The 72,089-nt window shown below is 31.7% G+C and overlaps 1 protein-coding gene across 1 annotated transcript; it reads right to left on the reverse strand.

Moving 5' to 3' along the window:
* Window positions 1–15,507: 15,507 nt before the first annotated feature.
* LOC127729964 (LIM/homeobox protein LMX-1.2-like) lies at window positions 15,508–32,718 on the reverse strand. Its single transcript, XM_052237964.1, has 8 exons — window positions 32,534–32,718; window positions 26,447–26,664; window positions 22,936–23,072; window positions 22,381–22,458; window positions 20,193–20,313; window positions 19,216–19,251; window positions 18,500–18,574; window positions 15,508–17,713 (listed from the first exon to the last, which is right to left on the reverse strand). The coding sequence occupies exons 1-8, from the start codon at window positions 32,716–32,718 to the stop codon at window positions 17,529–17,531; spliced, it is 1,035 nt and encodes a 344-aa protein (XP_052093924.1). The 3' UTR covers window positions 15,508–17,528.
* Window positions 32,719–72,089: the final 39,371 nt, after the last annotated feature.

Consider the following 72,089-nt stretch of genomic DNA (forward strand, 5'->3'; position numbering starts at 1 on the left):
CTGAGTACTAGTTTATTATATAATAAGATAAAGTCGTAATAAACAAGTTCATACAACTTCATATAGGTATTGGTGTCAATGCTAACAATAGTTTAACAAATGAAATTTGCCAGCTTGTTTTATTGGAATTATATTGTAGCTATCCACATTTCACTTGAAAAATGTTCATCAAATAAAATTTGTCCAAAGTAATTTTTTTTTCAAATATCTTATGACCATGGCAGTTTTGGTAATTTCTGCCCCATTTTGGTTTTAAGGTTACCTTTGCCCTTGAATTTAATTTGGCTATGGGCGTTTCTAACTAAGATGAGCCCGAAATGCACAGGGTAAACGGCAGTGATTCGATATGGTGTTTTTTACGTGTAGTTTGATTTCTGATTTCTGAATTACCATCGTTTCTTTGTATTTTGACCTTGAGCTTATATGAAAAAGAAAAAAGTTTGTTGTTAAGCATATTTCAATAATGATTTAAACACAACAATAAAATAAAAAGAATCTAAGAAAGAAAGAAAAAAAAAACCGTGACATAGACAATACCTTTTCAAGAAATGTGTACGCGGTTCCATGAAAATGATTTTATGTGAAGCCATTTTGATGATTACATTTGATAAGGCGACAAGTATCTGTAAAAAGAATGTCTTATTCTTATATTCAATCGATATGTTATGATGAAAAATTACTACCTAATTTTCATCAAAGTATGGTGTCTGTTATAATCCAGTGACAGCTTAACAAAAGGGTAGGTTTTAAATGGGTTCCATCAATTTATCCACTAACTCATCAAATCTATATTCTACCAAGGAAAAGATGAACATAGTTTGATCTCTGGATATGGTAAATCGATGTCGATCACCCCGGATCAAGCAAATGTGACAGATAACAATAAAAACGATGTAGGAGCAACCACGAAAAGACTTGTGTCAACAAATATTTCGCATCAGTCATTTTAAACTAATAATAATTTAAGAATGAAGATGAAATTTTAAAATAAATTGTCTTTGTCTATCAAATTCATTGCCGGGTTTGACCAAGGGCCAAATGGAATTTTGAAAAGCGCAAGTGTCCCATCATGGTCGTTGCATTTTCGTGTTGTGTCGCAAGTTTCCTGTTTTATAATCATTAACAATCCAATGTTCACACAGTTGTTGATAAAACTAACTTTTCATCCATTTTTCACTTTCATGGATAAATAAAATCGATGTCAAAGGATTGAGAGATTTTCCTGCCGAGATATTGTTATAGGGCAAAAATCTCCTTTTGTTTTATCAGCCGACATTATCAATTAACCCAGATACTTCCTGATAGTAATAAACAGATTGAGAAGAAAAAAGGCAGGAATGTCCTTGTTTAATTCGATTTCCCATCTTCCTGTATTTAATTAAATAATAAAAAATACTCTTTTGATATTATTTGAAAATGAAAACAACATTTTATAAATTTTGTGCGTCCGAAGCGCTTTCCTAGATCCACCTTCATCCGTAACGATCAAACGTAAACATTTTAAAGCATGGGATGTATTAAAAACATAGAGAACTTTTTGACCAAAAAGGAACTAAACAAAATAACGTGGATGTACCCAAATTGCACCTATTTTGACAGTTTTTTCATCTACATTTGTACGTTTATTTATGATCCAGACAAAAGTTCCCATTTTGTGTTTATTTTGTAGATGTTTCATTATTCACTATATGGTTCCACCAATTTAATTTTGAATTCCTTTGAATCATAGAAAAATGGGTTTGAACCGAGCTCCATACGATCCATGATTCTGTAATGAGGAGTACCTAAATTGCATCCATGCTTAAATTCACATCCTTAAAAATCGAATTAAAGATAATTTGTTTTATTTCTTCAAATATTTAGAACAATTTGACATTATCTATACTTACTAGTAATTTTTTAAGAAATGGGTGCTTGTAACATATTTTATTTGCTTAATTTTAAAAGATGACCTTTTTGTGGACGTCGCATGGCGACGTTTCCGTACATATCACTTTTTCAAGTGAATACTTCATCTTTTGATGTATACTGTGAACGTTTTGTGTATATTTAAATATATTTACCTATGTTGAAAGACGTGCATAATGTCAACTCATAAAAATACAAATTGTTTAGTGTCTAAGAAAATTTGTTAGATTTCCGCTGCTACTTTTTAAAGAGCCATATAGACACATCGACATGTTTTGGTTTTGCTATGATACAATCTTTACCAAAAAACTTATTTCGATTGAAATCGCATTGTGTATTATGATAATCTCATTTTTTTAAATTTTCGTTTTCAAATAACCGCATCATTCGATTGGTGTTTTGCTTAAACCGACTGTGTGTGTTATACTACAGTAATTGTTAGGAATGATAAATTGGGTACAAAAGGTATCAGTTTTAAAACAAAATGGCTAAAATATCCACTTCATTGGAACTGTTGTGGCAATCATAACCCATCTCCTTATTTTTATATTAGCGCTATACGTCTGTTTTCACGTAAGAATGTCTTCGTCAAAGAATAAAAGTAAAATATCCCCTTCCCATAAAGTTATTTACGAAAGCCTTATTTCTAATTCAAAATTAAAATATAGCAAAAAATGTACTAAACGTACTAGTACTGGATTGCAGTGAAGATCAGTGTAGGAAGCACATGTTTATTTCCACAAAATACGTTTTTTCGGAACTGTCTCAAAGACCCTACAATAGATTTGTTTGGTGTTAGTATGAATAAAAGTGTATACATCAATGAACCGCCAATCCAAAAACAAATTAACTAAAGCACATCAAGATGGCAAGATGCATTCTTTTATAATAGACAGGTGTCTATACAATATGTCAAGCTCGTTCAGAGTCTTTAAAAAATATAAATAAATTTAACAGGAATGATGACAATTGGCTGTTTCAGAATCTAAAGGACAATGGGTAATCTCATTGTTCGTACCAAAAACAAATTCACGTCACATAATTGGTTGAATTTCAATTGTTTTGGACGTTGTAGGCCAATCATTGGCACAGCGTTTTGGTGTACGCTTTTGAAAATATTACCCAGAATGCATTAGATTTTGATACGGCGAATTATCAAAGATCTACTATTAACACTAACTTCTCAAAAAAAAAGAAGAACATTAAGATATGACATAAAAGAACTACTGACGAGGTTTCAGGCATGGTACAGGTGCATGAAAAGAACTACTCAAGAACTACTTTTGCGTCCTATATCTTTTAATGCTCGATTCCGGCAGAAAATCTATGCTACCATATAACTGTGCAGGATAAATAAATACGCAGCCGCGTCCGGTCGAAATAGGGACAAGACATTAAATCCGATGCCTCTTGTGGGAATACTGCGATATTATAAACGCGTTAAAGAACCGTTGAAACAACTCTTTGGAATGTGACATGTTGTAAGACATATTTTTTTTTGTGTTTCTTATCTTCCATCGACCAATATTCAACTCTTCTTTCAGTTTGTTGGTTTCAATAAAGTTTGATTCGTTATTGGGGTAAACAAAATTGTTGATAAACATTTTGCCGAAAAATGCTTTTTATTTTACCATTGAATAGTCATGATTTTCTCCGAGTCAAGGACATTAATAAAATAAAAATTCTATATTCGTTTTTTTTTTATAAAACGGAAAGAAAAAGTATATTCTGAAATGTGACTTTTTATCGTTTTTGTTCTAGAACTAAAAAGTACTCGACTTTCAGTAAGGCATTCGATTGGTAAATTGTTTTAATATTGCAAAACATATACTTTAGCGTCGACATTTCACCAAATTTTCGGATTAAAAATAACCTTTAATATATTCATCTAACTAAAATTGTTAACTTCCTTCGATAAACCGAATAATGAATTTGAATTTTGTTGTTATTTTTAGTACGACTTCATATCTCATAAATAATGAAACGTCTAAGGGTATTATATACTTCATTTTTCAAATATAGTATATTGATTTTTTTTAGGGAAACGGCATATACAGATCAATATATAATTTAGTTTTTTGTTTTAAAGAGAAATGGAATGAATAAAATGAAGCAAATTTGTCAATAATTTAAACATTGTCCGTTTTATTTGTTTGCTTGCAGTATATTTCAAAAAACATGTAAATCCCCGCTACATTCTTAATGAGCCTTTCCTAGGCCAGGGACCTGTATCCAGTGGGTGTCGTTTGTTGCAGAAACGCACAGCTACATTTGACTGTGTTTCGTTCATTATTGTATAAAATTGTATAAATCAGGCCGTTGTTTTTCTCCTTTAATGTATTTCACATTTGTCTCACCAGGGTCTTTTATAGCTTACTATATGGTATGGATTTTGATCATTGTTGAAGGCCGTACGGTGGCCTGTTATTCTTCACATTTTAGTCCTTTTGTCTTTTTGGATAGCTGTCTTGTTGGTAATTAAATCTCTATATTGATTGTAATGAAAATTTTCATTCCACGAAACATTAGCATCATACTGTATTCTTGTTTAAAATGCAAAGCATGATTTCCAAACAATATTTTTTTAAACGTTTCGGCATGGAACATAATTGATAACATTCACTTTAATAATTCAACCATATTTACTTGTTTTGAGGAGTTGGTTACATTCGAGAAAAAAAATCAATCAATCAATCAATCACCACTGCCCTAATTGAAAAGGGGGGGGGGGCATGTGTATCACCGCCACATTCTTTATATGTCTGTCTGAAATCAGAAGGCTGTAATTTAGTGGTTGTCTTTTGTTGCGGTCTGCCATTTTTTGTTTGTTTGTTAATGATCTTAACATAGAACAGGTCATTGATGTTCTCGTTTGAATTGCTGAACACATTTTGTCTTTCTGTGGCCCTTTTCAGCTTATTATACGATATGCGTTTTGATGATTGCTTTCATCCACGTCCGTTGCTCTCCTTTGTATAGTTGTCTCATTGGCAATTATACCACATCTCCTTATCTTTATTTTAATCACTTATTTTATTATTTATAATTTACACAGTGTCATTTCGAAGGTTTTGCAATTGGTTGAAATATTTGCCATATTTTGTCATAACTACTTCAATAAAGTGACCATATAACAGGTGGATTTGGTCATTCCTTTCAGCAACAGACCTTAATTGAGAGATAATTCTTGTTAATTTGGTGCATTAAGTCTCTTTTATGGTCAGAGCTTATGAGAGGAGATGTAAAGTATAAAACACCAATCTGTGTGGCCAGAAATGCTGTATCTTAAAAGAAGTATAATAAAATCTGATTATATGCCCCGCTCATTTTATAAGTAGTAGGAAAACACTATCCGTCAAAATATCTTGTTAAAAATAAAATTGATTGACAAATCATTTTATTTTACTTGCATCTATTGTTAAATTTCAAATAAAACTTGAATACCCATACTGCATAATTCATTTTTTGGAATAAATTAAAAGATGTAAGACACATGCACATGGATCATACAAGCAAATATAGACCACACAAGGACGCGAGCGTTCAGATGTGAAAACATCATGAAACGGGCGTATAATCAGCCTAAATGTCAATCAAAGGACTGTAACTTCACAAACTTTAAATAATTTCAATTTCAAATTCATGCTAATAGCATGGGAAGTAAACACCATACAAGAAATCATTCTGTGTAGCATTATTATCTCTTGAATACAACCCGTGTTTCGCTTCTATAATATGATGTAAATCCGGAATTATTTATTGGAAAAACCAACTGGGCCATAAGTTAGTGAATAGTGGTTTTCGTTTTTAAAGCGCACACCTGATCAACGCTTTCACTAAAAATCTTTCAGCTTTTTTGAATAACAATATTGGTAAAGAAGGCTGTCTTAAGGATGAATCTGATTGTAACTTATTTACCAAATAATTGTATAAATATACTGATTATTAGCATATATTAACTATTCATTTCGTGACAGATACTCTATAGCAACTCTCAGCTCTTTAAATAAATTTCCTTTGAAGTTTTCCCCAATACACACCCATCGACAATAACTAAGTATTCTCACTAATATACAAAGGGAAAGATAAATTACATGCCCTAAGCCAACAGTTTAAAGATTTGCTAAAATGCAAAGACTACTTTAGCTTCATGAGAAAAAATCTTAGACTTTCAAAATAACGTATCGGTTTTGCTTTGTTTTGCTTTGTTTTCGTTTTTTTAATTTCTTTTTGCGTCCTATGACGATTTATCGATGTACCTTCTTCACACACCATTGGTCAACAGTAAGGACAGTCTTAAAATAATCCTATACTTTGAAAAGTAAAAAATCGGTTTTGATTTGTTTTAAGTTTATTTCTTTTTGAGTCCTATGGAGAATCGCCGATATGCTTTCACACACTAGGGAAAAAAACATAGTACAAAAAGATTTGTAATACAAAAAACCCATCCAAGGCTGAGGAAGTAAAACAAAAAATTTGACTGCCATTTAAATGATTTGCGTGAAGGACCGATCATGCTTTGTGTGTGTGTGTGTGTTTGTGCATTCATGAGGGGAGGGGGACGAACAATTTTTTTCGACTTAGATAGAAAAAAAACCCAAATATTTTATAATGACACAAAGGAGCATGAATTTGTTTGCGTTAAATTATAAGGTTGATTATACTAACAAGGCAAGTTTATCAATACTATTTTAAAGCGCACACCTGACATATTTACACAAGAAAATTTAGATGTATATACTGTTTGGGAAAGTATTTATCTAAAAAATCCGGAGAAAAGGAGAAGATCAAAGATAATAAATGCAAATTAGCCACACATATACTTATTTTGAGTAGTATATTTAATAGATGTTATTTGTATTATCTGGTTCTGTCCTGGCCTTATATAACAGTTATTGTTTTCTTTTATGTTTCTCAAGTTATGTCTAATCTTATGGATTTGTATGTAATGTGATAAAAGCTATGTTTAGGGTCCTTTAATTGGAAATAAAATATTCTTATTCTTATTCTTGTTCTATTACTGTACATATACCACAGTTTTTTTTAAAGATTTAAGGGAAAAGGGAAATAAGAAAGAGACTTGAAGCAAGTCTACATGTCTATTCATTACCAGTTTTCTATGTAAAGAGTCGAGTAGATGTATGGTAAAGCTAAAACAGGCATCCAGTCATTTATTCTACTTGCGATCTAGTTAAATGTAGCCTTGTTGTATCGTGAATTGGTGTGTATTAATATAAAAACAAATATTGAGTTTTAATCGATAAAAAAAAGAAGAAAAATCGTACCGTAATTGAATTCATTAAAAATATGAAACAATTTATCAAATCTTTATCAATAAAAAATATCAAAAGTATCAATGCCATTTCACATTAATATGATGAGTTGCAAAATGATAAGTAATTCCTGCCCAACTAGTGGTACCCGTTTAAATGAGGCAAATGACAGTAGGTTTCATAGTATATATTACACCTTAGGAAATTACAAAACTCATAATCTATAACTACTCCGTAAGCAAGACCTTATGTTTTATGTTTTAAATGAAAATTCAATCAGTAACTCGGTAGATTATGAGATAAAGATAAAAGTTCAGACAAGGAAAATTGAAAAGTTTCACAAAATGCACCTAAAAAGAACTCAAGTCCCACTCCAAAACAAAAGAGTTTACGTAGGTGTTCAGGAAGGGTAAGCAATTCCAGCTCCACTAGTAGAACCGAAAGAAGCTACTGTGTAACACTTTAAAGCATATAACCTTTTATCTTTTCTTAGTTTTAATTCATTTTTGTATTTTGTCTGAATATAACAACAAAAAAAGTCATGAAATTTCCATAATATTGGATCTTTTATCTATATATTTAGGAATTACCACCACTTTTAAATTTGCATAATATACATGACTTATTGTCACTGTGGATCGCTTTTTGAAATTTATAACCCCTTCAACAAACAAGCATGTTATGAGAATTAGTCTTTTATTATTTTACAAAATCGTTGTATATTGGTGTGATATGAGCATGTGTTAATTGTCTCATTTGAACACAATCAAGATCAGAAGAAAGGGAATAAATAGGAATATTAGTATTTGAAGATACCCATACAAAGGTACAGATTGGGTTACATCTATTAGATACACCCAGCAGGGAGTTAGTCCGATATTGTGTATCGAATTTAAATAGCACCAAGCTATTATGGTTTATTCAAAATTATAATTTCAATAATATAGGAGGCGGTCTTTCAGCAGTTTGCCGTTATCCTACGAAAAACATGATAAATGCAGGATAACCAATAACACTTAATGGCATCTTGTTGTATTTAAATTTTTTTTTAAACAACGCCTGTTTCAGATTATTTTTTTACGGGAAGTAGATGTAAATCAATACATTTCCGAATATGTCCATACCTGCCCAGGAAAGTTAATTATAAAAACTGGTATCACTTTTTATCTATTTATATAGACATGATAGCTGTTTGTCAAGCCCGGTAACATTGCTCGTGACATATCCTTATCGCTTTGTATAGGTAACCAGAAACATCCTGATTACCTGTTGTCATTTTATCATGAGGATATATATCTACTTTTATCTTTAATCAAATAAATAACGGAACCTTCACCTCGTAAATGCGAACATATCTAAGACGGATCTAAGTGTTTTAAAATGGGAGGTTCCCGGCATAATGGAATCACTACATGCACAAGCTAAATTATAAAAAAAAATGTTTTGAGGGAACAAGGACCCATTCAAAGATCTCAAATGTTCTCCAATGTGAAACATTTACTGAATGTACTGTAAGTGTGTGTTAATTACAATATATACTTTTGAATTAACAACTCTGTTCGGGTGAATGTACTGTCTAAGAGTCAAAATAAAGCGTCCTTATGTCTCGAACTTTGAAATGTCAAAAAAAAACGAAATAAGAGGTGATGGAATCACTACATGCACAAGCTAAATAATAAAAAAAAATGTTTTGAGGGAACAAGGACCCATTCAAAGATCTCAAATGTTCTCCAATGTGAAACATTTACTGAATGTACTGTAAGTGTGTGTTAATTACAATATATACTTTTGAATTAACAACTCGGTTCGGGTGAATGTACTGTCTAAGAGTCAAAATAAAGCGTCCTTATGTCTTGAACTTTGAAATGTCAAAAAAAAAACGAAATAAGAGGTGATAAGTGTGTGTTAATTACAATATATAAATTTTAAATAAAAAAAATTACTTTTGAATTAACAACTCGGTTCGGGTAAATGTTACAATCCTTCTTTTACTGAAATTTACAAAAAGAAAAGAAAAACCTTCACCTCGTAAATGCGAACATATCTAAGACGGATCTAAGTGTTTTAAAATGAGAGGTTCCCGGCATAATGGAATCACTACATGCACAAGCTAAATAATAAAAAAAATGTTTTGAGGGAACAAGGACCCATTCAAAGATCTCAAATGTTCTCCAATGTGAAACATTTACTGAATGTACTGTAAGTGTGTGTTAATTACAATATATACTTTTGAATTAACAACTCGGTTCGGGTGAATGTACTGTCTAAGAGTCAAAATAAAGCGTCCTTATGTCTTGAACTTTGAAATGTCAAAAAGGTGATAAGTGTGTGTTAATTACAATATATAAATTTTAAATAAAAAATTGTACTTTTGAATTAACAACTCGGTTCGGGTAAATGTTACAATTCTTCCTTTACTGAAATTTACAAAAAGAAAAGAAAAACCTTCACCTCGTAAATGCGAACATATCTAAGACGTATCTAAGTGTTTTAAAATGGGAGGTTCCCGGCATAATGGAATCACTACATGCACAAGCTAAATTATAAAAAAAATGTTTTGAGGGAACAAGGACCCATTCAAAGATCTCAAATGTTCTCCAATGTGAAACATTTACTGAATGTACTGTAAGTGTGTGTTAATTACAATATATACTTTTGAATTAACAACTCGGTTCGGGTAAATGTTACAATTCTTATTTTACTGAAATTTACACAAAGAAAAGAAAAACAGAAAAAGTGCAATCGTTTTCGGGGACTAAAATCCTTGTAATAAATTATTTAAAGCTTAACTTTTGATCTGATGTTTCTTGCATTTAACACGCATTTTCCGTGTTTGTATAGCACTTATACTGAGAACTAATAAATGCAACAAATCGTGAAATTTTAAGAAAACTAACGTACAAGTTAAACAGACAACCAACGCAAAATTCATAAACTTTCCAAAACAGTACTTTTGTATTGAAGCTGTAATCAAAATTATGGATTCATAAACAAAATTAAAGAGGAAAGAACAAATAAAACATTCGCTTTGATGTTTATAAAGCTTGATATATAAAATTTCATCTGTTCCTTATAATGTCTTTTTACATAAGGTGTTAACTTGAGGTACAGATAAACATGAAATATATGAGTCCTTTTGTAATGATCCTGTCCTGTTAATAGCAATAATAAGGAAGAGGTCTTTGAAGTTTTAAAGTCTGTAGGTTAAGATGGATATTTCTTATGTTTAAATAAGTATTATTTAGATAGATGACCCTACAACTTCTCCAGGAAACAGGAATTTACGGTAAATGTGTACGCCTGGTCACCTTGTAGTGTATACTTTATCGTAATGATATAATTTATGACTTTAATATTATTTTTGGCTTATTGATTTCCATTTGAAGTGATTCGAATTACTTTTACTCTCTATTACAAATAGTAATATTATTCTCAATAATATCTACTTTCTATTTCACTTTTAAGATTAAAAAAAATCATTGTCAAAAGTTTTACGGACGTCCGCATGATTACATGTAGATTGACCGTAATGGATGATAATGATAAAATGTATGTGTCACAAATGGCAATGGATATATGTTCCATTGCTAGATTTTGGAAATTATTTTAAACAAAGGAATATATCTCCTTCGTGCAAAGCTCTGGTTCCTTGCGGCCGGCCTTGTTTATACCATTTGCCTTTTTATGTTAATCTCTTCATTTATTTAAATAAGTTTTGGATTTTCAATTATTTTGCCCGGTTTCGATCATCACTGAAGAGATATTTACTGTTGAATGCGCATCTGGTGCAGAAAATTAGTATCGTTAATGTTATTCCATTTGTCATAGCAAGACAAATTACTTCCTGTTTTCCTCTTTTGTCATGAGTAGCACGAAAGAACCCTTAGTGGAGCAGGAAGTAATTACCCTCTGAGAGCATCTGAGTTCACGATAGGTTTCGTTGTGGTTTGTGTTCCTCAATATGGCTTTAATTTTCTAAATAGTGTTTTGTTAACGTTTTTGTCTTCTTTTTTCTCCAAGACATTATTTTCTGCCTTTCTTCGACTTTTGTTTTTATATTATGCTTTGTTATTTTTTTATTACATATATTGGAGATAAGGAGAAGTTCAAAGATAATAAATGCAAATTAGCCAAACTTATTTTGAGTGGTTTATTTTATAGATGTTATTTGTATTATCCGGTTCTGTCCTTGCATTATATAACAGTTATTGTAAAACTGTGTTGTTTTCTTTTATGTTTCTTAATTGATGTCGAATGTGAATAAATCTCTTTATAGGGCCCTTTAATTGGAAAATAAAATATTCTTATTCTTATTCTTATTCTTATATTGCAGAGAAATGACATTAGCACAGCTGTAAGAAAAGACATAACAACCGTTTTTTTGTTGTGCATGTACTGATTTTGTGTCATTGATGGATACCCCATATCCTTTGTTGTTCTATTATAGTACAATGTACAATGATGTAGATGTTGAATAAATTTATGAATTTTTCATGACCTCTAGATAATTTATGTTTGTTTGCGGTCTCTTCCGGTTTGTTATCTCTCTGGCGTTTAATTCTCATCTTTTTTAATTTATAGCATAAAGAAATCAAGGAAAGAAATAAAATCGAAATATTATTAAAATCTACAATAATGTACATCAAGTGAATAACTGAAAGAATTAGCAGGCATGCCAATAAATGAAATGATAATAATACACTTATATATAAATATAAGGAAATCTGTCTTAAAATGAAGATACATTGTTTAAGTTTTGAAACTTAAAATCTTTCTTTTCACCTTAATACTAGATAATCTTACTAATCCACTTAAATAACCCTCTCGACGTGTGATTCAGAAAAATTGAGGGAAAGTTAATTTATCATGGGTATTCTTAAACCATTTCACATTTATGAATGAGAGAATAAATGAATAGTTCCGTTTCTGACAACCTATTTCAACTTAACATTCACCCCTTCCGTCAGAGGTGTTATAACTGAATAGGAGATTCATCCGCGTGAAAACAACGACGTGTCGTTGTACAAACAGTACAAATCCTCCGCTAAAGTTTTGTATTGAAATAGATCAGAAGAGTCATTTATCTCTGCCAGAGGCTTACAGGACGTAAGGCAATTCGGACGAATGAGATATGCATTATTTAAAATTCGCGTGTTGGTATGGACTTTTATCGATCAAAATAGTTAACCATTTCATGTCGTCTTCGACAATTGAGGTGTAAACGCATAATGGCCCTGACAAGCATTCAGCAATTAATTTTATAACAAAAACATAAGTAAACCGAAAAAGATAGGTCAATATGTTACCCTCATGTATCAAATAAACTTTTCCGTAACTAGTTTACGAGTAATCTACTAGTTAAGACGGTATAACTTTTTAGTTCGTGTTAATGTAAAGCAGACATAAAGGGGAGAAGGTTGAGTACTAAAAAGAAATAGTTAAAAGCAGCTCATGTCAAAATGCCTGTATAAAGTCAAGAAGTGTATTATAATGTTTGTCTTTTAATTGAATGGGACTAGCAATAACTTGGGTCCGATTCTTTTGCGTGCTTTACAATTGATATGTTTATGCTTTACCAAGTCAAAAGTCTGTAATTCAATGGTTGTGGTTAACTTTGTTGTTATTCTTATTTGTTTTCGTTAATTGTTTGGTCATAAATTAGGCCGTTGATTTTCTTGTTTGAATTGTTTTAAATTTTAACTTAATAGAATCTTTGATAGCTTACTATACGGTATGAGTTTTGCTCATTGTTGAATGCCGTAACGGTGTCATATAGTTGCTTACGTATTCGTCATTTGGTCTTCAAAATTGTACATAAAAGTAACTTTAAAGTTTAGATAAAACACAATGACATGTAAAAAATATTCATTAATATAATGCCTGATATATCTTAAAGAGCTTATATATATGCGAATACTAGGGAAACTGTACAATTATACCATAATTTCATGTTTATATTACAGGCATGATGCTTTAAGGGCATTCGTTTCTTTTTTCACTTTTGTTTAATATTTTGTCTATCAGACAATTTTAAAGACTATGCATTTAATAGATTTGCCCATAAACCTCTGAATTTCTCGACATCTAGTCTTTGATGTAAAACCATTTGAAAAAAAATGACAATATTTGGCGGGAAAACAGTTTCTCTGGATTCTTCATATGGATACTAATGAATGTTAAACTGTATGAAAATGTAAAAGTAATAAATAGAATTTTGAAATGTTTAGATAGAAGCGCATTTGGAATGCAGCTTTTTTTAAACAAGGACCAAATTTTATGATTTTCATAATCTATTATCTTGATATATTATACATATATATTTTATAAGTTTTTTAGGGATGAATATCAGTAACGTCATTCTTAAAATCATCAATATAAAAATAAGGTGATGTGGTATGATAGCAAATGAGACAACTATCCACCTTTGACTAAATAACGGGGATATAGATTCCTAATATGTCTATAATGAGCAAAACCCATACTGTATAGTAAGCAATTAGTAAGCCCCGACACGACAAGATATGAAACAATTTAAAAGAGAAAACCAAACTACCTGATTTTTGTTTAAAACAATAAAAGAGACAGCCATTTATTATCTATTCATCACTCAGTCTAAATATCCAACTTACGACTAGAGAGATGGTCGCTTTTACGAGTTTACGTACAGTTTGAAAACTGGGACTTATCGAGCGCATTGCATTTGCGCCAATTTTTACAAATTCTAATCTTTCATTTGCGCCACAAGGTTATATTTCATTTGCGCCAAAAAATAAAAGCTACATTTGCGCCATTTTATAGGTAACATATAACTGAGAAGTTTGAAATATTCATTGCTACATCGTGAATAAGGAGTATCCCCCTGGGTAACTAAGTAAGTTCAAACTCATTTCTTATATAAATGTGAGAGTCACTTAGGTTTAAAACTATATAGTATTCACATGTTTTAGGTGTCAAGATGAGATGGACATTGTCAATTCTGAGACACACAGGCCGTTAGTTTTCTCAATTTGAATGTTTCATATTTTTCATGTCGGGGCTGTTTATAGCCGACCATACGGTGTGGGTTTTTCTCATTTTTGAAGGCCGTACGGTTGCCTATAATTGCTTTCATCCACTTCATTTGAACTTTGGTGGATAGTTGTCTCATTGGCAATCATACCACATCTCCTTATTTTTATTTAGAGGAAAATAAGTCTGTATTTTTTATGACCTCACATACAGGTTATCCAGTGTACATGAGTACATCCGAGTCGTTGCTTACATGTCTCTTTTGAATAAAACTATTTTTTATACTATTTACCTGTATTTACCTGTATTATTGGCGCAAATGAAATATGGTTTGTGGCGCAAATGAAATGCCAATTGGCGCAAAAGCAAAGCATCGGACTTATCACCTGATTAATACACAAAAAAATAAAAAAATCACCTGAGCTTTTGTTAACTGTTTCCACACTTGACCACGTGATCTTCCAGTTTATCTTAGTTTCGGATTTTGCTTAATTGACTTATAAGCAATGCGAAAATTGAACGAAGAACAATTCGATGATATTTCTCGTTCTGAATACCTGATAACGCGTCCGATTTTTTGGATTCTATTGACAAGAGTTCACATTATCGTGGGACGTGTACCAAGTCGGAAACCTCGCCAGTGGATGGCTTTGTTGATACCTCAGTGTTTTTCTTTTCTTTATCCTCTGAAGAAATTGCTGTGGATGCCAGACGTGTTATAGTCGGTTAAATTAATTAGATTTATATCTTTATATACTGTAAAGACACTTGTTAATTATTGACAGTATGTTGCTCTTTCGATGTTTTTTTTTCTGGTTTTATTGAATTCTTATCTAGCATAAGAGTTTCAGCTGGATTAACGAATGTACTCAACATCACTTTCTTATTTGTATTTGTTTTGGTGAATTGTTTCTGTCGTGTGTTGTTGCATGACTTTTTCATATTTTGTTTTAATACATTATCCTTCGGCGCACTTGATTAATCGAATGATATTCTTCATTCAGCGGCTGTGAATGTGAATGTAAAAAGTTTTGAAAAAAGTTAATTAGACATATACATTGTTTCATGCTTCATGCTTTCATCACACACAAGCGCGTATTGGGTCATGTCATATTTTTAAACTTTCACCCTGATATAAAAGTTGCTTTATCCAAATAATAATTCATATTATAAACTGGCAATCTGAATTGAACATCTTCCATCTTTTAACCATATAATTTATTAATATGTGTAATGGTTATTTGATAAAGTCTTTGCGAAATGGCATTCATGCATTAAAAAATACCATGGTCTTCGAAATAACACAAAAAACAAAGACTAAAATATCAATTCTTTATTCAAATTTTCGTGACAACATTTGTATAACAATATAAAATAAATAAAGCACAATATAATTTTTATTTTCCAAAACAATAAAACAAACTATACAAAATTAAGTCATTGATTAAATTCAATGTAATACTAAAGAAAAATCAGAGCTGATGAAAAGCAAATATAGGGAATAACAAGATTGATTCGTTAGCTCATTGTTGACGCGTCTAAATATATCTTGTGAATTCTTGTCTAATGTATACCCCTCCAGATCCTCGTACCACTAAAGTATAAAATATTTGAATTGTATAAACTCTGTGTTTAGCAAAGCTATAGTTGCATTCCCACGTATATTTGTTAAGTTTACTCACAGAGTTTAGTTTAGCATTTTATATAAAGCATGACACTCTGAAGGAACTAGTTTTCAGTAATTCAAAAAATCAAATATACAAACGACCATGATCAAATCACAATATAAAAAAAAGGAAAATAGCAAAATGCATTTTGAACTTTCAAAAACGAAATAAACAAACCTCAAATATTGAGTAATGTGTATGGGAACATTGGAATGTACAATATTGAACAAAATTAAAATGCGTAAAAATAAACTTTTAGGAATGGGAAAATGTTCATGCAAATTGATTTTTTTCATTCGCAAAACTAAACTTTCAATGTAGTAATTTAAAAAGTGGCGGAAACAGCATTAAAAAGAGGGCAAAATTTATTTTCTAAAACATAAATAGAAAATGCAGTAATGTGTTATTTTTTCTTATTCTATCGAAGAAAGACAAGCCATTTTCGCTACGTCAGAGGCTCACATCTGAATCTACCTTCATGATTGGTAATAGCCAAATGTTAGGAAAGCTTTTAACGTACATATGTGATTGATATGATTGAAATGACCTAAGTTGATATTTACATGCTAGAAAAACTTTAAAGCTTAGCTTCTAATAAACCAAATAAAATTTGCCCTTTTTTTTCAAAACAGCAACCAAAGGAAACGCATTAATGTTTAATCCATCCAATTATAATGAAAACGGATAAATTCAAAACTCTAGAATAGGCAAAATACCTCTGGAGTCTACAAATTAAATATTTTTATCACTTGCAACAGAATAATCAATTCCCTTGTAAATATCAATTATATATACTGTTCAGACTTATTTTGTGAGAAAGCTACGAATACCAGCCTGTTAAACATATAAAAAAGTAGTACTGCATTGAAACATTGGCAAAGAAAATCAATGAAAGAGGCATTGTTTTTTTTTAAATATATTAAAAGAGGTGGGCCTTGGTTAAAGATAATTATTTAAACAAGTCATGAGTTTATAATAGACACTTTCACCAATTCTTTTTAAGCAGAATTGGATTAATTAGTTACATGGAAGCTTATTATGTATCTATTAAAACAAACGTACCAGGAGATTAAAGAGTTATGTCCCTTAAACAAGTTCCGCCTTAATTTGAAATTAAAAATCTAAAGAAAAAAAACATTGTGGGAAACTAGCAGGTTTAGGAACATCATTTATGATAAGATTTGAAATTTATTATCATCTGCACGTTTTTCATTGGCTGATTTTTTTTTAAACAAAAGTCTAGGTCTACAATTGTAAAATATATAAATAGTATTCAATTTATCTCATTTTGAAGAAAAAAGCTCGACATTGACGAAGGCCACTTGCAGTGCCGAAATATTTGTCTTCCAAAACGATATTATTTCGTCTCATTCGTATATTTTTTTATCAGTATAGTTGCACACATCTTTAGACTTGTATATACATACATTACGGTATAATACAGGATTTCTGTTCATGTACGAATTAAAAATAACCTCTTTTGAGACAGAATATATCACATGATTGCACATTAATATCAAGATCATTATATATTGCTTTTAACTGAATAAATGCCCCCATTTCTATAAAAATCTATAGAATCTGTTTTTTTTTAATATTTAACCCGGAAGTCAATTACTAGTATCTCTTCTTTTACAAAACACACAAATATATATCTTATCACAGTTAGTCATTATTCAACACTAAAATAAGAGTTTTGCATTGAATAAAGTTTGTCAATAGGATTTAAGACATTGCCTGTATCCATAGCCGAATGTCCGTGGGAATCGGTCATGAACATTTGATCGATGCAATTAATATTGTCCTCCATTGCTTGTCGTACACTCCTTGAATCGTCCATATCATCAAATCTTGATTCTAAAATGAAAAATTATGTGTTTTATTCAATTTTTTCATGCTTAGTAGGATATTCTCACCCTATCTGGTTTCATTCCGTTTTATTTACAGTAGGTGTAATTCATGTAAATACTGATCGTTTATCGGCTGAAATTTGAATCATTTGATTCCGTCATATGCTTTCATTTCGTATGAAAACAACCCATACCGTTAACAACCATAGCAAACCTATGACCAAAACAATAGTAAAGAAATACTTTACAAATTAGACTATACAGATAGAACCAGGACAAAAAACCCGAAAAGAATACAGGTGTTCTTGCTCTAATACTAGTAGCCCCCCCACCCCCGAGATTATCACCAGCTCCGAAGTCAGTGCTTCGGTTCTGACATGATTTATAACCTAGTTACCTCTCTTTAATTCACCGTTTATAAATTTAGAAATTGATAGGAAATAAAGGTTCCAGTTCCCTCAAGCAAATTGACCTTAGATGGATTTGCCGGCTAGTATTTTTAAGTCCCTTGTGGTCATATAGATCTTCCCGTGCTTCGGCACCTAAAAATCATTGGCTTTATACGTTCCTCGGATGAAGGTAAATCAAGAAAAGCGCTTCAAACGGATACAATTTATAACGTGTTATATTTATTGGATGAAAAGCATAACTTTACAAACATATCCAAGACAAATTAATTGATTTTGTACAAAATATGACTGTTTTTGATATAAGTTTAATATTATTCAACAAATTAATTTTTTAGTATTATCATAGTTTTAATCAAAACAAAACCAAAATCTAATATAATTACCCTGATATTCGCTGGCAGGCAATGGTGATATTTGTTCTGCGTTACCATGGTGATGTTTGTCTGAACTCATGGATACTAAAAATGAAATGAAACATTGGAAATGCAAGAAAAAATATTAGCGTTATTCAAGCTGAACATTCTCATTATAATGTATGAACATTCATAATTCTGTCACAAAATATTCCATATAATATTGTGGTTTTGTTTTATATTCCTAAATTGCTGCAGACCCTATAACTTTAAAAATAATTTTGCACATGATGGTATAAAATACAAGAAGTTAACTTATTTAATAGCTTATCAAACAGTGTTGTCAGATGACTGTTATTGTAGACCGTAAAGTGACCCTTTAATATATTTTGTAGGTTAAATTAAGTTACTGGCTTACTGTCTCACTGTTTTAAAACCCAATATTTCCTTGCAGTACTAAGTATATGAAATGTAAACTCAACCTTTTTTTAAGTAAACACACAAACTTAAAAACTGCACAACAATTGCATACAGTTAGTTCTCCATATTATTTTCAGCGGAAAATCTAAATTAACATGAACTGTCGTTCGCAAAATATTTTCAATCGCTTTTTCTAACTTTAAGCACATTTATTCAATTTCCAGCAATCTTGATGTACTGTTTCCATTAATAAACTTATATTTCAGTATATTTAAATACAGTTCCTTTATTTTGTTAAATTTTGTCCAGTTATTATAGTTTCTTACCTATGGAATCAACGTCACACAGTCGACCATTACTGTCTGTATCAAATAAAAACAATGAACAGTTGAAAGGATTTATTATTTAAGCAGATGCATTCAATATAATTAATAATAATAATAATAATAATAATAATAATAATAAAAATAATAATAATAATAATAATAATAATAATAATAATAATAATAATAATAATGATAATTATTATTTAAGATATCACATATCCATGTTTTTCTTGAATAAAGTTTTAATTTGGCTTAAACCACGACTGGCATAGTTTTGGAGGAGGTTTAAGCTCTTATTAACATGTTTCACCCCGCCACGTTCTATGTATACCTGTCATAAGCAGGGGCATGAGGTCCGAAGTGGACTTTGGTTGCCGTCTGTCATGATTAGATTTAGAATTAAAATGACATCTTTAAAAATTTTGAACTATCAACTACATACGTATATAGCATTAGAAAAAATTCGCAGAAGTCTTCTACTCTGTTAGAATTTTGATGGTGCTCTCATGTCAATAAAGACAATACTAATTGAAGGTCAAAATCACGAATTTTCCATCAGTCTTTAATGAGACAACTTACCATAAAGATCAAAGGACAAAATTGGAACAATCTTGAGCACCTGAGTGGTAACCCCTGTTTACCTGAGTGTCAACCCCTGTTTTAGTGAGTTCGTGTTGCTAATTGTTGTAAACGTTAAACTATGCATTAATATTGATGTGTGAACGTATTACTAACATCGTTCCTGGCAAATTTGACATTTGTGTTACGAAATTCAGCCGTTATTTAATTCTTCTGTGAAAGGTTTTATTATTGTTTTGTCTCAAGTTTTGTCAATTATTTTTGGCATTGGTGTTGTCTGTTATTATTATATTTCGATTGCCCAACAGTATAACAGCCGAATTTGGGAGAGTAAAAAGAAAGAGCAAATTATGGGTATAAGACTTGTGTCTCAAATTAATTCACAACGAATACTTTACCTGGATCACTATCATCACTTTTGTATCCGTCAGATTTTTCTTTCTTTGAATCGCCATTTTTATTCTTATTGCCTTTACCACTATTGCCGTCTTGGCTTTGTCTTCTCGCGATCTTTTTTACCTGAATATAAAGAAAATTTTAATCAATTTTGAAATCATTGGAAATACAGCTATTTTTCTGGGGGACAGGAATTCATTATATGAATATATATATATATATAGATATGTTAAATTCAAATCATTGTCAAGCCCCAAATATGTGTTTTTTCCTCGGATCTGTGTCCCGTGACGTCATTAAACTCAAAGTGTAGCCCTTTGTTTATTCAAATCCGTGTCCTTTTTATAAAGAAATCTTTCAGAAATTTGACGTGACTTAAGATAGGTACATATAGAATGTGGCGGAGTTTAAGCGCTCAACCCTCCCCTAACATGGGACCGTTGTGTAACAAAACAACATAATAACAAACTGTAAAAATCAGTTGGAAAAAGTTTGACACATCAAATCAACGCAAAGTGTTTTATATTTATACGTAAGAGTGTTTATATTAACAGTTACACACATGAAAGGTTTAGATCTTTCGTAATTTTTAAAATACATTGCTTGACTGTTCATTTCCTTTAGATAGTAGAGGGGCCTGATGGGTTATTTTCGTTCTTCGTGATCGGCGCATTTTCGCTATCGTGATCCGTTTTTCTACAGATTATTTTTTTTTTATATTTTCGTGATCCGTGATCATGGAAATTTATTTTCTGTGAATCGTGATTGACAAAAAAATCAACTCGTGAATCGTGATGAGACCCCCCCCCCCCCCTCTCATCAGGCCCCTCATAGTACTGTTCTTGACGATTTTTTGTTTTACTGTAATCTTCAAAAGTTCTTTTATTCTTTATTTTAAATATATTTTAATTTTTAATAGATTTAAACTGTCATTGTGTGTAAACTATGTCTTCTCTGAAATTTGACGTAATGTTTTCTTATGCAATGTCATTATGCTTTCCTGTTTCTGGTTGAATTTCCGATATGCCACGTTCTATGCGCAATCTTGGATATACCCTTCATCATGAGCAAAATCTAGGGTAAAATTAAAAAAATATATATGCTCACCTAATTGAGATTTAAAACAATCAACACAATTTATCTCAGGTTGCCAGAAGGAAGTAAAATTTAGTCTTTTACTAAATACAAACATAATCACCGTAGAATTCACAAAATATCGCATCTAAAACTAAGGTTGCAACTCCCATGGCAAAGTTGATCTACAAAGGTATTGACTGTTCTGTCTGGACCCATTTAGTTTTTATGTTCTAAAACAGGGATTTCATAACTTTTGATCACAACCTGATGCTGGGTTAAGCCAGGTACACATATCGCTTGCATAGAAATCAGAGTCAAACGTTAATTTTTCGAATGTCATTGTTTTACATTTAAACACAGAAGTTATTGTGTAAGTTTAAACCGCATTGCTGCGGTGGACGTGAACTTAAACTATTTTTTTTGGCATTAACACATAGGATACTTTGATATAGACATATTCACCGAAGGTACGTCAATTGTGTCTCTTTTCTATTACATTACTATTATGTCAAAAAATCAAAAGGTCGTGTCCTTTAACAATTGTGCTTGACATCTATTTTTTTTGTGTTGTGATTTGTGGAGGTTTGTTTTTTTCAAAATTGTGTGGATGTTCAAATGTTATACATGTAATATTTTATCCAAACCTGGTCATTTACAGACTACCGCTTAGCTATATAGTAAGTAAGTAAATTTTGGTATAAAGTAAGTAAATTTGTATTATAATGACACGTGTAATAACAGTTTACTTTTATAAATTTTGACTTGGATGGAGAGTTGTCTCATTGGCACTCATACCACATCTTCTTATATCTACTAATTGTTGTTACACGCAGTTTCTCAGATATATGATTTTATGATTATTGTCTTAGATAATACATTTTATTTCATAAACTCCACGTTTTTAATGATGTGAGGTCAATATTTCTTAAAAAAAGACGTTGCAAAGGGGACAAGTAAAAAAGTACGCTATCAATAGGACTTGCCAATTGATTCAATGCAGATGACCTATATCATCAGCATCCATAGATGACCACAATTTTACTAAATGAAGTTGTATTGGTGGCAAGTAAAAGGCAAGACTAAAATTTATATAACTATGTGTGCTGTTCTTACCTTAGCACGTTGATTTTGAAACCACACTTGAACAACACGTACACTTAAACCGGTCTCTGCCGCTAGCTGTTCCCTCACCTAAAATATTAAAAAAATGATAGTCTCTTAATTAAATATAATTTTGCCTAATTTTGTGCATAGAAAAAGAAACAAAGTTTCATTATTACTTAAAATGAATCGATATTTAGGTATAATAATCAGTATTTTAAGCAAATAAAATATACCGAATTTACACGTTCAGTTTACTGAAACAAAGAAGCGGAGCATACTTTTGAGTGAGAAAGGGGGAGTCGCGTCAGTAAGTAAATCGGACTATTGAAAACGGCATAAGTTTACACATTTAACACTTACCAATATAGGACCAACTTGAATTGCATAGACAACTGAATGATTTTGGCTGATATTTTATACATGTATGTATTTTGTATGAAACTTGCATTATACACCGATATATGTCATTTACATCTTTTAAGATTAGGAACAAAACACGAGTTGCCATTTTTAAAGAATTTAATCTGTATATTCTATCGATATTCATTTGTACATAGATCTTACTTTTCGACAAGGTTTGGGGTTCATCTCAAAAGCTGATTTAAACTTTCGTCTTTGACTCGTTGTAAGAATAGTCCGTGGTCTTTTTGGGTGTTTACCTCCATCGCTTTCCCCGTCATCGTAATCATCACTATCGTCACCTAAAATGTAACCTGTTTTAACTCATTTCTAGTATTCAAATGACCTGCAATTTAGATTAACATTACACTTTCCTCGTAACAGAAACAAATAAATAATTAAAAGAAATATGATGTATACGTAAGGGCTATTCCATTAAAAATGTATGTTGGAGGGTAGGAAGGGAAATTTAATTATTGAATGTGGGTCATGGGTCTTTTTTCAGAATGCGTCTATCCTACAGTTACACCAAAACCATTGCACCCAAAATATTTAACTATAAACAAGCATTACGGGACCTTGATTTAGAACAATACCTAAAAATCCCTCTGACATTGGACTGTTCCCACTCGCCTTACAATTACAGCCCCTCTGGCCATGTTATTACTGGGGATCTAAACATAATTCAACATGAAAATCTCCGAAAGGTGATTTCTCATGGTCCTAAGCTTAGAGAACCCCAACACATCAGTTGGAACCATAACTTCAAAATAATTATGAATTCCACTGAGGACTACGCCAGAGCATGGGCTAAACGAGAAGAGGTTCGACTGGATACTTTGTCAGAATGGGTCAAAACAATCAGGTATCTGATAAAACGTCGCATTCATAAGTTGAAAAACTGTGTGAATGATCGACCAAAGTCCGTTTTCAGAGACAAAGAGTCTGTAAAATGTCTATCATCTCTTCAAGATAAGTTTGTTGTTGTTCCTGCGGACAAAGCTTCAAATAATATTGTCTTTATATGTAAATCGTATTACTACGAGTGTCTTGTAAAAGAATTAGGAATAAATGAGCACTCAGGTAATCCAACATACAAACACATATCATTTGACAAGGATGAGACTTTGGCGAATCATAAGTCCTTCATGGCTTCAATGAACATTGCATTGAACAACAAATCGGAGGACTTACCTTGTTTCTATTGGATACCTAAACTTCACAAAATTCCGTACAAACAACGGTACATTGCCGGCTCATCTGCATGTTCAACTAAAGAATTGTCCATTAGATTGACTAAAATTCTGTCCGCAGTGAAAGAGGGTCTTCAGAAATACTGTGAAACTGTTTACTCGCGTAGTGGTATTAACCATATGTCGATTCTTAAAAACTCTAAAGAACTTCTGGATAATTTTAAATCTCGGTCTTTTTCTGAAATTAGTTCTATCAAAACTTTTGATTTTTCAACCTTGTATACCACCATTCCCCAATGAAATTGAAAAACCGTCTAAAAGAAATAATCCACAATGCTTTTCATCATAAAAATGGTAGCATACGCTATAAATTTATTACTTTGGAATAACAAAATAGTGAACAAAAGGGTAAAACATGCTACACAGAGGAACAAGTGATCAGTATGCTGGAGATTCTTATTTACAACATATTTGTTGAATTTGGAGGTAGTCTTTTTAAATAAATTGTCGGCATTCCTACGGGAACGAACTGTTTACCTCTCCTTGCCGACCTCTTCTTATTTTCATATGAATCGGAGTTCCTTCAGACACTTGTCAAAAACAAGAAGATCAAAGAAGCCAGGTTATTTAATTTCACTTTCAGATATATTGATGATGTTCTTTCCATTAACAATCCGAACTTTTCTGATTGGGTTCCATTAATATATCCACCAGAACTAGAAATTAAAGAAACAACAGACACGGCTTCCTCCGCCTCATTTTTAGATTTATACCTCGAATTTGACATACACAGTCATCTCAGTACCAGAATCTATGACAAACGAGACGATTTTAATTTTGAAATTATCAATTTCCCCCACCTTAGTAGCAATATACCAACTTCACCTGCATATGGGATATACATTTCCCAACTTATTCGGTATTCAAGAGCTTGCAGCTCCTACTCAGACTTTGTAAAACGTCACCAGTGTCTGAGCAGAAAGTTGATGAACCAGGGGCATGTCAAAGAACGTCTCGTCCTTTTTCTAAAAAAGTTCTTCGGAAGGTACCAAGAACTTGTTGATAAATATTCCGTATCAACTTCACAAATAATACTCGATGGTCTTGAAGTATAGATTTTGCATACTGACGTTGTTTATCATCTTAATAATGTGTTATAGTATTCTTTTATTTGTCTTTATTAATATTACTTTTACTGTTAAGTCTGTTTTTTGTGATATACATTTTACGTGACTCTGTATTTGTGTGTCCCGTCGTACTTTGAACGACAAAATTATTTTATGTTTACCTGTGCGAATTTTAAACGCGCGATTTTACGCCAGTACTTAAAGCCTTCCATCCTTTATGGGTGGATTTTGCATGGATGAATAGAATCGTATAATATAAGCAAAATGAGGATGTTAAATTTGATGTATGCCTTTTTGTGCTTCTTCGTTACATTTGTTTGTTTTTATAGTGATTAAGATGATAACACAATGTTGATTGCTGTACCCCTATTTTTGACATTTTTACCTATTGTGTCTGTTTGTTTTGTTCACGCATCGTTGTCAATATAATGGAATGTGACGCGACTGTCATACAAGTGAGAGGTTTAGCTAGCTATAAAACCAGGTTCAATCCACCATTTTCTACTTAAGAAAATGCCTGTACCAAGTCAGGAATATGACAGTTGTTATCCATTCGTTTTATGTGTTTGAACTTTTGATTTTGCCATTTGATTGGGGACTTTCCTTTTTGAATTTTCCTCGGAGTTCAGTATTTTTGTGATTTTACTTTTTACCATTATGCAAAATTATCTAAAAATGGTTCTTGGTTGGAGGGGTATTTTGAAAGACCGTTCCACCCCACCCACATACATTTCAATGGAATAGCCCTAAATTAAAAGCAGCCAAACGACACAAAAACAAAAAGGCATTTAAAATTTAGTTTAGCTGAATTGATTCAGCAATAATTCAAGATTTACACGAGCAGTTAATCTCAAGACATGAAACCGAGACCGATTTTGCACATGGTAGTCAGGACACAAATTCAGCTGCAACGTTAAACATAAGTTAATAAAACGATACACTTCTTATGTAGTATTTCCAAAAAATTAACAGTAGGGAATAAAACTGCACTTGGTCTGCTTTTCAAATTTGCAAATGATATTAAAGCGATGTTTCTAAAATAAGTAATAAAAAAGAAAATACGTGTATGGTGATACAAACGGTATACAAGTACTTATATTCTCAATCTTACTAGTTAAACAGCGGTACTTAAAATGCCAAAACCTATTTTCGATGAATAAAGAGAAAAATAAGTCCATAGAAATGTGTAAAGCAAATTTTTTTCCAATAAACGATACAGTTCGTTAATCTTTATTTTCTTGAAAGTTCTCTGAGAAAAGTTTCGCTAATAAATATACATGTTTATATATCTGTGCCTGAAAAATTTATATAGTGCATAAAAATTTTCCATTTCCAGAAACAATTTACATAACTCACTTTTCGGACTCATGGAATACATATGGAATTCTTTTTCAAAGTCCAGACGACAAAAGAGCTGGCCATCTCGAATGACAAAGTAATCTCCCCTTTGTAACGGCTGACCACATTCTATACAAACAAAGCACTGTAGATGATAAACGTATCCTTGAGCTCTCATTACAAGTTCATTTGGAGAAATGTGCAATCCACACCCATTGCACGTTCCACGAAATAATCTGAAATGCACATATCAAGGAATATAGAAAAAATAAAACCTATGACGATAAAACAACAGCATAATGTGTCTAAAATGGACGAATATTCGAAGTTGCAATACACATGGACTTATAAATACTGATGTCTTCGTCTTCTTCATATTTGAAGTTTTACATCCGGAATAAAACACCTTTATTATCACTGTAGTGCTGTGAAAGAGTCCACACGACTTTTACAATCTAAAAGTTCGTCCTGAGGTTTATTGCAATTCCGCCCGATTAAAAATATATAAAATGAAACAATTGTCCACTTGCACCTATGTTTTACACCGAAAATGATGTCCGAAGGCTCGTTTGATCGAAAAACACATGCTCATAGAATTAGAAAAAAACGACATTGGGTGACCAAACTTTCCGTGAATAAGATCGTCCACCACAAAACTTTATGATAAAGTTTTTCTGACATTTACATAATCATTAAGACACATAATTTTTGGCTTCTTTTATAAAAGTATAAAGTTACTTAAATATAAGAAAATACTTACAAATATAGTAGAAGTATTGAGATATGATTTAATGATTACAATTGAACACTAGTAAATGTCTTTGCAAATTCTTAGTTTTACGGTTACGAGTGTTTTTGTGCAAATGAATACATTGTTTCTTTTAACACAATGCTTTTTATGCCTTACCTTACTTTGACAAATGCAAATATTTTTTTTTCATTATTCTTAACATGATTTTCACTAGTTATAGGCTTTCAGTTTTGTATTTTTTTTCAATTCCACAAAAAACATGTCAAAGTCCCTATTTTGTTCCTCTTGGTCCAATTGATGGTATCAGTTTCCAAGTGACTGAACAACTCTGATCTCGTTCTAACCTCTCTGATTGCTCTTTTCAGGGATTTAATGAATGACTGGCGTTGAATTTGACAAATTATGCTAACCGATTAAGCTTTAATTCTTTTATTATTTTCAAAAACTATTGGAGATGTGAAAAAATCAATGACAACTATTTCGCATCATTTAAGCCACAGCACACAAATTCCATTCATTTGCATTTGGACATCAAAAGACGTGATGCAATAGATTTACCATAACAGAGAAAAAAATAAAAATTCAAAAACAACAAAATACGTACAAATGATCTGAACACCCGCAGTCTTAACGAACTGGAAAGCGTTTCTAGAAAATTAAGCAATTTCAATCAAGCTTTTATGTGAGACCGAATCATTTTTGCATTTAGTTTTAACGTACGAATAGCTTAGACAACGTTTTTTACTCACACTGAAACACTTAAACGGAAGTAAATCGCAGGAATCTATTGCTAGCTTTTCAATGTAACTTTCTAACTAAAAGCTCTCGTTCTAGTTTATCAGGCTAAAGTAAGCCGATTTCTACAATTTTCTTTGTTCTTTGTCAATACTAAATGGTTCGATCAACTAACTGTGAATAACAAATTCAAGCAGTATTTATTTCTGTCATAGAAAAGAACAATCAGAGTCGTAATGATCAGCCATTGAAATCCTGCAAATGTTCCGGAAACTCCAATGTCCGCCATTGTTCTTCAGTGAAAAGGCGTGAACGGATTAGCGTGTTTTGTAATGGAGACAAGTTTTAAGGTGTTTGATACGGAAAATGAAGGAATTATGTTATTCAAGAGACTTAAAACTTCTGAATAAGACTAATTATGTTTCCAGAGATAAATGTGCTCTAATTTAGGGTGCATCTCGTTCCTAACTTTTATTCATTGTATGCCAGAGATTTGATACGGTGTATTTGCTTAATCGTCAAATAAGATAACATGTTATATACATTTAACTAAATAAAAAGCATTATGGTCTGTGAATTTAGCTGTCATTTAATAGATTGAGTCAACCTAATCTCACGAATAATTTTCATCTTCACAGGAAAACTACACCTTAATACGAAAGCACCAAATAACACTGGCCATTTATACATGTGTGAAAAATACAAGAGAATATTTCTTAAAATTTTAAAACAATATTTAAGGCAAATCGTAATTTGAATTTCATTTGACCAATTTTTTTAATACATGTAATAAATATTGAAATAAAACAAAAAATGAACCAAATGTATCAATTTAAATCACAAGATAATAATTGAATTCCTGTTATTGCTTTAGTTTACTTTCCGACGTCCAACGATGAACGACGGTATTTAAATGCCGTAAAATTAACCTTTCCAATTGATAAGTACTTGGAATATGGATATTTGCGACTAAAACACAAAGCTCAACTGAAAAAAAATCAAACTTTATAAGTTACTTCCGATTTTAATCAAAAGTAATCATTATGTTTCGTTTGCTGTACAGAAACATCGACTATAGCTGTGTATGTGTATGAGGTCATTTAGTGCTTAGGTTAAAACTGAAAACAATCTCTTAACATTTTGAGGTTGTTAAAATAAATAAAGAAATGCACAAATTATTTAGTTTTAGAATACCGATTGTCGCAGTGGGATTCATTATAGATTTCATAGTTTCGATTGTTGGTTGCAAAAATATTGGGAATGGAGTAGTTATTTTACGTTTTTGCACCTATGTTTTCTTCTTTTGCAAACATGGCATCGAAGTTGACATATCGTTCGTTAATTAATAGTTATTTTTGTAATTATTTTATGAAAGATGTATGTTATAATACGATGTTTGTCTGTTATGTAGACATTTTAACTGGGATTTACATTATGACCAGTTTACCATAAACATAACACACATGACTTTTAACCCAGCCTGGCTGAAAGAGGAAGCTGATCTTTTATGGCTATACTGTTACCATAGCGATAAGCTCCAAAATAACCCTATACCTTAGCCATAGTCTTACCCTAATCTGAAAATCCGCGTTGATGATAATCAAGTATGGTTTCCTAAATTAATAAAATCGGTTGATGACGTCTAGATATTGAAAAAATCCATTTTTATTTCTCTGAATAATAATTTAAAATTGTCGAATGAATTTGAAAAACAACAATGGTTTTAATTCCACTAGAATGTTGGTTCTTTACTTGAAAGTATCTTGGTTATAGTTATTTTGGATCAATGCACAAAATGTTACCAAAATCTATAAAACAGATTTTGCATCTATAACTTAGTTACATGTTCAAATTTACGACAAACATTATTTCATATACCAAAAGCACACATTCACAGCTGTGAAGCTGTGAATTTTAGAATAATTTTAGAAATATCGAAACAATTTTTTTCATATATTCTAGCTATTGAAACAATCCATTTTAATTTCTGTGTATCATAATTTAAAATGTCGAATGAATCCCGGTCTTAATATATTCTAGAAAAACAATTAAGACTCAAGTAACAAAAGCTAAGACGAAAAGAATCCAATATATTTCTTCAATATTGCGCCTATTTTTCTTTAGGCCTTCAGAACATCTAGAATTTATTAAACATTTTTTATACCGTTTTCCCATTTCTCCATTATTAATCGAGTCACAACAAAGACGGAGTGGAAGAGTTAAGTAATTCGACGTAGTTTAAGTTATAAAGACATGCAAAAAAGAAAGAGGTAGAAACATTAAATGAATACACCGGTAATGTACTAAGATTAATTATAGAAATACCAATTGATTCGAGAATTATTCAAATTAAAACAACAATGGAAAACAGGTAATACACCTTTAATTAAAAGATGAATAATATAAAATCTTGAAAACGATCTTTTGAGTCTAAGAATAATGAATGATGGTGTAGATGGGTCGTCTTCTTTTTTTTATTATTCAGAAATTTATTTTTTAGGCCAATTTTCCCTATTCTTTTTCAACCCATTTATGCATTTCCATAAAATCAAAACTTTACACAGTGCTAATAACATAAACGGTACCAATTTTTCTGCACCAGATGCTTAGCATTTCTATTGAAGATAATCGCAGTTTGGTACATTATTGCCACTTCTATTACATGTTTCCTTAAACATTTACATCGAATACAATCCTAGCCAAATGAATAAATTTGAATTTGAAAAGACAACAATGGTTTTAATTCCACTAGAATGTTGGTTTTTGCTTGAAATTATCTTGGTTCTGGTTACTTTGGATCAATGCTCAAAATGTTACCAAAATCTATAAAACTGATTTTGAATCTATTACTTAGTTGCATGTTCAAATTTACGACATAAATAATTTCATTACCCAAAAGCACACATTTACAGCTGTGAAGCTGTGAAATTTAGAATCATTTTAGAAAGATTGAAGCTATCTTTTTTCAAAATGACGCTAGTATGAAATAAATTTATAGATATACCACTAACATTTGATTAGGAAGAAAAGCAAGCACCGACATATATTTGCATCGTAATGCGCATAGAAATTGTACTATTTTTCTTCTTCTGCTACACACATAGTGTTTCTTTAAATATGAAATAAGAAGAAACTAATTATCAAATTAGCTTTGCATATTGAATTAACTGTTATTAATCGGCTGACCTACTAACGGGCGCAAGTTACGACGGGAGACTTAGCAAATACATGTAAATGAAAACAACGGAAGTCCATTTGTTGAAATAGCTTTATTTGGGAAAGTAAAACGTATCATTACAGGACAAATGAGTTAATAAAGTAACAGGTCACTTTCGCGAATACGTCTGCTTAAACCAATAGGACTGTGTCATTTTTATGACCATTTACTTAGCTCTTCATGTTAATTTTATTAAAAATTGATCATATATACATTGGTTTAAAGAAACATTAGATTCAAGCCCTTTCAATATTTAGATATTGACTAGCTATCATTTCCTTAGATATAAAAATGCGCAGCTTAATAATTTTTACTGAATATCTCTTACAGCAAACCGATTTATTGGTTGAAGGATAATTTGTTGATAGAGGTTTTGATATCCGGTAATTTTTAATCGATGGTGTCCCAACAGAGATTCCGGGATTTATGCAATACGTCGATAAGCAGTTTAATAACTTTTACCAGATGTCGCGTGCCAAATTTGCCCTTATTAACATTAATAAATTCCCAAACAATTACTCTAACTTGTTACAAACATAGTTCGTACAATTTGTTCTCAGATCATACACCAAACCTTTAATTGAATCGGCAAACATTACTTCTTAGTCTGGGTTACCGTGACGTTTGAATCGTTAGTTTCGTAGGAGACTGTAAGCAGCGTTGACAGGGAAATTGCTATGAAATCATGTCAACGTCGCTTGCAGAGTTTGTTATTTGACTTTTTGTGATTAATCAACATCAAAATTGAATAAAAATGGCAACATTATGCGTATAAAAACAATCAGATATTCCAAGCTGTAGCAAAATGTCGTAAAATGGAATGGTTAGAACGACAGTTTGAGTGAGGCTTGGAAAGAATCGACAAATAAATTATTTTTCTACGCATAATAAATTATATTTTCAAAGGAAGTCTTCAAATCGCCCATATAATTATTAAAACTACCATCTTTAATTTGTATGTAAAGAAGTATTATTATTTTTTCCAGTCAAAGCTTTGGGTTTCGGACATTTCGCATAAGTGATAAGTATTATAAATATTTCTTATAGATTCAATAGTTCCAAATATAAATGAACATGTTATTAGGCATACTATTTTTGTGCTTTATTACATGTCTACCTATGAATGTTTTAACTTTTTAAAGGAATATAGTACGAGCGGGCAGGTTTCTCTTAGGCTGATGACATAAACATGCTGCCGTCCACGAGTCGTTCTTCTGTTAAGTTTTAATCGAAATGGTAAAGGTCAAAATAGGGTTATTCGTTAATACCTTAACTGACAGACGGCAAGACAGGCATCGTGGTTCAAACATGACGAACTCTCATTTTACATGGAAATTTAACTTCCAGATCTATGAAATTGAATAAATAATAGATAAAAATAGACAATAAGAATTTTCCTTACTTTTGGTAATCAACTTTACAATAGAGCTTTCGATTTCTTGAAAAGCATGAATTCGTAAGAGCCATCTGACACACACAACAGCGTACACATTGTTCATGCCAATAACAGTCCATAAGTTTCATCAAAAATCTATCTTCGATTGGATGTTGACATCCTGGACAGATCTCTTTATGTGCTGCCGGCATTCCTCTGCAAAACAAGAAAAACACATATGTTAAAATTTATATAATGTAATTCAACGTTCGTTCTTTCTGACGGTTTCTCTGATTTTGCATCATAATTTATCTATTTATCGGCTTAAATTATCTGTGATAACTTATTTCTATGAAATCACTGTTAAGTGTCGTTCCTTCATAATACAACGCATTTTTAGGGTTCTCAAAACACATATCCAATGATCTCATTTGCATTGATCTGGAATCTGGTTCATCTTGCCCTCTGTTCTTAAAAACCTAGCATACAATCGTATCATATATCAGAAATTGTTCTAGATATAAATTAAAGGCTGTTCGATTGGAAAGAATGGAATTTCAGTAAATTTTGCTTATCCTTAAAATTTTCCAAATTTCGAATCCATATGTCATGAAAAATATTTATGAAAAAAATTATATATAGTTTTATGCTCCTATATTAAAATCAGTTTTCATTTACTTATAATGCATTCAAACAATGTTTTTTGTAGATTTATCTATATTCATTTTTCCTGTTTGCTTAAATCAATGTGTCTGCTGATTTTTAAGAGAGAGAGAAAAAGAAACCATTTTTTTAATTTTATTTCATTTTTGGTGAATGTCTCTTATTGATGTCTTTTATTTCTATCTTGTAAAGCATCTAAACATCTTAAAATTTTCCCTATCAATCGTTAAATTTTGGCGTTTGAAAAATAAAATAAACAATTTATACTATTATCACATCTTTTCTGTCAAAAATAAAATTTAAAAAAAAATATATATATATATACGTGTATACTGATAAAAAATGTGAAAATCGAATTCCCATAAACAAACAACTAAGGCTTAGAGTGATCAAACGAATTCTCAAAACAAATTGTTTATCAACAGAACATGAAATAATAGCTTAAAATGTGGACGTCAAAGATTACACTGTGCTCTTCGTGACACGTCAAAAATAAACAAACAATAACAAAGGGATTATCCTTAACATCGCGAGAAGTGACCGTGATTTAGCGAGAAGACACTTTTGGTTGGTCAGCTTTACATAATGTAAAATTAGTAAGAGATCGTTAAATTAAAAATCACAAGAAAAGATATTGTACTGCTTGTCCAACCTTGATAAGTTATTCCAAGCTTTATTGAGAATTGTCAAATTGAATTGATTGAACTTAGAATTCGTTTATGCTTTAAATTTGAGAAAAAGTAATCAACTATGCAACCGCTTTGCATCCAAGACATGATGACCTGCAAGAGAGCATGCAAATCATTTTACAATGTCATAAGATTCCAAAGTCCAACAAGAACGTTTAAAAAAAGGTAAAGACAATGACCGAAAGAAAAAATATAAACAATGATAAGAACAAACAAACAAGAACACTAAAACAAAGGATATTAATTCGAATAACAAGTAAATAATAAAAATCGCGAATCAAGTAGTTTTGATTTGATATCAGAATTTGATTTGTCAATGACTCATATGGTTTTACAATTTCAATTGTTTTTATGATTTCAGAAAACAAAAACGAGGTATTTAGCGAATCGTTTGTTTTCTATCTCTTGTTGAGAAATAGAAATTAGTGAAAAACTATTTTTATAAATAATTTTAAAAAGTCAGCAGATGTGATATCTTTAAAACAAGCTATTGCAGATCTAATAGTCTCTCCAAACAATTTTGAGTAAAGATAAATACTGCAAGGTGTATTTTGTGTCCGAATTTTAAAGAGTCTTTATTTTCTCTAAACGAGTTATATAGTAAATATTCAATTGTTTACCAGTACCTTATAGAAGCATAAATCAGCTGGTAGGGGTGGGGTGGTAGTTATCAGCTGGGTAGGGGTGGGGTAGTAGTTATCAGCTTGGTAGGGTGGGGTGGTAGTTATCAGCTGGGTAGGGTTGGGGTGGAAGTTATCAACGGGGTAGGGGCGGGGTGGTAGTTATCAGCTGGGTAGGGTTGGGGTGGTAGTTATCAACGGGGTAGGGGTGGGGTGGTAGTTATCAGCTGGGTAGGGTAGTAGTTATCAACGGGGTAGGGGTGGGGTAGTAGTTATCAGCTGGGTAGGGGTGGGGTGGTAGTTATCAGCTGGGTAGGGGTGGGGTGGCAGTTATCAGCTGGGTAGGGTTGGGGTGGTAGTTATCAACGGGGTAGGGGTGGGGTGGTAGTTATCAGCTGGGTAGGGGTGGGGTGGTAGTTATCAACGGGGTAGGGGTGGGGTAGTAGTTATCAGCTGGGTAGGGATGGGGTGGTAGTTATCAGCTGGGTAGGGGTGGGGTGGCAGTTATCAGCTGGGTAGGGTTGGGGTGGTAGTTATCAACGGGGTAGGGGTGGGGTGGTAGTTATCAACGGGGTAGGGGTGGGGTGGCAGTTATCAGCTGGGTAGGGTTGGGGTGGTAGTTATCAACGGGGTAGGGGTGGGGTGGTAGTTATCAGCTGGGTAGGGGTGGGGTGGTAGTTATCATCTGGGTAGGGGTGGGGTGGTAGTTATCAGCTGGGTAGGGGTTGGGTGGTAGTTGATAGTTATTTTTGCAATGAAACTATTGAGATTTTTTAATTAAGTTATCAAAAATCTTGAAGTCTCTAAAAACTGAGAGGTAAGAAAAAACATTTCAGCAAAGACACTATATTTTTAACAAACCACTTTACATATTGTAGTCTTTTCTCAGCATTTGTTGAGGTAAAGGGAAAAAGGTGAAACAGTGCAACTAGTATGCACTTAAAATAAGTTGTAAATTTAAGAGATTTGCGAGGCTGTTTAACGTCATTAAAACGTAATTCTTGTTTACTGAAAAGGAATAAAATATCGTGAGACAGTTATTCCCCTAATGATCCATGTAGATGCATAATAAGGTTATAGATGATTAGATGCTATACAAAAAGTATATTTTCTTTGAATAATTGAAGCATTACGTTGCATAAGATTGATTAAATATTATGAATTTTCAAACGGACACCACCCAGCTAACGGGAACACCTCCTAGTATTCTTCACTGCGCACCAAAATATTGACACTTCTGCAGTTGTGAAGATCAAAAAACTTTTTCTTTTCACCTTGTGTGGTCATAATTTTTCAAAGTTCAGTTCATGATTTTGTGATAATATGAGAATAATATCCGAGTTTATTCACTGTAAAAGGTAAAGAGTGAAGTGTATGAGTCTCGGCGAGCTTCCGTCGACGATTATCAGCTCCCAGGCAACGCGATTGCTCCGAGATCAAAATTACCTCGGAACTTTGGTACACTGCTTTTGGGTTGTCATGACATTGGCTACGAACTGTGAGATTCGAATAATCACCGTTCTGAGAAGGGTATGAATTCAACAATATTTATATCAAAGACGACTGAAATATGTAAAAATAATTGAGAACGGTCATAAACATAGGTTGTTTGGGTTGTCGTCTGCTTCTCCAACAATTTTTAATTACAGTACAAATAGATCACGTGGTTTTCTGTGTTAATTCAGTGATTTACAGTTAACATACAGTCTACTTAATTTTCAGTTATTCCCACAGAAGGAAAGAACAGTGTCTTAAAGAAAAAGAAAAACACAAAATAAAACAAAACTGTAACAAAATCTTCTTTAGATTTACCTGAATTGTGAATGCTCAGTCGGAACGTTTAAATTGCTTTTGTATTGAATATGTGAAATTTAAATAATAGCGCAAAAAGATGAGAAAAAAACAGTGCTATAAACAAATGAAATAAAAATAAAAGATTTAAAGACTGTAATTTGAAATCAACAATCGATGAAAAGCTCTCGAAACATTTTAACTATCTAATTATCACAAGTACAAATGTATAACTCAGGGCATTTGTCATAAACAATATTGAACTCTCTGAGTGACGTTCCCTTTTAATAGCTAATCAATTCTCAAGTGCCTATCATGCACTCAAAACCATGTCAAAATTCTGACAAAGATTTTTCATAGCCCCATGAATTTCAGTAAATCTACTTTTGAAAATTACCACACGTGACAAAATCTTAGTCAGTTTTATTAGCATAATTTAAACCTGCATGAATTTGCAAATACAATAACGCCCGACAGTGCACGTGCTACTATTCGCACGATTATCGCTCTTTAAAGATTAATCTCTAATGCCACTACTTGAGGGGAGTGTCAAAATGACCATAGCATTAAACGCATTACCGATGAAAATTGTCATGACGCAGACGACAATGTTATTTGTCACAACGCACGTGTACTGATGGCGATTTGATGTGGTGTTATCGCAGGTTAGATATGATTAGGATGAATTTGTAAAATGTTATGAATTATTAAGAATACATTTTGATCAATGGTACAAATTATTACTGTCTTACAGACTTCTGTAATTACATGTTATTTGAAATTAATGACAACTTTTATTTTATATTTAGGTTCATACGCAGGTTATTCTACGCTTAGGTTATTCTATGCAAGTATGCAATATTTTAAATATCTCTCTCTCTCTCTCTCTCTCTCTCTCTCTGTATGTATGTACTAACATAAAATGCATGTTGAGTATTACTATTCTTTCTGGCAGACAAAAAAAGCTGATCTGCAAAATACTCCCTCTACATTTGTACTTAACGTAATACAGCATGTACTGTGTTACAAGCCTAGATAAAGCCGACGAGTAAAGGCCTCACTCGACTAGCTAATATATTTTTATATAGCTTTGTGGGCCGAGTGGTCGCAAGACACAAACGAAGTGTTACAGAAGTATTCGTTAATATCCCATACAGGGATATAACATTGTCGGGCTAAATGTTAGACGAAGTTTTCATATATATATACAAACACACACACACACACACTCAGAGGAAGCGAGAGCGAAAGATTATCCCGGCAAGGTTTTATACTTATTATATATGACATAGATAAAAACGTAATGCCGTAAATTCTTTTCCTTAATCCAATTATAAAAATAGTAAGAAAGGGGAATTTAAATACTTTGCACTTCATGATCCACACTTCTTGCATCTGTAGCGGATATTGTTTGATTATTTGGAATAAGAAGATTTGTATCATGCGAAACAGTAAGCATTTCATTTGCAAGTCATCATCACTTCAAAGTAAAACATATGCGTGAAAATCCTTACCTTTATACAATTGTAATCAGTCGTGTAATTAAATGTTTTACGGAATTTGTTTGCTGGGTTACCACCACCGATGCTTTGGAAGGTTAAGTAGTGTGTGTGTTGCCAGTAAAGTTAGTACGGATATTTTTTAATATAACTTTAATGGTGTAAACACATTTGATCTTTTTGTATTGAATATGTACCGAAAACATGTTGTATGAGTACGTATTTCGCAATAAATATTGGTTTGGTTTAAGAAAGGGTATTTGAAAAAAAAAGATTTTACTGCAGATTTTGTTACTTTTATTACAATTGCGTTAAGTAATTAATATTAGATATACTATTAAAATAAATTGTGGAGTTTTGAAAAAAATGTTTGGTTGATTTTTATATATCAGTAAAATTAACAATATATATATATATATACATGTAATTTTTTTTATAAATGTTTTGACAATGCCTTACGTTTGGATTTGTTCGTCAACTTGATAAAAGAATTTTTATTTATTTTAGCTTAAACATCAATATTCGCCATGCGTGTACTATTTTCACTCATTTATTTCGATTAAGTTGTGTGCCCACTCATGGTGTATAAAAATAGGGAGATTTTGTATGATCGCCAATTAGACAATATCCACAAGAGTTCACATGACGAAGATAAAAACAATTAAAGGTCACCGAACGGCCTTCAACAATGAAAAAAAAACCCATACCGTATAGTCAGCTATAAAAGACCCCGACATGAAATAATTCAAACGAGAAAACTTACTTCTATACAGTAAGCACCAGTTAATCTAATGAAACAACCATCAAAACGAAAAGGACACTTCCTTTAAAAATAATTTATTTTTTCCAGTTATGTAGATTTCACAATCACAATAAAATAATTCAAAGCATGGGAAAATATATATCTAAATAAAAAAATATGTTCATTTCCGTGTGATTACGAAAATCTTAAAATGCAACGAGAATAAAAGTATTCTATACGAAGAGACCAGGCGTTAAAGTGTGCATTTAGGTTTAAAATCGGACTTTTTTTTGCATGTAATCGCGTGTTAAATTGTTGAGGTGCTTGCACAATAAATATAAATATTATGCTAATATTCTAGTCTATACTTCATGACTCTTTCTGATGGATTTTTTATTTAAGTTCAAGGGGTGCATGTATGTCTATTTGTTTTTTTTTTGCAAATCACCTTCAAAAAGAGTACTGATAATCTGATAGAAATTCAACCGATACTGTACTCTACTGCAAACGAAGCAGTCTCATATTAGTATTAATCAAACATGTACGTTCATGTCAAAAGATTCGAGAAATATAAATATGTGTGTAAAATTGACACCTCATTTTAAAACTAGAGACTTTCCGAACATATGACATGATTTATTACATATCTTTCTTAAATTGTCCGTTTATAAATTTATAAACTGTTAAGAAACTGAGGTTTCAACTCCCTCTTGCAAAATTGACCTTAGATTGATTTGCCTATTCTTTTTAGGTTCTTTTTGGTCATATAGCTCTTCAACTGTTTCGGTTCTTAAACATCATTGGCTTTCAAATATTCGGCTTTGAGCGTTCCTGGTGAAAGTAAATCCAGAAAAACGCCTCGGACGCATGACATATATAAAGTGTTGTTTTTATTTTTTGTAGAATAGACTAAATTTTACTGTACAAACATGGATACATAATATGCGTCTCTTAGAGTTAACTTTTCTCATCAATATGTTGTTTGGGAAATCTATGACGTTTTATCTGATGTTTTGATAAAAGTTCTTCCTGAGTGGCCTCATTAATTTTTTTTCACAATAGCCGAATCAGAGAACAAGATGAGCAGAAATGTGAAAGAATTGTAAATCTAGAAAGAAAAAAGAGATTTTTGAAATTTCAAACATCAAATATAACCGTATGAACTTCCTAAGCCTAAGGGAGAGAAATAAATGAAGGAACTTTTCTCCAATGAAAAGGTTAGAATAATTGTTGCAGTTATGGATAAACAGGCTCCTATGGCGGGGTATCATAAGTGAGCAATATCAGTTCATCGTCAATCAGAAATTCGCTGATAGCATAAGTTCTATGTACTGATTTTTTCTCTCAAAAATACAATATAAGAAACAATAAAAGGGGGGGGGGGATAATTTTTAAAATATTTTCTTCTTTCAATTTTATTTTAATCCGATCTCCTTTCTTTTTGTATTGATTTACTGTCATTTAACTTGTGTCTTTTCTTTTTCTTTACTGGTTTACTTGAATTCTAAAAAGAATTATAAAGAGTTTAATCAAAAACAGCTTCCGTGTAAATAAAAAATTTGTTCGAATACTTTCTATTTCGCTATTTCAAGTTAAAGATTTATCATTGTTTCGGTAGCTGTAAGTATAAAAATGACAAGTTAATGACGTCAATAAAATTCCGAGTACGTTTGTCAAAAAGTCCAAAGTAAAATAACAAGAATACCGAAACCCCAAGGAAAATTCAAAACGGAAAGTCCCTTATCAAATGGCAAAATCAAAAGCTCAAACGAATGGAAAACAACTGTCATATTCCTGACTTAATACAGACATTTCCTCTTGTAGAAAATGGTAGATTAAATCTAATTTCAAGATAATGCGAAAACTATCTTTCGAATCTCAAACAATAAAAATGAACAAAAATGCAGGTAAATAAAAGTAATTATTATACTAATTCGACATAAAAGACAGCAACTCTTATTCCTCATTGAAAAAAATCTAAACAATAAAATAATAGATTATTTTTGTTCCTTCTCGTCCGTTTAAGTAACCTTTATCTTGTTCGAACTATTAAAAATACGATCAAACAAAATAATCTACTCTAATGGTTATGTATTCTGATATATTATTCCCGTATGTAGTTAAAAAAACAAGCATTACCGACGTCTCCAAATAGCATATAATTTGTATACAGAAGACGAGCAGACGTCATGCAGATTGCCGATACAGCACAAAGACACAGCTATTTATGGTCTTTTGAATACATCTTCAACGGCTTGTAAACACGCGGTAATATTTCATGACCATATTTTCAAAGTCTGATTCTACATTAACATATTTCAGGATTAGATCTTAATCCTCATTACTCGGTTGAAAGTCACAATAAACGGTCAAAAGTCGTGTAAGAAGTTCATCTTTTAAAAGTTTTCATGGTTACAATTAGGCTTTAACACTGCAACAAGACTTCAGTCCTGTCACAGCAATAAAGCATTGAAAGTTAAATTCTTTGGCATATAAAAGGATCAAATACTAAACGAAAGACAGATGGAAGTCAAATTTAGTGATTGAATAATCACTCTGAAATGAATTACATGCTTTTGTAATATTCTATTAGATAATAAAATTCAAGAACGACTTCAAGAGCAGACCAGTTTTTTAAAGTTTCTATTTGGCTTCAAATCATAAAATTACAAAACAAAAATAAATGAATAAATAAACTGCGGTCTCTTGTTGATAGTTGTCCCATTGTCAATCATAGATTACATTGTACCACATCTCCTTATTTTTATATTGATAGTATTTGTATGTAATATTTTAGATCTTATAATTGGTTATGGCAAATAAGACAAAATCAAGAGTAGAAACAAATAGTTCTAGAATACATACCACAATTAACGAAACCGACGTAAAATTAAAAAAGTACATTATTTAACGTTTCTAGTCAATATATTACCACAATCAGATGTGAGAATAATTTCCGGATTCAAAATTTGACTTTTTTTTTAATTGGAAATGAGGTCATGTTTTTAACGGAAGGAAAAACTGGGTATGAAGAAAAGAAATTATTGGGTAAAAATAAACGAGACAGCAACACATACAAAATACCTAAAAGAAACTAACAATACGTGAAACGTTGGATAAGAGGCCAAATGTAAATCGCTTGAATATAGGCAATCTCAACAAAAAGTAAATTTTTCGATTCATGATACAAAAATCTTTAACGGAAAAAAAACTAAATACAAAATAGGCGATAACCGCTCACTAGATTATGTAAAATTTTTTTTTTATTAACATTATTTGAAATATGTTCATACCCCTTCCATAATTCAAACATAATGATAAATTGCCAGAATGTCAAACTATCACTGGAAGAATATGAATAAGCATGGAGTTAATATATGATGAATATAGGGTTCTAATCTTTGACAATTTGATTTTGAAATGGAGAGACAAATCTATAGATCTGATTTGCGTGTTCCGAATAGGAAACCAAATAAACTTTTGACAGAATCTCGACTTCAACGGTTGTCGAAATGAGAAAAAAACATGTAGTACGGAACATCTCAAATTTTAGTGATATTGTTCAATGATATGCACTTTTAAGAAAGAAAAGACAACATAAATTTTGAAATAAAAAGTTGTATTTTTTATAAGTTGTGATTTTAATGCAGAAAAGAACAGTTAGCGAAGCGAAAGGCGCTGGTATCAAAGTATCAGTTAAACTGACAATTGCATGTCACGTGTCGTTGTCGAAGCAAACACATTTTCATTAGACTTCTAGGCGTTCATTAAAAATGTATCTGAGTAAATAGATTTTCTCTTAATTCCATATATTTTCCGGAATTGTGTTTTTTCGAAAGTAATACAGTACACAAAACTGCATACTTCAGCTACTGCTTTTGAATAGTAAATAACAAAGCTTTATAAGAAATAATAATAATAATAATAATAATAATAATAATAATAATAATAATAATGCGTAATGAAATAAATACATAAATCATTTATAACAACCTAGATAAAAGGGGGGACATCATGCTATTCTGAGAAAAACATTAATGATTATTATGTGCAGAAATAAAATACTAACGTCCTTTAATATTTTCGGGGATTTAGGAAATATAAATTACATGCAACTATAAGGACTTAACTGTTTATCGCCGTTTTATTTCTTTTGTTTACATGTATGACAAACATATTGATCTTCCGTTTACAACATTTTTTTTTTGAAGAGTTCACAGTTACAGTAATTAAGAAAAATAAGCAAACTGCAAACCGAGTTGTTAAACTTTTTAATTCATTATTTAAAGTGCGCGAACGGAAAATATAATATTATTTTATCAGAAGATAGCACTATCAAAGTGGCATATTTATAACCTATAGATGGAAATTCTAACATTAAATACCTGATAACATTGTTAGGTTGGAAAATACTCAAATTGCAATTAGAACTTTCCAATCGACAAAGGTACGGTTAAACACCGATAAGGATGCTATGACATGCAATTCTCTAATTGAACGGACACTCTGGTTAAACATTTTATGCAAATTATATGTTTGATTAGGATGCACAAAGTTTATTTTGAAAATTAACAAATATTTACATACTTTCATGATATGCGGTGAAAATTGCAATTATTTGAATTTGTTCATTTTCCTGTTTCTGTTAAACATGGAAGCAACTTGTTTCGTTTGATTTTCATGTCATAAAATGTGACAAGTGATTAAAAGGCCATTTAGATGATAAAATGAACTATTCAATGGTAAATATCATTTTGTTCATTTCATCGATGAAATAGAGATTGCATCTTAAAATTAATTACTGTAAAATGTTCAATAATTATTTGTTAAGTGTTCCGATACCTGACTCTATTCTCCCGGTCATTACAATAACTGTTCTAAATTTTTTCGCAAACATTATAAACGGGAAAGTCCAAAATTCAGCGCCGAATAAATAAAGCCGTTACTTGAACACAAGCATAATTATTGTGATATTTCCTGGATAATGGGTAACGCAATAATTTTATGTACCCGTGCTCTTTCTATTCCACTTTATATTGGTGCTAAGTACACGCACCTTAAACCAGTATTTTAAACAGTAATATATGTTGAAACTACTTTTGACTATAACCTTAAAATAGCATTTCCAAATTTGTTAATATATATCAAGAAATACAATTTAGCTTGCAAGAAAAAATTTAAACAGCACGTTATTAATCATATCATCAATCAATTGAACGATTGAAAAGCATTGATGTCATGTTTGGTAAAGAAACACACAAACGCAAAGATGAGGCAAACTTGCTGATCTAACATTGTTGGAATAAATTTCAGACGAAGTTTCATATATTATATACACGGGAATAAAAAAATACACTGCAAAATATATTCAGGAAAAAATAATTGAAAAAACGAGTGGTTTTAATTTTCTTCTGCAGGGGTTTGTCACACTATAAACGAGAACTATCTGCCTGATTCAATAAACGAATAAAGATTACATTATTACTATTGATTATCGTCTGTACTTTTACAATAAATATATATAAATAAGTAAAATGTTTTCTTCACATTATAATTTTGCTAATTTTTAAAACTTTTTTTCATTTTCTTCTAAAATATTTTATATTTTTGTTTTTTTATTCATTCTAGGTTTCCATAATATGTAAACTAACCAGACTTTTAAATTTACCAGTTGCTGAAATTCAATTTTCGAAGAATATAGATCTTCTGGACAGTTGTAAACAACATAGTTAATTTCAATTTATTTGTAATTTTTTTCTCTCAAAAGGTTGTTAAACTATCTACAAGTCTACAAATGGGTAGGCTGGTGGTAATTGAAATTTTAAAGTCTCATCCACAACTTCACCGAACAGTTAGTTTTTGTTTAAACAATTATATTAATCATATTCTTGAATTATTTTTTTTTATAAAACTTATTTTCTTCAGCATTTATAGAACTTGAATTAAAAGTGTGTCATAATAAAATATCAAGATACAAAAAATCAAGTAAGTTGGAAAATGTATTTAAATAACCTTAAACCGAAACAAATAATTATTCTTTTTTTTCAAAATTAAGTGTTTAAACTTAGCCTTTATGTTTTCTTAATGAATACATACAAAAGTGCTGCTAATATCATAAGTATCAAAATTTGTTTATTGCGATTCCGCGTTTTTTCTTAAATACTACAAGAAAGACAAATTTAACCCAAAATATAATAATAAAAATATTCCATTCTGTTTCCAGAAACAAATTATCAAACCAACGAAAAATCTGTTAACCTGTTTAATTTTTTGTCACATTTCTATGTTTAATTTTTCTATAAAACAATCAATTGATGCAAGGGCTTAAAATGCATCCTCGGTATAACATATTAAAAAATAAAGATATTTACCTGCAAATTGTTGAAGTATGCTCCAGGATAAATTTCTTGAATTATTTACTACGAAATCTGTTTGAAATTTTTATCCGAGGTCAATTTTTCGTCTTGTCAAAGAATGTTTATTTCGGAAATGTGAAATCTAATTGAATCTGACGACTGGTTGTCAATCAATCTGCCCATGTGTGATCGACAGGTAGTGAAGCTCTTCCTTTAAAGGAGTTAGGAAAGCTATTGGCCATTTGCTTTATCAAAGGTGTTTATTGATTACAAATAGAAAGCAGTGATTTGTTGACAAACGGATGGATTATCATAGTCAAGTTTGTCACTGGTTTGATGATGTGTGATTATTTTCACACCATTTTCATTTTTTCCTTTTTTCATGGGAAAATGCAGAAAAATATATAAGATCTTGGCACAAAGTAATTTTTGTTACTTAAGATGCTAATGATGATAAATGCTCCAGAAATAATACAGAATATACAGAAACAAACAAATAAAATAAAATAGAAAATAAACGTACGCAAATTTTATATAGCCTGTATAAAAAAATTAACTGAATCTTGCTTTAAAAGTATTTGTCTGTATAATATTAAAAGAAAATTAAAAAACCCAACTCCAATAATGATTAAATAAATCTCCTTTTTTTACTGGTGTAGCTTATAAAAGAATTATTTTAATGAAGAATTCACTGTAGTAAAAGATAATAAAAAGCCAAAATTTAAAATGAAAAAAAAATGCACAAAATTGAAGTAACGAGTAAAAATAAACTTTGAATGTTGATTTATATATATATATATTGAAGATTCCAAACTATATTTAACATATTAACTAACTGACCATACATGCGTACTACGCAACATGTTTGCTGAAGTTGTAGTTAGGGTGGAAGATGAATATGAGAGAGAGAGAGAATGTTAGACATAGGGAGAAATACGACTCCTTACGTAACGAAATTGTCTTGTTTTATATGTTTCGTTTTTATTTCTTTTCTTTTGATTCTCTTCTTATTGTTTGTGAAATTAAAATTGATTTTGTAGTGATAATTTTACAAGAAAAATAATACTAATCAAAATAGAAATTCCATTGTAATTATCTTAAAGGCATATAAAAACCGGTCTCTCAGTTTTTTTAATTGCATATGTACATCGTATAAACAGATTAATATTACCAAAAAAGTGTAAAACAGGGATCGGCAAAAATACTGTGAAAAAAACTTGGACATTTCTGGATAATACAAAACTAATCTTATGTTCACAGAAATTAAGAAATGCACAAGTTCTTGATTCCCAAAGCCATTATGCAACAATTTTCAAGTTTATATACAACATGTTGGAAGCAAAATTTACAAACAATTGATTTTGGCAATTTTGTCTCATGTCTTTTTTCAAATGTTTTCATTGGTCTAAATGTTTGATATTTTGGAATATTAGAGATTTATTCGCGCCATGCCTGTTTATGCTAAAATTAGTTTTAACCAAAAGAGTCATATACGACCTTTTGGAAGCTTAGCGGCGATATGACGCATATATGATTCAAAAGGTCAAAGACGAACCGTAATGGTTCCTTGTTTTGCAAAATGTTATCGAAATTTCATATTCTGTTTTGTGAATATTAGTAAGAAAGTACATTTTGGGGCTTATTTGGAACTGAGAATTCAATGAAAATAATGAAGAAAAAAATGTAGGATAGTCATTAATAATAATTTTTTAAGCTTCAAAAGAAAGGATTCAGAAATATTGATTATCATAGTCAAGTTTGTCACAGGTTTGATGATGTGTGATTATTTTCACATCATTTTCATTTTTTCCTTTTTTTCAATTCTGCTTAAAATATGGGGGTGCCGCAGAATCGGACTGTTTACACTACTCACAATTACAAATCTGCACAGTCCTTCTACTAACAGAATGATTACTAATTTGAACAATGTTTTTTTTTCGTTACAGTAACGGCCATGGATATTGGGGTGGGGGGTGTTATCAACCACTATTCTTAAAGGGATCACAAACATTTCAATATCGGAAAACTGAAGGATATTAATTGGCCCCTACAGCAACTTGAGTTAACATAGGCCTTTAACAGGCTGAGTGATACTCAATTCTAGGTTTGTGGACTTGTTTTTCTTTTCGTTTTTTTTTTGGCCATGGTATTTATTCGACCAATGAACTTTAAATGTTTCCTGGGTTTCATCTCCACTCTTCTTGCAATTTGCTCCAAGGAAGCATGCGTACAATAAAATGGTACAACAAGAAGCATATCGTCGATAGGCTTCCAAAATGTAGTTTACAGCTAATTTTTCAAAAACAAAAAAATCTAACAAACAGGCTCTGAAAATTTTGTTGAAATGCTTGCATCCAGAATGTCGTATGTAAACTTTAACATTTTTTGTAAATGGCTGTGAAAAAAAACTTGGACATTTCTGGATGATACAAAACTAATCTTATTTTCACAGAAATTAAGAAATGCACAAGTTCTTGATTCCCAAAGCCATTATGCAACAATTTTCAAGTTTATATACAACATGTTGGAAGCAAAATTTACAAACAATTGATTTTGGCAATTTTGTCTCATGTCTTTTTTGTTTTGGTTGGTCTAAATATTTGATATTTTGGAATATTAGACATTAACTCCCGCCAAGCCTGTTAATGCTAAAAATAGTTTTAACCAAAAAAGTCATATACGACCTTTTGGAAGCCTAGCGGCGATATGACGTATATATTATTCAAAAGGTCAAAGACGAACCGTAATGGTTCCTTATTTTGCAAAATGTTATCGAAATTTCATATTCTGTTTTGTGAATATTAGTAAGAAAGTACATTTTGGGGCTTATTTGGAACTGAGAATTCAATGAAAATAATAAAAAAATGTACGATAGTCATTAATAATAATTTTTTAAGCTTCAAAAGAAAGGATTCAGAAATATAAATTATCATAGTCAAGTTTGTCACTGGTTTGATGATGTGTGATTATTTTCACACCATTTTTATTTTTTCCTTTTTTAGCTCACCGGGGCCCGAAGGGCTCCATGTGAGCTTATGCCATCACTTGGCGTCCGTCGTCGTCCGTCGTCTGTCGTCGTTGTCTGTTGTCGTCTGTCGTCTTCTGTCGTCGTAAACTATTTCAAAAATCTTCTCCTCTGAAACTACTGAGCCAAATACCTTCAAACTTTAACTAAATGTTTCTTAGGGTATCTAGTTTATAAATTGTATCCGAAGTTTTGATCCATCGACAAACATGGCCGCCATGGCTAAAAATAGAACATAGGGGTCAAATGCAGTTTTTGGCTTATATCTCAAAAACTAAAGCATTTAGAGCAAATCTGATATGGAATAAAATTGTTTATTTGGTCAAGATCTATCAGCTCTGAAATTTTTAGACGAATCGAACAACCTATTGTTGGGTTGCTGCCACTGAATTGGTAGTTTTAACAAAATTTTGCAGTTTTTTGTTATTATTTTGAATATTATTATAGATATATATAAACTGTAAGCAGCAATAATGTTCAGCAAAGTAAGATCTACAAAAAAGTTTTATATGACCATAATTGTCAATTGATCCCTTAAGGAGTTATTGCCCTTTAAAGACAATTTTACACAATTTGTTCATCGAGTTTGCTAACATTTAAAAATCTTCTCCTCTGAAACTACTGGGCCAATTACCTTCAAACTTTAACTAAATGTTCCTTAGGGTATCTTGTTTATAAATTGTATCCGAAGTTTGTATCCATCGACAAACATGGCCGCCATGGCTAAAAATAGAACATAAGGGCCAAATGCAGTTTTTGGTTTATATCTCAAAAACTAAATCTTTTAGAGCAAATGTGACATGGGGTAAAATTGTTTAATTGGTCAAGATCTATCGGCCCTGAAATTATCAGACGATCATTGATGGGTTGCTGCCACCGAATTGGTAGTTTTAACAAAATTTTGCAGTTTTTTGTTATTATTTTGAATATTATTATAGATATATATAAATTGTAAGCAGCAATAATGTTCAGCAAAGTAAGATCTACAAAAAGTTAATATGACCAAAGTTGTCAATTGATCCCTTAAGGAGTTATTGCCCTTTAAAGACAATTTTACACAATTTGTTCATCAAGTTTGCTAACATTTAAAAATCTTCTCCTCTGAAATACAGGTGAGCGATTCAGGCTCTTGAGAGCCTCTTGTTTCAATTCTGCTTAAAATATGGGGGTGCCGCAGAATCGGACTGTTTACACTACTCACAATTACAAATCTGCACAGTCCTTCTACTAACAGAATGATTACTAATTTGAAAAATGTCTTTTTTCGTAACAGTAACGGCCATGGATATTGGGGGTTTGGGGGGTTGGGGTGTCATTAACCACTATTCTTAAAGGGATCACAAACAGTTCAATAGCGAAAAACTGAGGGATATTAATTGGCCCCTACAGCAACTTGAGTTCACATAGGTCTTTGACAGGCTGAGTGATACTCAATTCTAGGTTTGTGGACTTGTTTTTCTTTTCGTTTTTTTTTGGCCATGGTATTTATTCGACCAATGAACTTTAAATGTTTCCTGGGTTTCATCTCCACTCTTCTTGCAATTTGCTCCAAGGAAGCATGCGTACAATAAAATGGTACAACAAGAAGCATATCGTCGATAGGCTTCCAAAATGTAGTTTACAGCTAATTTTTCAAAAACAAAAAAATCTAACAAACAGGCTCTGAAAATTTTGTTGAAATGCTTGCATCCAGAATGTCGTATGTAAACTTTAACATTTTTTGTAAATGGCTGTGAAAAAAAACTTGGACATTTCTGGATAATACAAAACTAATCTTATTTTCACAGAAATTAAGAAATGCACAAGTTCTTGATTCCCAAAGCCATTATGCAACAATTTTCAAGTTTATATACAACATGTTGGAAGCAAAATTTACAAACAATTGATTTTGACAATTTTGTCTCATGTCTTTTTTGTTTTGGTTGGTCTTAATATTTGATATTTTGGAATATTAGACATTAACTCCCGCCAAGCCTGTTAATGCTAAAACTAGTTTTAACCAAAAAAGTCATATACGACCTTTTGGAAGCCTAGCGGCGATATGACGCATATATTATTCAAAAGGTCAAAGACGAACCGTAATGGTTCCTTATTTTGCAAAATGTTATCGAAATTTCATATTCTGGTTTGTGAATATTAGTAAGAAAGTACATTTTGGGGCTTATTTGGAACTGATAATTCAATGAAAATAATAAAAAAATGTACGATAGTCATTAATAATAATTTTTTAAGCTTCAAAAGAAAGGATTCAGAAATATGAATTATCATAGTCAAGTTTGTCACTGGTTTGATGATGTGTGATTATTTTCACACCATTTTCATTTTTTCCTTTTTTAGCTCACCGGGGCCCGAAGGGCTCCATGTGAGCTTATGCCATCACTTGGCGTCCGTCGTCGTCCGTCGTCTGTCGTCGTCGTCTGTTGTCGTCTGTCGTCGTCTGTCGTCGTAAACTATTTCAAAAATCTTCTCCTCTGAAACTACTGAGCCAAATACCTTCAAACTTTAACTAAATGTTTCTTAGGGTATCTAGTTTATAAATTGTATCCAAAGTTTTGATCCATCGACAAACATGGCCGCCATGGCTAAAAATAGAACATAGGGGTCAAATGCAGTTTTTGGCTTATATCTCAAAAACGAAAGCATTTAGAGCAAATTTGACATGGAATAAAATTGTTTATTTGGTCAAGATCTATCAGCTCTGAAATTTTTAGACGAATCGAACAACCCATTGTTGGGTTGCTGCCACCGAATTGGTAGTTTTAACAAAATTTTGCAGTTTTTTGTTATTATTTTGAATATAATTATAGATATATATAAACTGTAAGCAGCAATAATGTTCAGCAAAGTAAGATCTACAAAAAAGTTTATATGACCATAATTGTCAATTGATCCCTTAAGGAGTTATTGCCCTTTAAAGACAATTTTACACAATTTGTTCATCGAGTTTGCTAACATTTAAAAATCTTCTCCTCTGAAACTACTGGGCCAATTACCTTCAAACTTTAACTAAATGTTCCTTAGGGTATCTTGTTTATAAATTGTATCCGAAGTTTGTATCCATCGACAAACATGGCCGCCATGGCTAAAAATAGAACATAAGGGTCAAATGCAGTTTTTGGCTTATATCTCAAAAACTAAATCTTTTAGAGCAAATGTGACATGGGGTAAAATTGTTTAATTGGTCAAGATCTATCGGCCCTGAAATTATCAGACGATCATTGATGGGTTGCTGCCACCGAATTGGTAGTTTTAACAAAATTTTGCAGTTTTTTGTTATTATTTTGAATATTATTATAGATATATATAAATTGTAAGCAGCAATAATGTTCAGCAAAGTAAGATCTACAAAAAGTTAATATGACCAAAGTTGTCAATTAATCCCTTAAGGAGTTATTGCCCTTTAAAGACAATTTTACACAATTTGTTCATCAAGTTTGCTAACATTTAAAAATATTCTCCTCTGAAATACAGGTGAGCGATTCAGGCTCTTGAGAGCCTCTTGTTTCAATTCTGCTTAAAATATGGGGGTGCCGCAGAATCGGACTGTTAACACTACTCACAATTACAAATCTGCACAGTCCTTCTACTAACAGAATGATTACTAATTTGAAAAATGTTTTTTTTCGTAAAGTAACGGCCATGGATATTGGGGGTTTGGGGGGGTTGGGTGTCATCAACCACTATTCTTAAAGGGATCACAAACAGTTCAATAGCGAAAAACTGAAGGATATTAATTGGCCCCTACAGCAACTTGAGTTCACATAGGTCTTTGACAGGCTGAGTGATACTCAATTCTAGGTTTGTGGACTTGTTTTTCTTTTCGTTTTTTTTTGGCCATGGTATTTATTCGACCAATGAACTTTAAATGTTTCCTGGGTTTCATCTCCACTCTTCTTGCAATTTGCTCCAAGGAAGCATGCGTACAATAAAATGGTACAACAAGAAGCATATCGTCGATAGGCTTCCAAAATGTAGTTTACAGCTAATTTTTCAAAAACAAAAAAATCTAACAAACAGGCTCTGAAAATTTTGTTGAAATGCTTGCATCCAGAATGTCGTATGTAAACTTTAACATTTTTTGTAAATGGCTGTGAAAAAAAACTTGGACATTTCTGGATAATACAAAACTAATCTTATTTTCACAGAAATTAAGAAATGCACAAGTTCTTGATTCCCAAAGCCATTATGCAACAATTTTCAAGTTTATATACAACATGTTGGAAGCAAAATTTACAAACAATTGATTTTGGCAATTTTGTCTCATGTCTTTTTTGTTTTGGTTGGTCTTTTTATTTGATATTTTGGAATATTAGACATTAACTCCCGCCAAGCCTGTTAATGCTAAAACTAGTTTTAACCAAAAAAGTCATATACGACCTTTTGGAAGCCTAGCGGCGATATGACGCATATATTATTCAAAAGGTCAAAGACGAACCGTAATGGTTCCTTATTTTGCAAAATGTTATCGAAATTTCATATTAGTAAGAAAGTACATTTTGGGGCTTATTTGGAACTGAGAATTCAATGAAAATAATAAAAAAATGTACGATAGTCATTAATAATAATTTTTTAAGCTTCAAAAGAAAGGATTCAGAAATATGAATTATCATAGTCAAGTTTGTCACTGGTTTGATGATGTGTGATTATTTTCACACCATTTTCATTTTTTCCTTTTTTAGCTCACCGGGGCCCGAAGGGCTCCATGTGAGCTTATGCCATCACTTGGCGTCCGTCGTCGTCCGTCGTCTGTCGTCGTCGTCTGTTGTCGTCTGTCGTCGTCTGTCGTCGTAAACTATTTCAAAAATCTTCTCCTCTGAAACTACTGAACCAAATACCTTCAGACTTTAACTAAATGTTTCTTAGGGTATCTAGTTTATAAATTGTATCCGAAGTTTTGATCCATCGACAAACATGGCCGCCATGGCTAAAAATAGAACATAGGGGTCAAATGCAGTTTTTGGCTTATATCTCAAAAACTAAAGCATTTAGAGCAATGTGACATGGGATAAAATTGTTTATTTGGTCAAGATCTATCAGCTCTGAAATTTTTAGACGAATCGAACAACCCATTGTTGGGTTGCTGCCACCGAATTGGTAGTTTTAACAAAATTTTGCAGTTTTTTGTTATTATTTTGAATATTATTATAGATATATATAAACTGTAAGCAGCAATAATGTTCAGCAAAGTAAGATCTACAAAAAGTTAATATGACCAAAGTTGTCAATTGATCCCTTAAGGAGTTATTGCCCTTTAAAGACAATTTTACACAATTTGTTCATCAAGTTTGCTAACATTTAAAAATATTCTCCTCTGAAATACAGGTGAGCGATTCAGGTTCTTGAGAGCCTATTGTTTCAATTCTGCTTAAAATATGGGGGTGCCGCAGAATCGGACTGTTTACACTACTCACAATTACAAATCTGCACAGTCCTTCTACTAACAGAATGATTACTAATTTGAAAAATGTTTTTTTTCGTAACAGTAACGGCCATGGATATTGGGGGTTTGGGGGGTTGGGGTGTCATCAACCACTATTCTTAAAGGGATCACAAACAGTTCAATAGCGAAAAACTGAAGGATATTAATTGGCCCCTACAGCAACTTGAGTTCACATAGGTCTTTGACAGGCTGAGTGATACTCAATTCTAGGTTTGTGGACTTGTTTTTCTTTTCGTTTTTTTTTCTTTTTGGCAATGGTACTTATTCGACCAATGAACTTTAAATGTTTCCTGGGTTTCATCTCCACTATTTTTGCAATTAGCTCCAAGGGAGCATGCGTACAATAAAATGGTACAACAAGAAGCATATCGTCGATAGGCTTCCAAAGTGTAGTTTACAGCTAATTTTTCAACAATTAAAAAATCTAACAAACAGGCTCTGTATTAAAATTCAAGAAACGTAACTAACTACCGAATATTCTAAAAATTTCCTTAAAAAAAACTAAATGACACCAATCTATGTGTCTTTACTGTATTGCATTTGACAACGTGGACATGTCTGAAAATTGACAGAAAAACTGAATATGAGGGAATAGTTAGTGTGTTGTCTTGATCAGGTTAAATCAAAATAGCTGGTTCGGTTTAAAAATTAATAAAATGTTTAATTAATTCAAAATAACTCTTGATAATACAAAACAAATATTTAACAATAGTATTTTAGCTTTTATCTTTATATCTAAATCTTATAAACCAAAAAAGAAGTTTAATGGACAATTTTCAAATTGTTCACTTTAATCATCATTATCATTATCATCATTTTCATCATCATCGTCATCATCGTCATCATCGTGGTTGAAACCTTAACACTGTCAAAATGGGTTTGTCTGAACTAAATTTCTTTTACTACAAAAGCGATTTTCTAACAGAACAGATTTACCAGAAGTAAAATATATATTAAATCAGTTGAAGACTCAAAACAAGACTGGTATTCATAGTCAGATGTTTATATCTAACTGGTCTTTCCAGTAAAACATATTTAAAGTTTTAAACAGGACAGAAGTGTATCATTTATTTATCTTCTGTATTATATGTCTGTTATTTACCCTAAGAATTGCACAATATGCTGTGTTGTTGTATGATACATACTTTGAAGCAAAGCGATCCACATTTAAGCGTAATAGTATAACATTTAGTACTTTGAACCCTCATTTGGTAATTGCAAACATTGTTCATAATGTACATGTTTTACCTAGTAAAAATTAAACTTGAAGCTGTATTTTTGTGGTTATCATAAAAATATTATCGTAGGAAGACAGTTTAAAATTTGTCGAAACTAGTCCCCAAAGATAATCACATTTGGTTATATGCCTTTCTAAAGTTGGTTTTTCATATAATTGCTCTGTGCATTGGCGCTGAAGGCAAATCTTAAATGACCGTTGTAATTTATTCAGCATTTGTCTTGACTTTGGTCGATTTAAAGCATGACATATGCAATGGACACGTGTTTCTAAAAAAATAACTATATGTTGACCTCTAACCGTCTTTTTGGGTTTATTCATTTGTTAAATTACTGTCGTTGATATTAATTGTTCATTTCTCTTCTTATCATTATGAACCATTTTCTGATATTCATCAGTCACATATTCGTCGTCATCTGTGACATGTATATATTATAACGAAAAAACCGAGTCGTCATGGTGTTCGTAAAGATTTCGAAGAAACGACTACAACTTTACTTTTTTGAAACCTTGGTTCAATAGCTTCCTAGTAAGCAGCAACCCCTCAAACCCTCTCAAAGAAGAAACAATAGCTAGAAATGCATGCTCTGAAATACCGCATCAACAGGTTAATATATACTACATATACAGGTTAAAGGATAATGATAGCTTCTTATCATTCTTCCTTAGAAGATGCTATGTATGTCTGCCTCATATGAATAAAGGAACAAGTCGTGAAGAAGAGCAACACAGTTGGTTCTCATAGGAATGCCGATTGTTTTTTTTTGAAAAACACGTCATCCAAACATAACAGATATGTGGTTATGATTTTACGGGTTTTTAAACACAGAAAAACCATAATAGTAACTCAAAATGCAGTTACTTCTTTACGTTTAATATAAAACAAACTACAATCACAACATTTGAATGTCCTACAGGCCTTAGATTCGTAAACAATAATTATACGATACATTCATTTCATTAATTTAACCGTTATATTTATAATATGACACCTTTTATAACACCATTTTGGATACAAAGATGGTTAAGATCACATTAACTATTATAATATAAAAATACATGCGTATAGTTTGTATCGAGAGCAAATGTGTTCGTATAAACTTTGTACCTCAAAGACAAAAGACAATGATATAGAAGCGATTTAAAATTAAAGTGAATTGTAGTATTAGATGAATAATGCTGGCAAAAGACTTTGCATTTAAATGAAGACATTGATTGGAGTTTATCCTTTGATAATTAAAAAAAACCATATTTTTATTAAATTTCTAACTTTTTTTAAAAAAGGGGTAACAACCCACATGAAAATAATGTACTATACATTGATTTTCATCTGTAGCCATAAAAAGGGTACAGTCACCCTATTTTGTTCGATATACTTTCTGAAAATTTTACAGGATTAATTTTCTCATATTTTGTTTCAAAATTCAATCCTTTTTAAACTAGTCAAAATATGGGAATTTTGCACAACTCGAGCTTTAAAACAAGCTAGATAAAAAATTAGTTTCACATTGTAAATCAAATATCTCGGTATAAGCTACCTTTTGACAAAGCATTAAACAAAATTTGCATTCTTTGGTTATAAGTATTCAATGTAAAAGCAATGAAAGATATTTCTAAAACTTACATTTAAAATCTCATAACATTTTCCTTCATATACATATTTGTGATGATACATGTAGTACTTTTAAACACAGACGTACAATGGCTCATACTTAGTATCATGCAGTATATCTACACAATGAATTTAATTTTTCTTTTTCAGCTTAATATCATCATTCAAAGTGAAATGATATAAAAGAAATAAAAGTGACTAAACAAAAAAGTAAAATGAAGAAAAAGAGGAATAAAGGGGAAAAGGTGAAAACATGGAAAAAATTGAGACTTCGGTTAAAGGTTGAATAAATTTTAGTCCTTTCTCGTTCTTTTTTTTATTCAGTGTCTAATTGTTCTAATAATGAAAGATGGTAACAACTTTTTCTTTTAATAAGTATTTTTTTTAGGCAATTACTTTTTTAGCATCATCGGCGTTGCTATAAGTTAAAATCAGTTATTACAAGTTTTTATCCAATCCGGATATTTCAAGTTTCATCTATGCCCCCGTGTAAGCAGAAAAGAATGTAAGTATTCCAACTGTCCTCTATCTATCTTGCTTTTACAAACATATTAAGACAGGAAACGTAGCTGGAAGACAAAGGGGGGAGAGCCAGATTGAATACAATAAAATACATACTGTGGATTCATTTATTTTCATGGGTAGCAATTTTCGTTGATTGAGGAAACTTTGTATTTTCTTGATATTTGATTTAGTGGTTTTTCGAAAGTCTGCATACCTAGAAAATTTGACTTCTTTCAATATTTAAATTCGCGGTTCACCTTTACCCACGAAATTCACGAAAATTTGTATCACACGAATAATAACGATTTAACAGTATTCAATTGTTTTCACCCGTATACCGACGTTAACACATATACCTGCAAAGATAAAACATTACTTTCTAATAGATAAGTGTAAACGTTTCAAAGGTTGTTGTTTTAGAAAAAAATTAAAGTAATATTAATAGTTAAAACTATCGGATAATTCTAATGTCTCTGTGGAATTCTTGTTACAATTCCTTACTAGAAATTTGTGAAATATTATCACAAGCAATATGGTTTTTGAACCGTTCCAAAAATGTCAAAAGACAAAAAAATGAATAAAAATATTTATAAACTAAGGATAATTATGGATAATTTCAATTTAATCTGATATACTGTTTTCTAAGTCAATCTCAAAAATACTCTTTGGACAAAAAAAGGGCAAAAGACAAGAAAATGCAATCCATTTATTAATTATACTTACCTTATTTTTGGAAATTCTGATGAACCAGCAGATAAAGAATTGTTTTGTCCTGACAAAGAATAACTTCGAGAATCCGGAGCACTCTTCCTAAAACCGTCTGAAATTTGAAAAACATCCTATTGAGTTAGGATCACGCTCCATAACATAGACCCAATTTGAGTACTATTAATGTAAAGCTTGGTTCTAAGAGCCCTGCTGAAAAACTTGAAACAATATGGGTTATACAAACTTCTGATTATACAAGATTGGATTTAACTGTTATTATATTTGAAAAAGTCCTGTATACAAGCAAGAACATGACGGAAGTCGGCAATGATATCTAAATATAAATAGTTGATTAAACACTTTTGAATTTCTAAATTTACGATCCAAAGTTTGTCCATCCATACTATTGAGACGTTTCGGCATCATCCTCCTCTCAACATCCATATCGTTGCGCCTTAACATAATGGCATTCGCTCCTTCTATATCTAATAAAAGGACCACATCAAATTCATTTCAATATAATTTTTATTACAGTGTTTAATTCCTAAATCATATATAGATAAAACCTTCAGTAATGAGTATTATTACATGATACTTCTACATAAACTAAAATATCACGATGACTGCAAAATATACCATTAGAAAGTAAGCTGTCGGCTTGACCATTTGATTCAATCCATGGAAAATAGTAATTACACTTTACCTCCTTCTGCCGGATGATCTTTTTAAAATCAAGAAAATATCGAACAAAATTAGGCTACGCCCCACATTGGCCGATTCCATGTGGAATCTCATGGAATCATAAAAATGTCCATATCTTGTATACATCATGCTTATTTCCTGAACGTAAATTTCATAATGCAGAGAGACATTGTAATGATATATTTGCAATTATGCTTATCACCTTTAAATTTCATTTGTTTGAAAAAAAATCAACTTTCCAATTTACTAACCCGTCTGGTGCTTTGATAGTTCCAACTGTGTACTTTGGTGTCTTCCTGTGAATATACCATCCACATACTGTCCATCCATACTAGAGAGATCTTTTGTCATCTTTCCTCTCTTAACGTCTGTAGATTTGTTCGCTCCGGTATCTATAAATTTATAAATGAACCAAACTTATATCTTGAAACAGGTTTGTTCTTTCCTAGTCTTAATAAGATATATGCCTGAAGTAATAATTATACTACATTTCACAAGATCCGGTCTACATGTAATTTCAAATTGTACACCACCACTAAAAAGCAGGCTGTCAAACGAAACACCCCTGGCTGCTCAGTCTTTTGCCTTTTTCTGTGTGTAATAATTTCAATTATTACATCTTTACATTGTTTTATATGCCTTTTTTCGGTTTGTTCTATTCACTTAAAAAATGCACTCATAATATGTACATTCATATGGCTAATATCTTGAGATATCATTTTCCAAATGTCAAGTAGATTGTTACTCATCGTCACATACATTTAACAACCTTCAGCCATAGGATGGAATACAAATCTGTTACTGATGCAACAGGAGTAATGTTCATTAATTTTGCTATTTCTTGTTGGTAAAAACCGAAATATTGTTACGGGACGGGTGGGTGTGTCCCGTTTGTAAAAAGTATTTATGCAGGTTAACACACTGGTGACTATGTTATTGGTAAATTCTAATATTTGTCAACCCTGGTATTGAGTTGCAAACTATTTATTACTGGTAGCGTAGCTGGCAAAATGGTCATGGCACTGGTAGCGTAGCAGGCAAAGCAGCTAAGGCACTGGTTTAAATAAGGTAGCTCAGAAACTCATTTAACATTGACTTACTTATACAACAGATAACAAGATTGAATTAAGCTTTACAATTTAGTATATACAAAACATTCAATACTATTACAAGTATAAATCACATGAAAACCCACCAAATCACTTAAGTAATACAAAATACTGAGACCCCCCTTTTTGGTACGTTAATCGTTTGTCAACATCGTAGTAAATCAATTATGTCTTCTACTGGAAAATAGTTCATTGAATGCAGAAGAGTCGGGATAACAGATAAAAATTTGCAGGAAATGTGCATTGTTTAGAATGTCGCAATTTCCCGTCTTTTTGTAATCCTTTCAAAGTGGTATCATCAATATTCTGTTCATTTATATAGTCTACACATGGATATTTTATCTTCTCTTCATCCATATTAGTCTTTCTCATTATCATGGATATTTTAGCATCTTCGTTTTTTGGAATAAAGGTCAAAGACAATCATGTTTTAAAAGGTGCTTTTTCATCAGACCTTTAATAGGACTCTTGCAATCAACTTTTTAGGCAGACAGTATGGTTGTGCAAAGTTTCCTCACTTTGAAGTGGAAAACTTTCATATAATTTTACCACCAATAGGCATATATTTGCGAAAGAAGGAAGAAAATAAAGGTAGTATATGAAAACAATTATTTTTAAGTGCTTTTTTCACAGATTTAGCGAAATATTTGTGAAGAAGTTCAACTTTAATGTACCTACAGATCTGTAGCTCCAAGTGTTTAACTTGTTTCAGACAGACCGTTAGACCATGATCATTAATACCAGACATTTAGCAAATGTTGTTTGTCATCTTCGTTTTTCTAAATTCAGACTTAACAAATTATTAATGAATTATTTATGCATTGTCAAAAGTAAAAACACAAAAAGTATCGAACTCTAAGGAAAATTCAAAACGGAAAGTTCCTTATCAAATGGCAAAATCAAAAGCTCAAACCCATCAAACAAATGGAAAACAACTGTCATATTTCTGAATTGGCACAATGTTTAAGCTAAGGAAATACAGGCAGTAAAACATGAAAACCAGTCAGATAAAAAGTAAGCCAACTTTGATGTATTAAAATTGAAAAGGCTTAAGAAGCTATAATTTCAGCACAAAATCGTAGCACTCAAAACATTTTGATTTTATTGAAATATGTAAAATTGTTTTAAGTATCATGAAGACTCTTTTATAGTAAGATTTCTGTTTTTTTTTTACAAAATAACATCGTTTTAGTCATCAAACTATTCTTGTTCATGTACGTGCATTTACAATATGTTGCTGATGTAAATACTACATGGAAGTTCTAAAGAATTACAAAAATGTAAATTTACATTCTACTTCAAGGCATGCAACCTAAAGGGTTTCAAATGGTAGATATTTCATACCATAAGCTTAAGGCCTCATCTTAAATTTGAAGGCCCCTACTTTGTATTGGCTACCCAAACTATACGCAAAACTGTCAAATATCGTTTCCTCGGCTTCTAGGTTTTGTTCTACAAATTAATCGCTATATCCCTTTTACTACAATTAAAAAACTTATTATTTAACTTTTGTAACAAAGAGTATGAAAATAGTGGGATTATTGTTTTTGGAGGGTAACAAACAAGGTTCTGTCAATTTCGTTTACAGTCATGAATTTTTCGTTGTTCGACCATTTACACTACACTTCCACACAATCTTATCAAAAAGAAGTTTACATATAAATGGAATGTTTTTGTTTAAATCTGATTGCAAATTTATTTCCTGCAATTCATGTAAAATCGTCTTTCTTTATAAAAAAAAAAGGTACATATGCCAGATATACACACACAAGGACTGTGGTAAGATGATTAGAGCTGTACAATCACTCCTTGATAATTCATCTATGTGCTTTTTGGCAGCATCGAAGGATTACAGGTATTCATATGGGCACACATTGCATCCCTTTTATAACAGACTTTGCTTACAGTTTATGGCAGTTTAACTAAGTAAAGTTCCATCTGATTTCTATTTATTGTTTGTTAATGGTTGAAGGCCGTTATGTTTCATTTAGTTGCTTACTGTCACGTTCTTTGATCTCTTGTGTATACGTGTCTCCTTGGCAATAATACCACATCTCTTTATTTTTATAAAAAGCGTAAGAACTTATCAAAGACACCATGCTTATAATGTGGTACGCCAGACTCACCTTTTGACTACATAGGACTCATCAGTGATGCACTAATAAAACAGTTTGAAGGCCAAATCAAATAAGTAGTTAAAATTTCGAACAAAAAATTGTGCCAAATACAGTCAAGACAATATATGCCTGGGGTATCTTTTAGTTAGGAATAATTCAACTTTTAAAAATCAGTAAAATTACGGAAAAAAAAACATATCAATATTTCATGTCAATACAAAAATCTCGATTTACATACCTCCTGGCAACATGTCTTGGAAAAAATCATCCACAGTTTGTCCATCAAAATGGGGTAGACCACTAGGCATCATGTTAAAGCCATTCTTGTTTCTAGTTTCTGCAAAAAAGGCCAACAATAATCCAAAATTTTTCTAACTGTGTAAAATTTATCCCTTTCATGATATCGTCCATAGTCTGTTTATCCATATGAGGGAGACCCAGAGGCTCCAACGTTAATCATATTGCTACTCATTATCATAGAGATTTTAGTGTACTTATGTATTGATCGTAGAGGAACAAACTATATGCTTTATTGGTGCCTTCTAACTTTAGAAGCAGTTTTAAAAGTTTTTCAATTTGATTTCTTATAAATTACCTTCCTGATGCATTCAATTTTGTGAAGCTCCAAACTGGATAAAAGAAACACGTTCCAATCTCTCCGGCGTCTCCCCAGGGGCAATATCTCAAAAAACATTTTTTGGGGGGTTCTTTTTAACTTTTTCATAATATCCTACGTGAAATGTAGACATGAAATAGGTAACGATGATTTTTCTTCTTATAATATCCATTTTCAAGTAGCATAACTTCTGTAAAATTAATTGGTCGGCACTTTTCTTCCAAGACATTGCTGGTATAAACCATTCATTTAAATTTCATAACAATCTCAAAATCTCTCTCAAATTTAGCCCAACAATGTTAGATCTGCAAGTTTTTCCCTCAGAGGGATTCTAACCCTTGCTTCTGAGACATCGTGGCAACACAGCCTGCACTGTGTCCAGCGCCCTAGACCACTCGACGAACTAGGCTACTTAAAAATAAAGCTTTCGTTAGTCGAGTAATGCATTTCCTCGTCGGCTTTATCTAGGGTTGTAACACAGAACATGATGTGTAGTTGCAAGTAGAGATGGTGTATCGTTCTGTCGTAAAGGATGATAATGTTAATTACCATGTCACCACATAAATATATCAATAAAATCAAATTAAAGGAGATCAATTATATAATATACTAATAGACATTTTTGAAAAGTCATCTACACGGACACTTATACCGACACCCATACCTACACTGACTAGAAAAAAAGAGGGGGACGTATCAAAATAACTAAATATACTGAATGAATAATCTCGTAAAACTTGGTTGGACTCAGCAGAGGTAAAAGAATATAAATCTTTTACTCTGTAATTGGTTTTACATAATTTTTTATTCGGAATCTGAGCTAGAAACAACAAGTACTCTCATTAGTTTTGGAATTCTTTTAGTGATGCATTTATGATAATCAAACTGCTTAATTCTAATGGTCGAATCATACTGATGGATCTTTTTAAAGCAGTTATTTGCAGTTCATGTAGTTGCTTTGGAAAAAAATTTAAAAAAAATTGGCAATAATCGTTTCAAAAGAGAGAAAATCGGGTACACCGTTTTACGTTCAAGTGTATTTTGTTGCCTGTTTTGTTTTGAAAACGTATAAAGCAAAAATATCTCGCTTCAGATCCATTATTTTTATATATGTAGGCTACATTTTGATATAATAACAGTACAAATTCACAGTACCAAAGCATGAAATATATGGGTCAAGTGAGATACCTTCATAATGTGTCCTACTGTTAGAGTAGGTGTGTTTGAATAACAAATGAAAAACGTCGTGCTACTTCAAATTTGTAAACATTATTATTGTATTTCTTACTTTTGTATTTTTTTACTTTTTTCACTCATTTTTCAAAAAACAATTTAGGCATATTAACTATTTTATTGATGAAATGTGAAAAAAAGTCAGAAACACCGTTCTCTTACACCCTCTTGAATTTTAAATAAAAGCTCAGACGACAGATTTTAAAACTGGATCTTCAACAAAATTATTTAAAAACATAATTTTTTGTGTGTTATCTATTGTAATTAGTCTCCAACCTCTGCAAATGTTTAGTCTGCTCTTCCACAAAATAATCAAATAGAACTATTTTTGTGATTTTTTGAACATTCTAAAAATCCCCCCTACAACCAATCAGAAAATAGTTTTTAGTTGGAAAAAGGTCTAAAAGCGCATTAAATGATGCTTTATATCTAGATACATTTTTCTTTTAAAATACAAATGTCTTGTAAAGATCGCAATTATGCCATGTGGATGAATTTATCGGCTTTCAAGGGCTAAATTGACAGAGCGTAAACTCAACAATGGCTTCCATTGATTCAATCCATGGAAAATAGTAGTTACACTTTACATCCTTCTGCCGGATGATCTTTTTAAAATCAAGAAAATATCGAACAAAATTAGGCTACGCCCCACACCGGCCGATTCCATGTGGAATCTCATGGAATCATAAAAATGTCCATATCTTGTATACATCATGCTTATTTCCTGAACGTAAATTTCATAATGCAGAGAGACATTGTAATGATATATTTGCAATTATGCTTATCACCTTTAAATTTCATTTGTTTGAAAAAAAATCAACTTTCCAATTTACTAACCCGTCTGGTGCTTTGATAGTTCCAACTTTGTACTTTGGTGTCTTCCTGTGAATATACCATCCACATACTGTCCATCCATACTAGTGAGATCTTTTGACATCTTTCCTCTCTTAACGTCTGAAGATTTGTCCCCTCCGGTATCTATAAATTTATAAATGAACCAAACTTATATCTTGAAACAGGTTTGTTCTTTCCTAGTCTTAATAAGATATATGCCTGAAGTAATAATTATATTACATTTCACAAGATCCGGTCTACATGTAATTTCAAATTGTACACCACCACTAAAAAGCAGGCTGTCAAACGAAACACCTCTGACTGCTCAGTCTTTTGCCTATTTCTAATGTCAAGTAGATTGTTACTCATCGTCACATACATTTAACAACCTTCAGCCATAGGATGGAATACAAATCTGTTACTGATACAACAGGAGTAATGTTCATTAATTTTGCTATTTCTTGTGGGTAAAAACCGAAATATTGTTACGGGACGGGTGGGTGTGTCCCGTTTGTAAAAAGTATTTATGCAGGTTAACACACTGGAGACTATGTTATTGGTAAATTCTAATATTTGTCCACCCTGGTATTGAGTTGCAAATTATTTATTACTTGTAGCGTAGCTGGCAAAATGGTCATGGCACTGGTAGCGTAGCAGGCAAAGCAGCTAAGGCACTGGTTTGAATAAGGTAGCTCAGAAACTCATTTAACATTGACTTACTTATACATGTACAACAGATAACAAGATTGTATTAAGCTTTACAATCTAATATATACAAAACATTCAATACTATTACAAGTATAAATCACATGAAAACCCACCAAATGACTTAAGTAATAAAAAATACAGAGACCCCCCTTTTTGGTACGTTAATCGTTTGTCAACATCGTAGTAAACGTAGTAAAACATCTAGGTCAATCATGGTTACGTCCAGTTTTACAAGGGGAATTCATACACTATCAAAGGTTCGTGTATTTTACGGGTTGCATCGACTGCGGCGTATTTGGTTTGCTCTGGTAATTTCCTTGGTATCAGGAGTGAACGCCCTGGTAGCGGGCCGCACTCGTTTTTAAACATCTGTCACACCAAAGTCTCGTGCCCCTATGGTGATTGTGGGCACATTACGTAATGCTGATTGGATGCTAATCTCAGGTCATTTGGTCACTGACTTCAATAAACCTACTGATGCAAATAGCGGCGATTGCGAATGTTTACATTCTGTCAAGCCGGAAAATGGGAAAACGAGACTTAACTAAGCTTACTCTAAGCATGTATTGGCCCCGGTTACAATATTCAGGCCTAACGCAAATAAAATAGAAAGGTAATAAAGCGGGAACGTGTGAAAGGGAACTGTCGTTCAGTCAAGGGACCCCCGGGTCAAACAGTGAAGACGAACTATATATCATTACTCCCAGAGACCTTACAAACAATATTTACATACAATAACAATAAAAGTATATGAAATTTTCATCAAATGTCTTTATATACACGTTGGCTAACAGTAAACGACGGACGCGAAAATATAAGTGAGTGTTTACTGATTAGCCCGAAAAAGTCGTATGTACATACCTGAAGATCAACTTCTAAACCGTAACACTATTAATTTATTCACCATTTCGATGATTTATTTGCCACTTATCTTTGTTTTGTCGTATTTCTTTTAAAGTTTTTTTAACAATCTGTCCATCGTTATCGCTTATATTTTTGGATATCATCTTTTCCATCTATTTTTTCAGCTTTTCTTCATAAAATCCGTTATATATTTCTTTGAGCAACACGACGGTTGCCAAATGTGGAGCAGGATCGTCTTACCCTTCCATAGCACCCGAGATCACCCCAGGTTGTTTGATTGGGTTCGTGTTGCTCGGTCTTCGGTTTTCTTTGTTGTGTTTTGTGTAGTATGGGTTGTCTTTTCGTCGTTTTTCGTTTTTTTGCTATGGCATTGTCAGTTTGCCTTCGACTTATAAGTTAGAATATACCTTTTGTATCTTTCTCCTCACTTTTTGAGATAAGTAATGTTAAGTATAAAAAAATATCTATTTAACTTAAATTAATTATGTCTTCTATTGGAAAATAGTTCATTGAATGCAGAAGAGTCGGGATAACAGATAAAAATTTGCAGGAAATATACGTACATATGCATTGTTTAGAATGTCGCAATTTCCCGTCTTTTTGTAATCCTTTCAAAGTGGTATCATCAATATTCTGTTCATTTATATAGTCTACACATAGATATTTTATCTTCTCTTCATCCATATAAGTCTTTCTCATTATCATGGATACTTTTACCGCCTTCGGTTTTTGGAAAAAAGGTCAAAGACACTCATGTTCTAAAAGGTGCTTTTTCATCAGACTTTTAATATGACTCTTGCAATCAACTTTTTAGGCGGACAGTATGGTCTGATGCAAAGTTTCCTCACTTTGAAGTGGAAAACTTTCATATAATTTTATCATCAATAGGCATATATTTGCAAAAGAAGGAAGAAAATAAAGGTAGTATATGAAAACAATCATTTTTAAGTGCTTTTTTTTACAGATTTAGCGAAATATTTGTGAAGAACTTTCAAAACGGAAAGTTCCTTATCAAATGGCAAAATCAAAAGCTCAAACCCATCAAACAAATGGAAAACAACTGTCATATTTCTGAATTGGCACAATTTTTAAGCTAAGGAAATACAGGCAGTAAAACATGAAAACCAGTCAGATAAAAAGTAAGCCACCTATGATGTATTAAAATTAAAAAGGCTTAAGAAGCTATAATTTCAGCACAAAATCGTAGCACTCAAAACATTTTGATTTTATTGAAATATGTAAAATTGTTTTAAGTATCATGACGACTCTTTTATAGTAAGATTTCTGGGGTTTTTTTTTACAAAATAACATCGTTTTAGTCATCAAACTATTCTTTTTCATGTACGTGCATTTACAATATGTTGCTGATGTAAATACTACATGGAAGTTCTAAAGAATTACAAAAATGTAAATTTGCATTCTACATCAAGGCATGCAACCTAAAGGGTTTCAAATGGTAGATATTTCATACCATTAGCTTATGACCTCATCTTGAATTTGAAGGCCCCTACTATGTATTGGCTACCCAAACTATACGCAAAACTGTCAAATATAATTTTCTCTCGGCTTCTAGGCATTGTTCTACAAATTAATCGCTATATCCTTTTTACTACAATTAAAAAACTTATTATTTAACTTTTGTAACAAAGAGTATGAAAATAGTGGGATTATTGTTTTTGGAGGGTAACAAACAAGGTTCTGTCAATTTCGTTTACAGTCATGAATTTTTCGTTGTTCGACCATTTACACTACACTTCCACACAATCTTATCAAAAAGAAGTTTACATATAAATGGAATGTTTTTGTTTAAATCTGATTGCAAATTTATTTCCTGCAATTCATGTAAAATCGTCTTTCTTTATAAAAAAAGGTACATATGCCAGATATACACACACAAGGACTGTGGTGAGATGATTAGAGCTGTATATTCACTCCTTGATAATTCATCTATGTGCTTTTTGGCAGCATCGAAGGATTACAGGAATTCATATAGGCACACATTGCATCCCTTTTATAACAGACTTTGCCTGTATTCTTACAGTTTATGTCAGTTTAACTAAGTAAAGTTCCATCTGATTTCTATTTATTGTTTGTTAATGGTTGAAGGCCGTTATGTTTCATTTGGTTGCTTACTGTCACGTTCTTTGATCTCTTTTGTATACGTGTCTCCTTGGCAATAATACCACATCTCTTTATTTTTATAAAAAGCGTAAGAACTTATCAAAGACACCATGCTTATAATGTGGTACGCCAGACCCACCTTTTGACTACATAGGACTCATTAGTGATGCACTAATAAAACAGTTTGAAGGCCAAATCAAATACGTAGTTAAAATTTCGAACAAAAAATTGTGCCAAATACAGTCAAGACAATATATGCCTGGGGTATCTTTTAGTTAGGAATAATTCAACTTTTAAAAATCAGTAAAATTACGGGAAAAAAAACATATCAATATTTCATGTCAATACAAAAATCTCGATTTACATACCTCCTGGCAACATGTCTTGGAAAAAATCATCCACAGTTTGTCCATCAAAATGGGGTAGACCACTAGGCATCATGTTAAAGCCATTCTTGTTTCTAGTTTCTGCAAAAAAGGCCAACAATAATCCAAAATTTTTCTAACTGTGTAAAATTTATCCCTTTCATGATATCGTCCATAGTCTGTTTATCCATATGAGGGAGACCCAGAGGCTCCAACGTTAATCATATTGCTACTCATTATCATAGAGATTTTAGTGTACTTATGTATTGATCGTAGAGGAACAAACTATATGCTTTATTGGTGCCTTCTAACTTTAGAAGCAGTTTTAAAAGTTTTTCAATTTGATTTCTTATAAATTACCTTCCTGATGCATTCAATTTTGTGAAGCTCCAAACTGGATAAAAGAAACACGTTCCAATCTCTCCGGCGTCTCCCCAGGGGCAATATCTCAAAAAACATTTTTTGGGGGGTTCTTTTTTACTTTTTCATAATATCCTACGTGAAATGTAGACATGAAATAGGTAACGATGATTTTTCTTCTCATAATATCCATTTTCAAGTAGCATAACTTCTGTAAAATTAATTGGTCGGCACTTTTCTTCCAAGACATTGCTGGTATAAACCATTCATTTAAATTTCATAACAATCTCAAAATCTCTCTCAAATTTAGCCCAACAATGTTGGATCTGCAAGTTTTTCCCTCAGAGGGATTCTAACCCTTGCTTCTGAGACATCGTGGCAACACAGCCTGCACTGTGTCCAGCGCCCTAGACCACTCGACGAACTAGGCTACTTAAAAATAAAGCTTTCGTTAGTCGAGTAATGCATTTCCTCGTCGGCTTTATCTAGGTTTGTAACACAGAACATGATGTGTAGTGGCAAGTAGAGATGGTGTATCTTTCTGTCGTAAAGGATGATAATGTTAATTACCATGTCACCACAAAAATATATCAATAAAATCAAATTAAAGGAGATCAATTATATAATATACTAATAGACATTTTTGAAAAGTCATCTACACGGACACGTATACCGACACCGATACCTACACTGACTAGAAAAAAGAGGGGGACGTTTCAAAATAACTAAATATACTGAATGAATAATCTTGTAAAACTTGGTTGGACTCAGCAGAGGTAAAAGAATATAAATCTTTTACTCTGTAATTGGTTTTACATAATTTTTTATTCGGAATCTGAGCTAGAAACAACAAGTACTCTCATTAGTTTTGGAATTCTTTTAGTGATGCATTTATGATAATCAAACTGCTTAATTCTAATGGTCGAATCATACTGATGGATCTTTTTAAAGCAGTTATTTGCAGTTCATGTAGTTGCTTTGGAAAAATTAAAAAAAAAAAATTGGCAATAATCGTTTCAAAATCGGGTACACCGTTTTACGTTCAAGTGTATTTTGTTGCCTGTTTTGTTTTGAAAACGTATAAAGCAAAAAATATCTCGCTTCAGATCCATTATTTTAATATATTTAGGCTACATTTTGATATAATAACAGTACAAATTCACAGTACCAAAGCATGAAATATATGGGTCAAGTGAGATACCTTCATAATGTGTCCTACTGTTAGAGTAGGTGTGTTTGAATAACAAATGAAAAGCGTCGTGCTACTTCAAATTTTTAAACATTTTTATTGTATTTCTTACTTTTGTATTTTTTTTTTCTTTCGTTCACTCATTTTTCAATAAAAAATTTAGTCATATTAATTATTTTATTGATGAAATGTGAAAAAAATCAGAAACACCGTTCTCTTACACCCTCTTGAATTTTAAATAAAAGCTCAGACGACAGATTTTAAAACTGGATCTAAAACATGCAAAATCTAAAAAAAAACAAAAGAAACGATACAAGGCAATGTATTGTCCATATATAATGAAGTTGGATACACTGTACCAAGGTAAATAATTGCTCAATTGTTTTAATATTTACAGAGCGTTATTTTCTTATCATTTAAGGCAAATACGCGACTTTTGTTTGTTTGCAATATTTGTTATTTCAAAACTCGTATTTTCATCCATCGAAATCAGAAATTAAAACTTTAAACATTAACATGGTCTGCTTAAAATTTTGAATGCCTTTGCATATGTTTGAATACTTAATTCTCATCTTCGAAATTAAGTGCCGACATTTGTCATCATTTTCCGCAAAATAAATTTGACACCTGTGTTCAATAACACGGTATTTTCCAACTTTCTAATTTGGTCAGATTCTTTTAATCATATGCATTTGCTTTGCAAATGAATGTTTTTCATTGGATAATTTAACAGTTTTTCCTATTTATTGCATTTTATGATAAATTGGAGTTCAAACTTGTGTATTGTTACTTTTGTTGACTAGTATATAATACAAAGATTGGTCAATTTTCAGTTTCTAAACAAAGCCAATAAATAAACAAATCATTGAACATATTTTTATTATACAGTATTTGAAATTAGATAAATATGATATAAGTGCCTGTGTCATGTTACATTGTGAAATTACTTCTTCTCAAAAAGATTACCTGTCGCACTAGACATAGGTGTAAGCGTCAGTATCGATAAGTTTTCGAAAATGTTTAATACTAATACTAACAAGGTAAATAGCAATTAACCATAAAATTATAAATAAAAAATTGAAAACAACACTTTATAAATTTCAAATGTCCGAAACACTTTTCTGGATTTACCTTCATCAGGAAATCTCAAACCGAATATTTGAAATCCAAGGATTATAAGAATCGTGAAAGAGCTATATGACAAAGGCATAAAGATAATAGCCAAATCCATCTGAGATCAACTTTATGTGGGAGTTTAAACCTTAGTTTCTTTATAATTTTAAATAAAAAAACGAACAATTTAAGAAATTAACTGTATTTTTATCCGAGGTTATTCATTTGATAAGGATTATACTGTGGGTACTACTTTTGCTAAATTGTATGTACATGTTACATTTTAATCTGATACACTAACCTGGATGATTTTCACGCAAATCTTCAACGCGTTGTTGCATTTGCTGAAATTCATCCTCAATAGTTTGTCCGTCCATCTGTGGTAGACCTTCAGACATTATTGAAATGTTGTTTTAGCTCTGTCTGTTTCTGCAAGATATACCAAATTATGCTGCAAATATAATTATATCTTAGTATATTCTACGGTTGTCTCAATATTTGTACTGTTTCTGTATTTGAACGACATTGAGAGTGTCGTTCAAATAAGCAGAGATTTTAACCATGTGCAATGGTAGTTGTTTACCTGTTCTCATGACATGTTGATCCCTCTTTTCACTTAGCCAGCAGATAACCTTTGTATGACATAAATGTGTCCTTGTAGAACATACACGAAGTTAAAGCAAATGTCAAAACCTAAGTTGTAGCAATGTTTGGTCATATTTGTTATACTAACCTTAAAAGGTCTTCAAGCAAAACACCTTGTGATGTGTTCATATAGTAATTGCCATGTTACTGTCGCTTATGATCATAGAACATCACAAGACCACCCGCTGGTAAAAACTTCTTTTTCTAAGCTCGCAAGTATGGTGAAAAACTAAAGGTTTAAAAATCATTATACAAGAAAATCGAAAGATAATAGAAAACAGCCGATTTTATTATATAAGTTTTGGGCAAGATGGACAAGAAATTAAAACTTTTGAAAATATAATTTTTCTTAAGTATTTGTGAACTGATCTATCTTAATATGATATATGTTCCGCTTGGTCGAATTAACTATGTTATGCTCCATACATTTGTAAATTCATGTTTTAGGAACACATTGATCGACTCAATATATTATAAAAATAAGAAGATGTAGTTTGATTGTCAAAGAAACAACTCTTTACCAGAGACCAAATGACGTAACATCTAGCAACTATTGTCATTGTACGGCCTTTACCAATGAGATAAACATATTTTGTATTTACATTGTTTCATAGGTCAAATTTTTTTGTTTAGTGTATGTTCAATGGTGTTAATATGTCCTTTGATTGAGTTAAGCTATTTCAGTTGATATTTTATAGTGTCATTCTATGATGTGATCTTA

This window comes from Mytilus californianus, unplaced genomic scaffold (assembly GCF_021869535.1).
Source record: "Mytilus californianus isolate M0D057914Y unplaced genomic scaffold, xbMytCali1.0.p SCAF_2, whole genome shotgun sequence".
Lineage (NCBI taxonomy): Eukaryota > Metazoa > Mollusca > Bivalvia > Mytilida > Mytilidae > Mytilus > Mytilus californianus.

Coding starts and splice junctions, on each gene's coding strand:
- LOC127729964 (XM_052237964.1), bottom strand. CDS start 32,718: ATGCCGGCAGCACATAAAGAGATCTGTCCAGGATGTCAACATCCAATC. Junction 26,665..32,533: donor TGTAAAGTTGATTACCAAAA/GTAAGGAAAATT, acceptor TGTGCATTTCAG/ATTATTTCGTGGAACGTGCA. Junction 22,459..22,935: donor ACCCCAAACCTTGTCGAAAA/GTAAGATCTATG, acceptor TTAATATTTTAG/GTGAGGGAACAGCTAGCGGC.